This window comes from Mirounga leonina, unplaced genomic scaffold, assembly GCF_011800145.1.
Source record: "Mirounga leonina isolate KUSES-001 unplaced genomic scaffold, KU_Mleo_1.0 Mir_175, whole genome shotgun sequence".
Lineage (NCBI taxonomy): Eukaryota > Metazoa > Chordata > Mammalia > Carnivora > Phocidae > Mirounga > Mirounga leonina.
Genome location: NW_023270453.1, coordinates 21,763,768 through 21,827,305, shown reverse-complemented (window position 1 = coordinate 21,827,305; position 63,538 = coordinate 21,763,768). Strand labels below are relative to the sequence as shown.

Here is a 63,538-nt window from a genome sequence, read left to right as displayed (position 1 = left end):
TCTCTGAGTGGCTTCCCGACACGTGGCAGCCTCAACACCTACCATGCGCACAGCTGGAGGGTCTCGCAGGAATACAAGGACAGCCCTTCCTGCCCCCAGACTCTTCTCCAGCTTGGACAGTCTGTGTAGGGTGCCTCTCCCCTCTGCACACAGTCTCACTCACTCTGCCCCCCCTTCCTCTTCACGGACACCATCTGTCTGCCGGCTGGGCCTTGAGGCCTGCCTCCTCCTCTGCATCCAGGCTGCTGTCCACATGCTGCCCTGGCTATTAGACATCGTCCTGGCCTTTGGGGGAAGACTCAGAATGATGTCCCCTGTATCTCCTCTGTTTCCTCTGGTAGGGAGAAATTGTGGGCCCCAAAGCTGTTTCTAAAAGGCCTCTGGCATAAAACTGCCTTCAGCAGTGGGCATGATCTGGGGTACCAGAGTCTCTCCCTGCTGACTTGGCCATCAGACCACTGTCACCGTGTGGGGCCACTCCCAGGCCCAGCTCCTGATGCAGGGGCAGTGGTCCTGCACCTGCTTCCTCCGGTGAAGCAGCAGAGGATGATCAGCTCCCAGAACCTGCGAACAAACAGCTGACCATGCTCTCACACTGGGCCTGCCTTGCTCCACCTGGTCAGGGGCCTTGGGGGGGGGGGGGGGCAGCACTGAGCTGTCTCTTCTTCATTCCACAGGTAACGAGGCAAAGTAAGCATCCGCCCGAGAGGAGGCAGCCAGGGGCCTGCTGGGGCTGGTAGAAAAGGGGGACGGTGAGCCTGCAGACAGGAGTCTCAGTGAGCCAGTGGCACAGCTGGCCTCATCTGCACCCTGCTGTCTCTTAGAGCCACCCCACCCCCCCCGCCCAGACCTTCACAAGACAGGGACCGCCTGTACCTTTGCAGATTCGTCTGTTTTAGAAACCACAAGTCCCTTTGGTTGAGTGTTAGGAGCTGCTTGAGGGGTCTCTTGCCTTCCCTGAGACCTCGAGCCCCCGGGCCAGCTGCCGAGGGGGGCCTGGTGTTGTTCACTGGCCACAGAGCTGCTGGAAAGAACCAAGTCAACCAAAGTGGCATCCCTGACACTGACTCACGAGGTCTCGCAGGCAGGAGCCGCCCTCCCGCCCGGGCCTCCCTGGAGTCGTGTCTTACATTTGTTGCACACGTCAGCCTAAGAGAGCTTTGGTTATTTTTGACAGCCGTTCTCAAGCTTTCAAGATTATGTAAAAACAGTCCCTTTTTTTTTTTATGAGCTGTTTAACAAGGTAAATAAAAGATTTCTTTGCTGGTTTTGCAGTCCTGGTATTTGCCTCTGCCAGTCATTGCAGGGGCAGAAACAAGTGGGCAGTTCGCGTGGGGCAGCTGGGGCCGTGGCCACCAGGTCTGTCGTAAGCCTAGGATTGCATGCTGACAGTCCAGCCCGGGCCCTGCAGCGCTGACCGCTTATCCCCAGGTTTCACCACCTCGGGATGAGTCTGTGGCCCTGGGAGGGTTGGGGGGGGTGCTGACACCCACCCCCCACCCCCAGCAGTCTGAAGCAGAGCTGCAGTCTCGCCTCGGGCCTCATTGTGCTTGTGCACAGGCTGGCCATCTGCCCCGGGCTATGTCTTGCCCTCTGAGGAGTCTGGTCTCAGGAGCAGCGGAGTGTGCCCATGTCCCCACCCGGAGCCGGGGCTAAAAGCGGCTGGGGGCAGCCCTGGGCCACCAGCGACACACCCCAGCCCCAGCTCTGGCCTCTGCCAGTGGGGAGGACCCACAGTTCAGAGTGGTGTCAGGGACAACACTAGACTGCAGGTCCCTGTCTAGTGGGGGCCTTTCCTCCCCCCTCCTCCCTGAGCCCTCTTCGGGGCCCCACCCAGAAGGGATAAGGGTACCCCACACACACACCATTTCTTTATTCTTCCAGAGCACTAAAATCAGCACTGCTGGGGGAGGTCCTGCCACAGAGACTCACAGTGCCCACCACATCCCCAGCAGCCCGGCCCCCAGTGCCCATCCACCTGTGTGTCAGGAGCCCGGCAGTGGGGCCCGGAGCGGCTGTTTCTAGGCCACGATGAGCACGTTGGGTCTCACCAGCAGCCCAGTTACTGGAGCTAATTTCAGCATGCTGTCTGGTCCTTCTGGACCCGCTCTGGGTGTCTGCAAGGTGGCAGTCAGCTGGAGGACAAGCTGTCACTGCCTCCCCACCCCACCCTCGTCCAGCATCCCAGCATCCCAGGAAGGTGAGAATCGTGGGTCCTCCTTCGAGAGCAGGCGTGCACCAGGAGGCCCACCACACAGAGTTGTGGCCTCCATTATTTGGGGCTGTGGTCAGCATGAGGACCAAGTCTGAGCCTGGAGAGTCCCCAAAGCAGCAAATGTGGCCGGCGTCCAGAGACTGGAAAGAGCACAGCAGTGAGAGATGTGCGGGACCCCGTGCCCCCACACAGCTCCCACCTGCGGGCCTGACTCCCACCGTCCTGCCACGCGCACTGCCACCCAGCTGGGCTCAGGTGCCCCTGCCGTGTTCTGCATGGGCGTCAGCTGCAACCACAGCGGAGTGTTCAAACAGCACCCACGAAGCAGGGCCCGGAAGCAGACCCTTGTCACACCGGACTCAGGCCACACCAGGCCCTCTCCCAGGGGACTCTCCAGTTGCTGTCAGGCCAAAGCTTGGCCCTGGGTGCCCAGTTCTGCCTGTGCAGTCTGAAGAGAAGGCATGACTGGGTGGCAGGGTCGGGCCAGCCCAGGTCTCAGCCCAAACCTTGAGCCAGGCCTGAGGGCCAACTTGGGGCCCTGCCCTGGGCTGCCCACCCGGTGTGAGCAGCACCCCGGTCCCACGAGTGTTCAGGGCTGCCGGCCATCTGCCCTGAGGAGGATGGCAGGGCCCTGGGCTCTAAGCTCCCCCACCCCCCATAAATCCATAATAAAAATAATCCCTCATTTTCCTGATGTGCCCCAATTCCAGAAGTGCTTCCAGATGCATCATCATGTTGATGCATGAGAGGGGCCAGGGACGCACAGCTGACCCCATTTCACAGAATCGCATCAGGGAGGGCTCGGGAGCCCAAAGGGGCAGGAGGCACCCCATTCTCCCTCCCAGGTGAGGACACCAGGACCATTCACAGGCCCCCAGCCCAGAGGAGGCTGCCAGAGCTCCTGCCAAAGGCCTAGAGCAGGCCTCTGTGAGGGTGGACGTTGAGAAGCTGAGCCCTGCTACCTTCCGCGGCTGCTGTTGCTGCCTGGGGGCCCCCTGCCCAGGATGCAGCCTGGTACCTGCATCACCCAAAGGCCCCAAGGGCACAGCTCCCCCAAGAGCTGGGCAGCGGGGCCTGCCAGACACAGCCAGGGCATCAGGTCTGAGGAGAACGGGATGTGGTCTCGTCCCTGAGGGATGGAGGGCAGAGTGAGCGTCTGCTTGGGTCCCATGAGGGGCCAGCTGAGGAGCAGGCAGAGAGGAGAGGGGACGGGCCTGCAGTGAGGGAGGAACGCCCCCTCCCTCCCCAGAGCCCCCAAAGCTGCTCAGCCTGGGCTTGGGCACCCCTGAGCCAGACACAGCCTCGCATCCCCTGGGCCTACACAGAACAAGTCTGGGTATTCCCAGCCCAGGGCCAACTGAAGAGTGGACGGACCCCCAGCCCTCAGGGCAGCTACCCAGTCAGCCTGCCGCCGGCCTAGAAATGGGGGACACAGGCTCACACCTGTGGATGGCTCAGCTCCAGGGCACTGCTGAGGCCCCAGGGGCGTGCAGTGTCCTGGCCTCATCCCTGTTACTCCCGCCTGGCCTACGGCTAGAGCCTGGCAGCGCATGGACGGCTAGGGTACAGTCTAAGGGATGAAAGTCTTCGGTGCCAGCCCCACTGTAGGAGACCACTGTCCACGGCCAGAGCTGACTCCACACTGCCATCCCTGCATCCCCCATCCGCAGGGACTGACGGGGCGTGCAGAGTGAGGCCAAGTCCCTGGGGTAGGCCCAGCACCGAGGAGGAGGGCAGGGGGGAGGGGGCGGTGCCAGGGCCTGGCCCCAGGTGGCAGGAGTGGGCGGGGCACCTGCCTGGGCTCTGCCGGCCTGTGTGCCCGCTCACTCATTCACTTGGCCCTCGCTGTCACTCACCATCACTTGGTCCTTGTCACTTGGCCCTTGCCGGCACCGTCCAAGGTAGGTCCAATGAACTGGCCCCCCGTGCAGAGCAGGAAACCGAGGCGGCGGGTCCCGCTGGGCTGACCTGGACCATCCTAACCCCCAGATGCCCCTGCCTGTTGGTCTTGTGACCGAGGCGGCTGCCCTGCGCCTCCCAACAGGCCCGACCCCACCGGCGGGGAGGACCCCCTCGGTCTTCGGGCGGGCGGGGCGGGGGCGGGGGCGGGGCGGCCGAGGGGGAGGGAAGCCGCGTCCTGCGCCGTGCGCGCCGCCCGCAGTGCCCGCCGAGCGCCGTGGCCGGGGGCGTCGCGGGGCGCGCGGGACGGGCGGCCGGTTCCGGCGGCGCTGCGCGCAGGTAGGGCAGACAGGGCAGGCGGTGGGCGCTGCGGGCAGACCGCCGCCCCCGCCCCCGCCGCGGAGAGCCCCCCACCACGTGGCTGTCCGACCAGGGGTGGGGATGCTGAACTTGGGGTCTCTGGGAGGGGAGTAACTGCATGCCCCCTATTGGCTGTCCCCCCCCATAAAGGCAGGCTCTGCTCCCCTACGGCTCTTACCCCTGGCTCCTAGTGTGGATGCTCTGTCCCCAACCGACCAGGGCCGACCCCCACCCCCCTCAAGATGGAGATCTTCCAGCCTGGAGTCCCCTCCACAGGCTAGTGCAGACAGGGTCACACTCCTGTCAACCCCTGCCTACCCTCCCAAGGTCCAGAAAGCCAACCCCCTGGCTCTCAGCCTCCCGTGATGGGAGCAGGGCCTGGGGGCCAGTAAGAGACTCCCTGGGCCCCTGGAGTGGGCTTTAGTCAGGGAGGCAGGAAGCAACCCGCTTTGCCAGGCTGGTACACAAACAGAAACTGGGCCAGGCGGTTTGTGAACAGTGTGGGGGCAACACGGGGCAGCAGAAGGCTGTAGCCACTCCCAAGTCCCAGACCAGCTGTGCAGCCTGTGACCCCAAGACCCTCAGCACCTACCCCCCCCAACCCCTTGGCTAGAGATGCAAATTGCAACCAAATCCTCCAAGCCCCAAGATTAATTTCCCTTGGGTAGGCTTCCCCATGCAAAGCAGAGGGAAGGCACAGGAAGGAGGCCAGGCACAGCCCCACCCCTCACGTTAGGGTCTGGATTGCCCCCTCTGCAACCAGGAATGGGAAGTGGGCCTCGCAGTTGGAGGGTGGGCTTCTGGGAACCCATCTGTGCTGTGTGCCTGGTCCTGCTATGGCTGAAACACTGCCCCTTCTCTCTCCCAAGAGACCAGGCCATGGTAAGGCTCTGATGGGGGTGGGAGGTAAGGATGCAGAGCTCAGAGTAAAAACTTTTCTCTGCAGTTAATTAGCCCCATGGGGGGAGGGGCAGACACACGGGACCTCATTAGTGGGGCCTCAGCTCCAGGCCCTGCACCATGTGGACTACGTGGGTGCCTCTGTGGACCCCCGGGAAAGGGGTGGTACAGCCCCTGGGGACCTCCCAAGCAGCGGACCGGCTATCAATCTGGTGGGGAGGGAGCATCTGGGGGTTGACTGCAGGCTGGCAGCCCTCTGGCTGTTGCTTCCTCCTGTGTTCTCCAGCCCCAGGCTGGCCACTTCCGAAGCTCCCGACGCCATGGAGGAGTGGGATGTGCCCCAGATGAAAAAAGAGGTGGAGAGCCTCAAGTACCAGCTGGCCTTCAAGAGGGAGATGTCGTCCAAGACCATCCCTGAGTAAGTCCCCAGGACCCCACCCCACCCAGGGTTGGCTCCAATCTGCATTTCATTTCCCTGCCCTGTGTTCGTTTGCATGAGCCAGAGCCATGGCCCTGCACCTTGCCATTGGGCAGCACTTCTAAGAAGCCAGGCACCCACCTGCTCAACCTCACCCTCCCCACCCTACCCAACCACAGGCTCCTCAAATGGATCGAGGATGGGATCCCCAAGGACCCGTTCCTGAATCCCGACCTGATGAAGAACAACCCATGGGTGGAGAAGGGCAAGTGTGCCATCCTGTGAGGCCCCCCGCCCCACCCCCGGGCTCTTGCTTCTGTAGGGAGGACAACTCCATAAAGGTGTGACTTTTATAAAGACTCTTTGAAAGCGTCCGTGCTTTTGTACATTTTCTGACGGAGAACTCGCAACATGACAGCATCAAGCGTGGGGGCCTGGGGCGTCTCGTGTGGACCCGGGGCATCCAGCACGGGCTCACGGTGTCAGGTGCACCCCGGCTACAGCAGGTCCCTGATGTAGACACTGCGCCGCACAGCATTGGAGACGCCCTCCTTGAAGCGAAACCAGACGTCACTCCTGCCCACCGCCGTGCCTATGTGCCGCTCAGCCGCGTCGGTCTCCGGGGCCACATCTCCTGTGGAGGCCACATGGTTGTTCCTCTGCCTTGCCCCGGCCCCTGCCACCCCTCCCGTGCCTCCCGCGCCCACACACCTGCACTCAGGGCTGCCGCTCTCTTGAGGACCACACGACCAAAGAAGTCCCTCTCAGGCTGAAGGGGGCAGGCTGGTCAGGCTCTCAGCCTAGACGGGTGGCGGGCACTCCCTGCCCTGGCGGGAGGGCCAGAGGCCCCCTCCCAGGGAGCAGCCAATGGCCCCAGGCTGTGGGAGCAGATGCCCACCTCCCCTTCCCAGACCCGCTTCACGCTGGAGCAGACCCACTCGGCACATGTCCCTTTGGTCCCTCATCACCCACATGGCAGCTTCCTCCTGCCACAACCAGCAGAGCCCCCTCTCGCCCAGATGGAAAGCTGGGGCCACAGGAAACCCCCCGAGGCTGAGTAGCAGGCAAGTGACAGCCCCCCAGGGCTGAGAACCAGCCACATCCCTCACACCTTTTCCTCCAGGGCCGCTCTCTTCAGGATGTGCTCCAGCCGCTGCTCTAGCCGCTGCCCCTCATGGCTGTGTGAGGTGGGCGGCTGTGCCCCTCTGTCCCCGGCACCCCCCAGTGGAGCCTCGACCCCTGGGGGAACCCCGCCCACCTGCAAACAGAAGGTGTGGTGAGGGCTGACTGGGCAGGGCCAGTCCAGGGACAAGGTCCCTTCCGACGGCCCTGCCCTCCCTGGCCTGGCTCTGGCCCCCAGGGTGGGCTTACCTGGGGGCTGTCCCCAACCCGGGCCAAGGCCTCCGCCCGCCGCATCTTCTCCATTTCGATCTCGCGGGCAATGAGCTGCTTGGCCTGGTAGGTGAGGGGTTTGCGGGCGGGCAGCTCAGGAAAGCGGCAGACCTCCTCCACGTTCCTGCTCTCAGGGCAGGTCAAGAAGTACGCCATCAGCAGCACAGGCAGGTGCTACCTGCCCACCCGTCCCAAACGCCAAGAAGCAGGGGCTGCAGTGTGCAGCTCAGTCCTGCCAATACAATGCCTGGGCCCATAGCAGCAGGGGATGACCCACCCCAAGCCTCAGTTTCCCCAACTGCTTGTGGGCATGAGAAGGGAACCATCCCGAGGCTGCAGGATGAAAAAATGAGACAACAGGGCAGGGCCTAGGCTCAAGGCTGGAGCTGAGCACTGGGAACTGTCACCATTACCGCCTCCTTGCAAATGGCACAGAAAGCGATGGGCACTGGTCCCCTTGTTGGGCAGTGGGGCCCCGGGGAACATCTCAGGATGGGGCCGCAGCGCCCTGGGGGAGCTCGAGGACCCTCTGGGAGCAGTGCCTGGGGGACACTGAGGCAGGCAGAGCCTCTGAAATAATGCCCCGTAAGGGGAACCCCCCACCTCACAATCACATCTGCGCAAGTGCTGAGCTGGAACTGACCCCTTATCGCTGCCCCACAGGCAGGAAAAGGGAGACTACACCTCGCCAAGATTCCTGGCCTCACTGCCGTAGCACCCGGAGCCCAGCCTCCTGTCCCTGGCACCCCACTGCAGACTCACGGCTCTAGCCTGTAGACATACTGCCCGTCGGGCATGCGCTCTTGGCGGTAGGTGAGGCTGTAGGCAAGCATGGTGCCCACGAGGCTGGCCAGCTGCTGCTTCTCACGAGTGCTGTACAGCTGCGTGCTCACCTGTGGGCAGGGACGCTGAGCATGGCTGGGCCCGCCCCCACAGCGGCGACACCCCCACTCCGGACGAGGCACTCACAGGGCGCAGCTTGGGCGCAAGGATGTCCAGAATCAGACAGAGGGCATCCAGGACGAGAGCCTGAGGTGCAGCTCGGCTGCGGGTGGCAGGTGCGATGCCCGCCACCAGCGTCTGGATGAGGTTCTGTGTCCGGCTGGTCCGGTTCTGGGCCTGGGGTGGAGGATGAAGCAGGCCTAGGAAACCCAGGCTCCCTGGGCCAGACCCCAGGCCCAGGCAGGGTTTAGGAGACACACCTCCTGCTGGCTGCTGGGGAAAGCAATCCTCGGCACGTGGCTGGACGCAAAGAGCAGGTGGAAGGCTGCCGGCAGGAAGGGCAGGTAGCGCAGCAACTGGAAAGTCTGGCTGTGATGGGCGGCGCGGCTCAGCAGGTCATCGAAGGCCAGCCAGTCAAGGGCCGCGCACACGGTCCCCAGGCTGGAATCCCGTAGCCGCAAGCGCAGGAAGTTGTCAAACAGGCCCTGGGGGTGAGCAGGTGGGTGGGCTGCTGAACCCCCCCCAGGCTCAGCCCCCAGCCCACATACAAGCACCTCCCACCTGCCCTGCCAAGCCCAGGGTCTCTGGGAGAGCTGCTAGCACCAGCACGTGGCCCTGAGGCCCCGAAGGAGGAGCCAGGAAGGCCCAGCCTGCCGCCCCACTGTTTTGAGAGATGCAGGACAGAAACCCCTACCCACGACTGCCTCAAGGAGCCCACAGGCTCCAGTACCCACCCCCTCCCCAAAGGAAGCTCTGCAGCCAGAACAGAGGGCACAGAGCCCCTGCTCTTGTTCCACGTGAGACTCTCATTCCCTCGGGGCGCACACAACCCCTCCCTGTGGAGAGTTCCGGATTTATCAGATCCACAGCCACTAATCCAAAGCTGCTTAGTCAGGGAGACAGCTTAGGCCAGGCTTCCCTGGGGTGGGGGGCATCTCTGCCACCTGCTCAAGCCAAAACTTTACCCTGCCTGCTCTACCGCACATCCCCGTGCCCACAGTTCATGTCCAGAACGGGGACCCTCCCAGGCACTGACTCAGGCTGTCTAGCCCCTCCCGCCCCAATCACCTGCGTCCCGACCAGCAACTGGACTGACCCCGTGAGTCAGATGACACCACGCACCCAGCCCACCTCCCCTCCCTGCCAGCCCACGCCGGCCCCCACCCCACCCACGGCACCAGCTAGTCCCTCCTCCCAGGCCTCTGTCCCTGCTCCCCATCACCTTTGAGAGAGCTCCCTGAGGCACCGTGTCCACCACCCCTTGCTCCCATCCCATTGCTCCTTGAGCTTGACACCGTGTGAAGCGTCTCCGGTTCTCTGGGGACAGAGACACAGACAGATGCTAGCATACCAGCACCCCCAAAAACACTCAAGGCGGAGCAAGATTACCTGGACCACCTTCTCGTGCTCCCCTGCGGAGGCAGCCACGTGCAGGATGTGGTAGAACCGCTGGGAAGCCGTGGTCAAAGGCGCCTCGGCAGCACGGGGCCCCAGACCCAGGTGCCCATCATGGAGCGAGAGCATGTGCAGGGGCAGGGCCGGGTCCTGGCCCCAGCGTTGCCTGCAGAGGGGTGCCAAGGCTGGAATGGGGCCCCACCTCTTCATCCCCCTCCAGGATGCCTTGCTCCCCAAAGCGGCCCAGGCATCTGTACACAGACCATGCTCCCCCAGGGCCCATGCGGCGCTCAGTCTGCCACAGGAGACGGGGCTGGCCTGCCCACTTACCTCTGGGCCCGGGGCAGCTGGAACACCTCCTGCCACACAGAGAAGAGCCCCTTGCGCTGGTCCTTGAGGCCAACTCGTGTGGCCTGCACAGCCTGCACACTCAGCTCCCGCCGGCCCCGCCCATGAAGGAACTGGACACAGACGGGCGGGGGCTGGTTAGCGGCGGCTGAGCCCTGCTGCACCCCAGCCACAGCCCCGCGCACCTGCCCACCTGCAGGGTGTTGATGCAGGCACGGATATCGTTGTCTGTCTTCTCACACAGAGCTGCCAGTGCGCCCGGGTCAGCCTGCATGCCCTGCCGCAGGGAGATCTGCAGGGAGGCAGGAGGGTGGGTGGCCACTCCCCCAGAAACCCACCCTGGGGCCCTCTCTTCCCTAGAACACAGCTGTAGATCCCCGTGGATCAGCCTTGGTCCCTGCTTCGAACCATTTACTGCCAAACAGCAAACCGGTCCAGTCACCCCCACATCCTGGGGCCAGCTGGGGGATGGGGCCCTGGATGGGAGAGGGGATGGCAAAGGAGAGGGACACGGGGCCAGGACAGGGGACACATCCCCACACCCCGCAGTCAGCCACGCAGCCCCCTAGTCATGTGTCCCCCGCTCCAGCCCTCACCGACCTCCTGTAGCCGCTGCGTGAGCCTCGAGGACAGTATGGGTGGGAAGTAGAGCAGGAAGGCCTGCTGTCTCAACTGCCTCAGGGAGGGTACAAACCTGCAGGGGGACAGGCACGTGCACACCACACCGCCCAGCCAGGGACATCAGGGCATGTGCCACAGCCCAGTGGGCAGAAGCAGCCAGGTAGGGTTGGGGGTACACCCTCCCAGAAGCCCTCTGCCCTCCCATGGAGCCCCCCACCACACCCCTCCCTGTGCAAAGCCCTGCTCCGGCCCACTCACTGGTCATTGCAGATGCAGATGATGGGCCTCATCAGGAGCCCCCCCTCAGCCCGGCGCCGCCGTCCCCCACTTGTGGGAACCTGATCCCCTGACTCTGCATCCTGTGGGCCCTTGCGGTCCAGGATGTTCAGAAGAACACTGATGGCAGCCTAGGGAATGCAAAAAAGACACAGTGAGCCCTAGCCCATTGCCCACCCACCTGCCCACCCACTAGGGCACCCAGGAGGCCCACCACGGGGGCCCCGTCAATCTCATCGATGACCAGGCAGTTGGGCTTCCCGCCAGCACCCAGCACCGACTCCATCTGCGTGGCCGCCTCAATGCACGTGCGGAAGGCCTCAGGGCTGCGGTCATCACTGGAACCATGAAGCCAAGGGCATTGCCGTCAGGGCAGCGTGGCCTCGGCCAAGACAGCAACCAAGGTCCCTGATCAGACAGTCTCCAGGGCTGAGCCACCACACCTACACCTCAAGGCTACCACCCCAGAAAGCCCTGAGAAAGTAAGAACCCCACTCCACTGTCGCCACCGCCAACCCACTGGGGTCTCAGGGCTAAGTCAGGATGGAGGTTGGCCTCCCTGCCACTTACCTTGCGTTCATCTCCACCACGCAGTACCCAGCATGCCGTGCAATCACATGAGCCAGGGTGGTCTTGCCAAGCCCCGGGGGCCCACACAGCAGTGCCACCTGCAGCCAAGACAACACAGATGCACACGTGCTATAGCCTATTACCACCCCGGCACGCTAAATGCGCCTCAGGGCCCCGAGAGGCTGCAAAGGCGCCGGCTGCCCAGAGAGCATAGCCCCCGGGCTCAGACGTGTGTGGCACAGCCAGGTGGGGCTTACCTTCTGCCGGGGCCGCCGGCTTGGGTCCAACTCAGCCTCTAGCATGTCCTCCAGCACCTGCTCATGGCTTTTCCATTTGCTGGAGCTTGGGGCCTCCTTGCCACCCCGGGCCAGCTCCACACTGGGCCTTGGCTTCCTAGCAGGCCTCTCTCGGCCAAACACCACCAGGTCCCACAGCTTTAGCCACTTGAGGAGGCAGCGGTTAGTGAACTGTAAGAAAGAAAGAATGGCCTGGAGGAACAGCCAGCACCGAGGACCCCTGTGCCCACCCTTCATGTCAGCCTGCTGTCGTTAAGCCCCAGAAAACACACAAGGAGGCTGAAGCTAAGTGGCAAGTGACCAGTGTCTGGTCACCCTGCCAGTGAGTGACAGAGTGAGGCTCATTTCAGAGCCTCCATTCCTATAACCCTGAGCCCTTCAGGAGCCCCCACCATCCCGAGGGGCATCCCAGCATCAGCTTCTATGAGTAAGAAAGGAAACAGAAGCTCCGAGGAGGTGGGGGGGTTGGATCCCCAGCCCAGGTCACAGGTGACCTAGAGCTTGCCAGCCCCATGCTGGCCTCAGTGTCCCCAACTACAATTCAAATGTGTAAATCAAAACCATCTTTTCTGGGCGCCTGGGTGGCTCAGTTGGTTAAGTGACTGCCTTCGGCTCAGGTCATGATCCTGGAGTCCCTGGATCGAGTCCCGCATTGGGCTCCCTGCTCGGCAGGGAGTCTGCTTCTCCCTCCGACCCTTCCCCCTCTCATGTGCTCTCTCTCATTCTCTCTCAAATAAATAAATAAAATCTTTAAAAAAAAAAAAAAAAAAAAAACATTTCTTCTGGGGCTCCTAAGTGGCTCAGGTGGTTCAGCGGCTGCCTTTGGCTCAGGTCATGATCCAAGGGTCCTGGGATCGGGCTTCATCCTGGCTGCCTGCTCAGTGGGGAGTCTGCTTCTCCCTTTCTCACTCTCAAAAAAGTAAATAAAATCTTAAAAACACCAAAAAACCATCTCTTCCATTCCAATGCCCTGTAAGCTGACAACATAAGAATTAGCTAAATCCTACAGCTTTCGTTTTTGGCAACAAAAGAGCAAGTCACGCTTGAACAATAATAAGGTCTCACGTCGTCACTGAGCAGCTCCGTGTAGGACCGAGGTGCGAACTCGTCCACCCAGAGGCAGTGCTGGGAGTCACCTTGGTTGCTGGCCATCTCTTCCTCAGGAGCTGCCAAAGGCTGGACCTCCTCCGACCTGAGGCTGAAGAACATTGTGCCTTTGGAAGGACTGCACACCCCCCAACTACAGGCTGGAGATCAGGGGTGGGAGGACCCACTGTGTCACCTGCGAAGTGTGTCTGAGAGCCGATGGGCCTCCTCGAGCAGCTGCTGCCTCCGCTGTGCAAACACCAGAGGTTGGGATCTGGATGGCTCCAACGTGCAGTCCCCCCACAGACCCACCCTTCTCTTCCCAGCAAGCCCCACCTCACTGTCGACCTGCTCCTTCAGGGACGCGAAGGACACACCCAACAGATCCAGCTGGCCGTGGCCTCGCCGCCAGATATCAACGAAAGGAGTCTGTAGGAAAGTGAGGGCAGCATTCATCCCGTTGCAGGACATAACTACTCACGGATCCCCTCCCAAAAGTGCTCAGGGACCCAGGTGGCATTATTTCAGCACGAACATACCAACAACAGGACAAGCTTACTCTCTAAACAATAATTCCAAGAAAAAAAAAAGTGGGATGAAAACAACCCTAAGGAAGAAAAAAAAAAAGAAAAAAAGAAGATATGAAAAGGAGGGCGCCTGGGTGGCTCAGTCATTAAGCATCTGCCTTCAACTCAGGTCATGATCCCAGGGTCCTGGGATCGAGCCCCACATCGGGCTCCCTGCTCCGCGGGAAGTCTGCTTCTCCCTCTCTCACTCCCCCTGCTTGTGTTCCCTCTCTCACTGTGTCTCTCTCTTTCAAGTAAATAAATAAAATGTTTAAAAAAAGAAAAAGAAGATACGAAAGGGAAAGGGAGGCAAGCCAGGTGAACTTCCTGAGGGGTGCCCAGGGTCCCAGTGGGGACATGAGGTCTAGGACTCTCCTGGGCAACACTGAGCCCCCCACCCCCTTGTGGCCACACAGCACCCACCTGCACCCCTGTGCCCACTGGGTCAGCCCGCAGGACCAGAAAAGCCCGGCAGCCACCCATGGAGGTCACACTGACATAGTCCTCCAGGACAGGGGGCCGCCTCAGGACGGGATTTCGGGCTGCTGGCGAGGCCTGCAGGAGACCCACATCAGCACCAGCATCCAAGAGCCTGGGAAGGGACAGGGACTGTCTTAGGGACTCACCCCTCCTGCTACCATCGGAGGAACCCAGATCCACTCAACTATACATCCCTCCCACCCACCCCCAGCCCCAGGCCTCCGGAAACCCAGGATCCTTCCACAATCCCTGGGACACCTGTGCCCCCAGCCACACACCCCTTGCCCCACGGCTCAGTGGGGACCTCGGGACTCGGTGGGGGGGTGATGCCCCTGGCAGGGGAGTCAGGAAGGGGCGGCTCTTCCATCTCCTCGGGCCTGAAGTTCAGCTTCTTGACGACTTCCAGCCTAAGCCGTTTGACCCTGGGGGCTGGGGAGGGAGACGGAAGGAACAGAGGCTCTTCCCCAGCCTCACACCCCAGCCCTGGGCCCTGGGCCCCTGCGGACATACTGGGGGGCAAAGCCGTGTCCCTCGGGATGTGGTCGGCCAGATGCCTCTTCGTCGCACTGCCATTGTGGTTCCCTGGACGTCCACCTGGAGAGCAAGGAGTGGCAGCGTCGCCTCCAGCAACGGCCTCCTCGGACGTCAGCCGGGACCGGCCCACCGTGGGCCAGGGGTCCCTGGGGGATGACAGGGCCGCCGTTCCTGCCAGGAGGGAAAGATGACAGCAGCTGCGCTAGATCGGCGCGTCCCCACATACAGGCAAGAGCTCCCGCGGCCGGCGGCGCCGGAGGACCCTTCTCGCTCCAGCCTCGCGGCCCCCGCTCGCCTCCCCTCCTCCAGGCAGCCCTCCCGGACTACGGGGGACGAGGCTGCGGCGGGGCCCGCGCCCACCTTCCAGCTCCGCCAGCACCTCCAGCTCGTCCGCGAACTGGCTGTGGAAGTCGTCCTGGGCACCGCCCAGCTCGAGCTCGAGGTCTCCCATGGCTCCCGCTCCCACCGGACCAGCCGTCCGCTCCGAACCTCCCGCGCGGCCGCCGCGCGCCGCACCCGCCCCCAGCGTCCCGGCGCCGCCAATCCCTGCCGGCGTGCCCGGCGGCTCTCTCCATTGGCCAACGGGAAGAGCGCGGCGGGGGCGGGGCTGCGCGCGCAGGCGAGGCGGGGCAGAGCCAGTGCGGCATCCCAGGATTCTCATCATTGGCCCGCACGGCCGCCCGTCCATGGCGTGGGCGGGGCGTGGGGCGGGGCTGCGCGCTCCCGTAGGGCCCTCTGAGGCGCGGCTCCGGGGTCGCTGGGTCGCCAGGCGCGGGGACGGGGTGCTGGAGCCAGGGCACGGCAGCGGCCTCGCGGAACCCGGGCGGCGCGGCCGGGCTGCAGGTCGGTCCCGGAGTGGGCGGAGCCGCGGGAGGCGCTGGTAGGCGGCCTGTGCCCATCAGACGCGGGGGGCGGGGGCTGCCGGGGAGGGGGTGTCTGCGCGGAGGGAGAGGGGGGCGTAGGGGTCTCCCTCACTCTGCTGACCTGGCCCGCCCGGGCCGTGGGGGGGCGCGGCAGCCCCTCTCCTGGCCCTTCCCCGCTCAGGAAGAGACTCCCGTGGCATGTTGGTGCACTGTCCCGGGAGGGTCCGCGGGGGTGGGCCGGGGCGCAGGACTGCTTCCCCCGGGATCTGCGTCTGGGCTGGGCAGCCCCACAGTCGGAGCTCAGAGGTAGGCGTGGAAAGGGACCTAGCGGGTGCATACACACTGGGACCGTGTGCTCGGCTGACACCGCATCAGCGGCTTCCCACCCGCGACCCTGGGGACCCCGGGGACCCTAATGAGTCCACTGTGGACTCCCCGTGAGCCCCCACTTGCAGACCTCTACCATGGAACCAGGCCGAATAGAGAACCTGTCCGTGGTGTACCAGAGCCAGGACTTCCTTGTGGTGAACAAGCACTGGGACCTGCGGATCGACAGTAGGATGTGGCGGGAGACTCCGACCCTCCAGAAGCAGCTGCGCCACCACTTCCCGGAGTTAGCAGATCCTGACACCTACTATGGGTTCAGGTAGGCGGAGGCCGGCCAGTGGCCCCCAGCAGCTTCTGTGGGAGGAAGTAGCCACTCCCCAGTCTGGCCAGCCCTGATCCCCGGCCTTGTGTCAGGTTCTGCCACCAGTTGGACTTCTCCACCAGCGGGGCACTCTGCGTGGCCTTGAACAAGGCGGCAGCGGGCAGCGCTTATAAGTGCTTCAAGGAGCGGCGCGTCACCAAGGCCTATCTGGCTCTGGTAAGGCCTGACCACCCCCCTGGGCAGGGGATTCCAATCCTCAGCCGCTTCGGCAGGCTGTCAGTGCCAGGTGGGCTCCCCAGAAGGGGTGGGTGGTCCTGAGAGCAGCTTGTGAGTCTGTGCCCAGCAGGTGCGGGGACACGTGCAGGAGAGCCGGATGACCATCAACTACGCCATCGGCAGGAACAGCACCGAGGGTCGGGCTCACACCATGTGCATCGAGGGCACTCAGGGTACGGAGGGAAGGACTCGTCACCCAGTGGGGGCCCTGAATGAGCCGGGCTGGCGTGGGTTGGGCTCTCCACAGGTCCAGCCAACCCTCGCACCTCGTCTTGCTCTCCACAGGCTGTGAGAACCCCAAACCAAGCCTTACAGAGCTGGTGGTCCTGGAGTATGGGCTCTATGCCGGCGATCCTGTCTCCAAAGTGTTGCTACAGCCCCTCACAGGTGCGTCCAGCGGCGAGGCAGGAAACTTTCCAGGCCCGCTTGCTGTCTGCTAATGGTGCTTCTCAGCCATGTGTACGGAGGTGTGTCTGTCCCACAGCATAATATGTGGTGGCACGGGGCAGAATGGCCTGCCTGGGGCCACTTTGCTATCCCCCCACCCACCCACCCCAGGCCTTGCTATCCTGGAAGGCCAACGGGGGTGGTCTAGCGCACCTGGCCCTGCCCCTACTGGCAGTGATCTCGAGGTCGATCCCTCTTCTAAGCTCTGACGTTCTTGTCTGTAATGGGTAACGGGTCTGCCTTGTCTCGGGGTTTTGGGGGCTTGAAGAGGGCAATAGGGGCTAGGGCTAGGGGTGATGTGAGTGGGTGAGGGGTGGGCATGGAATGGCACCCCCACCCTACCAGTCCTCTTGCCCCACCCCACCCCCACAGGCCGGACGCACCAGCTGCGTGTGCATTGCAGTGCTCTCAGCCATCCTGTCGTGGGCGACCTGACCTACGGGCAGGCATTGGACCAAGAAGACCAGCCCTTCCGCATGATGCTGCACGCCTTTTATCTGCGTATCCCCACTCACACTGAACGTGTGGAGGCCTGCACACCAGATCCCTTCGTGCCGGCGCTTGATGCCTGCTGGAGCCCCCATACTCTGGTGCAGTCACTGGACCAGCTTGTCCAGGTCCTGAGGGCTGCTCCCGACCCTGATCCCACAGAAGGGAGTCCTGGGCCTTGCAGCACTTCCATGCCCCCCAACAAGCCCCCTGAGACAGAGGCACAGCGGGCCTCATGCTTGCAGTGGCTGTCAGAGTGGACCTTAGAGCCTGACAACTGAGGGCAGCAGGCTGGGTGGGAGTGGCAGGCTGGGCCCACTAGGGGGATGGAGGCTGCAGGGGACAGCCCTGGGCCCATCCTGAGTCAGGGTGTTCTGTGCTCGGCCCCACTGTGGATGGGGCCTGAGGCCCTGGCTCCAGCAGCCAGGCCTGGAGAGGGGCGGGCAGGGCCAGCAGGGGGAGCCAGGCTGCCGGGGAGTTTGGAGGATGGGACCTCCCTCTGAGCACCCAGTTCCCTTGAGAGGGGAAACCAAGGCCTGCCTTCCTGGCTCCAAAGCTTCACTCCTAGGGGCTTGTTTTATGGATTTGCCCAGGGTCACTCTCTAAGGGACAGAGCCCACAGCGGGCCAGCCTCGAGTTAGGCTCTTGCAGGGCCCCCAGGCCTCAGAGCGCCCTGCTCCTCGTTGCTCTTCTTGGACCTTCTGTGTTGGTCAGCCTATCCTGGCTGGGTCTTCTCCGCCTGCGGACCCTGACCCATCCCGCCCACCCAGTGCTGCCTCGTGCCTTTGCTTTTACCAGATTCTGCTCGTGGGCCTCCTCCTCCCCACCCACACGGCACATGGGGGAGGGTCCGAGCCACGTCCCTCGGTCTTCTCACAGTGCCTAGGCCAGCACAGGTCCTCACACTTCAGCTGGGGAGCAAGAGTGGCCAGCCCCCATCTCTTCCATCCCAATGACATGCCCACGTCGGCCTAGTTGTAGCTGAACTCCGGGGCCTCAGAATAAATACTCAGTGACTGATCTCATGAGTGACTATGAATCCATCCGATGGGGAGGTTTGAGGCCCCAGACCCCTGCCCTTTTTCCTACACTGGGCAGATCTCTGCCCTAGGCCCCCCAGCAGGAGCCAGGATGGACCCTCCCCCTGCCATGCAGTGAGCACCCTGCAGCCTAGTGTGGATGGAGGCTGGACTCTGGGTGGAGGACTGAAATTGGGTCAGCTCCGTTCCTAGACATCCCCCGTTGACCTAGCCAAAAGCATTGGAGCGCCCATCTGTTCTCACCAGGGTCCCTTCCTAGAGTCATTGTCCCCACATTCTCCTTAGGGTTCTCCGCCATTGGAACGCCAGCTACCTTGCAGGGTAGGCACTCCTGGCTGGGATGGGCCCTGGGGGGACAGCAGAGGGCAGGTGTGGCCAGCTGGAGGACACTGTTGTAGACTCTGGCCTGGTGGGGCCCATGGGCTGGGCCTACAAAGCAAACGGCAGAGAAGGTGGAGGGCTAGACAGACTGGTAGCCCCCAAGGTAGGGAAGCAGGACGGGAAGGCGCACAGGGGTAGGCCCCACCCTGGGGAATGTATGTTGCCCCTCTCACAGCCCTGCTGCTCCCCCGAAAGGTCTCCTTGGCCCCTTGAGTCCCCCACGACCCAGAGAGCCACCCGCAGGCCAGATCCAGACCTTGCTTCCTGCAGATTGGCCGTCTCCCACTGCCCTGGGGGGCCTCAAAGCTGAGGCTGTGGAGCCCAGACACTGGGGCGCACACCCTAGCTGTGGTGGGCAAGGTTTGGAAGGCATGGGAGTTGAGCAGGGTCTCCTGGGCACAGATGGCAGGGAGAGTTTCTTCAGGCAGGAGTGGCCAGACAGATGCTGCAGGGGGGGTGAAGCGTGGGGCAGGTCTGTGGCAGGCAAGCTCCTGGGGGTCTGTGTGCTGGTGGGGCAGCACCCCCAGTGGTACTGGGAGGCCAGGAGCGCATCCAGCTCTATATGGTGCGGCTGAACTTCCATGCAGGGCTGGGCGGCAGTCCCCAGCTGGCCCCTCCAGCTGTTGGCCCTCTAGGGTCAGTGTGTCCTCTTGGCCGTGCGGCAGGCCCTTTGGGCATGTGCAGCCCTACTTGTGGTGCTAGTGGGTCCAGGGGTTCAAGGCCCGGTGCCCTCCTGGCCCTGCCAGGTGGGAGTTGCGCCCCTCCCAGGGGATGAGGAGAGCCAGGACTCAGTTCTGGACACCTGGCCCCACCCACCCTCGCTGGGGCACCTCCCACTCAGCCCCAGAGGCCCAGGCTTATGGAGCTGCCCGGTCCTGGGCCCGCAGGGCATGTGTGGCACAGCTCTTTGCCATTGGGGTCACCTACCTGGTGCCTGCACCCCCCCCTTAACCCCCAGCACATACGTGTATGGACGCACGTGCTCACAGGGCAGAAACCGCCACCATGTTGGATCTGCATGTGCCTGGCGTCCCTGCAGGGAATACATGCATCACATAGTTGTGGATGCTCCCAGACACACACGCGTGTGCACAAAAACACCAGCACGCGTGACAAACGCAGACGCACACGTATGAAGGCACATCCGATCCTCGGGGCACAGACACGTCCCCCAGGGGGAAGGGATGTGTGCTGGGTGGCCGCCAACCGTGAGCTCAGCCTCCCGCTCCCCCAGGGCTGGAGAGCAGGTGTCTGCTCTGCTTGAGGCCCCCAGGGGTGGGCACGGCAGCCTCACCTGACACAGCCCCCGCCCCTCCCCTCCACATCGGCCTGGCCGGCATCACTGCAGGAGTGGGCGGGCAGGCAGGCGGATGCTGGTGAGGCATGCAGGTGAGCAGGAACCCAGGTGTCCCCACCCTGCACCACCGTGGAGCCCCAGTGCTCAGCTGCAGGGGCTGACACACTCAGTGGACTGGGGTCACTGCAGGGGACTGCAGCTCCTGGCACCGGCCTGCACCCCCACACACACATCGGACGGCCACCGCGGAGTGCAGGAGCAACCTCCCTCTACAGCAGATGGTCTCCATGCTCAGGTGAGAAGTGGGGGCTGGGGCAGGGCCACTTGGCACCTGCACCCACCGGGCCCGGCTAGGAGGCAGTCTCGGTGTGGCCCTGGGTGGATAGCTGGGCTCGTCTGGCTTCCACTCTGTCGCCCGCATGGGACAGTAACACCCTGGGCCGTGCAGGGTCTAGAGCCCACGGGCACCCTGACATCTTCATCTCACAGTTAAGGCCTCCATCTGGAGACTGGGCAGGGCAACCTGTGGGGCTGTGGTGTGGGCTGTGGCCAGAGGCCAGGTCTGGCTGGGCGTCTGAGGCCCTGCGAGGGAGGAGGGCTTTCTAGGCCGCCCAGGAATGGGGGGCAGGTTGGAGAGCCCCCAGGCCTCTACCCACAGCTGCCTGCAGGGACTTCCTGGGACCACCGCCCCTCCCCTGTAGCTGTTGAGAGATCTGTTTATTGGAGACACTGAAGCCTCCAGGTCTCAGGAGCCCCAACCTGTGATAAGAAAGGCCCGGGGCTTTGGCCCGGCCCCTCCTCTTGCCACTCCCTTAGTTCCCAAGAGGCACTTTGTGGTGTTTGTGTCCTCCCCAAAGACACAGAGATGCAGTTGCAGGGAGCCCAACCTACATGACCCTGGATGGCACCTCCCTCTCTGTGCCCCGTGCCAAAGAGGGCAGGGAAGGTGATGGGGTGGGCCTTACCACCTCCTGTCTCCTCTCCAGCTAGTCCTGCACCCACCGCCCATGACCCCACACCTTTCTGCCAGGACAGCCTTGGGCCCCAGAGCAGGTGAGACAGCCCTCACAAAGGGGCACATTGGGCCCTCCAGTGGTGGTTCCCACAGCCAGGCTCCCCTGAGGTGGTAGGACCATCTGTGGTCCTAGGCCTACCCTAGGACACAGGGAGCCCCAGGCAGACCCTGAGGGATGCCCCCAGCAGGCAGTGCCCCAGTGTGCTGGGGGCCCGCAGCAGCTCAAGGCCTGTTCTGTTCCAGGTGCCCAGATGAGCCCAGGCCTCGCCCTCCTCATGTGGCTCACTGCCCACTGCTCTTGTCCCCGGGCCCAGGGTTTCTCCCAGGGAGGGCTGGATGACAGCAGGGCTGACCTGTGGGCCAGGTGAGTGCCAGGTCACGTTTCTGCAGCTGATCCTCTGGCAGGCCGGGGGGAGGGGGGGCGTGCATCCCCAGGTTCTGCACCCGATGGCCCAGGAAAGCTGAGGCAGGGCTCCCATCACTCACCGACTTTGCCCCTAGATGGCCCAGAGCATCCAGTGTCCTGCATCAGACTCACAGCCACGTGGTCAGGACTGGGTCCCCCAGGCCGTCGCAGCTGCCTGGGACCCTGAACCCCTCACAGCTTGCACTGCTCTCCTGGCCTGCCGGGCAATTACTTCTTGTCCTGAGTCCTCTTGGATTTCTTCCTCTGCCCCAAGACTGGGCTGCTCTCCCAGGTCCCAGAGACTCAGTCATTCCCAAGCACTGTCCCGAGGTCTCGTATGTGGGCTCAGCCACCCTTCCCTTCCCTGGAGGATTAGAGATCACTGATGAGCCATCAGTCAATTCATTGGAGGACTGATTAGGCAGGGTTAGAGGCCTGGGGTGAAGTCCCACAAGATATCCTCCTCACACACAGATTTTATTAGATAGATGCACACCGTGAGGAGCACTCAGCCAGAAGCCAGGCCTGCTGCGGTGACCCGGCTGGCGCTCAGGCCACATCTCCTCCACACCCTCAGCCATCGCTGGGACAGTGGAGCCTGCCTGAGCCCAGAGCCCGCTGGGACGAGGCCTCCGGAGGAGGCATAGACCCAGAGTCCAGGCCAGGGCCACTTCCAAGCCCTGCTCACAGCTTGGAGCCTGGCGCCCACTGTGTGCCAACAGGAGTGAGTGAGTGCTGAGTGAAGCCGCGGTCTCGTGTGTGTCTCGCTCCCTCAGTGTTGGGGGCGCTGGCCTCGATGCCACTCCTCACCGCCTGTCCCCTGTCTGCCCAGTGCCGACACCTCCCTCCTGCACGACTTCTGGTGCCAGCCGGCGAGCCAGCTGCCCCGGGACCAGCTTTCCGCTCTCATCCGGGGGATGGCCACCCAGCAGGTCCCCCTCAGAGCCTGGCAGGTAAAGAGCTGTGGCTGGCGGGAGCAGGCCAGGGTGCTGAGGGCAGGGGGTGGACTTCCCGGAGACAGGCGGGGAAGAAGGGCATCCCCAGCAAAGGGCTCAGGTCATCAGGGGGCCCACGGGGCTGGGATGGGAAGCGAGACCCGGCCAGCCTCGCAAACACCTGAGACGCAGCTGTTGGGTAGACCCCAACGTGGCAGGAGGTCCGGCTGTCTGACGTTGAGGTTTCCCTTCCTTGGGTGACTCTCTGGTGCTGCCCATTTGGGACCATTTCCAGGACTTCTCAGTCAATTCCCTGCAGACCCCCTGACTTCTGTTCTTGGCTCGGGTGAGGGATTGTCCAGCAGGCCTACCCTAGACGCTTCCTGCCTCCATTGGCACATGGTGCCCACACTGGGGACAGGTCCTCTGGGCCCCGTGTGGATCTTCCAGCCTGCCGGCCTCTCCCCTGTCATCTGAGTCCACCTCGACCCACAGCTGACCCAAGCATTACCTGCCCCTGAGTTTAAAGAAACAAGAAACAGAAGGAAGAAAAGCTACTATTCTGTCTCATTATAAAATTAGTATGAAATTAGCAATAAATCCGAAAACCCCGAAGTAAGTCAAGCGAGACAAAACGTCTAGGCAGGAGATGACGTTGGGATGAACGACTGAGCCGCTGTAGTGCTGTGGGGGTCGGGGGTGGGGGGCTTTCAGGGTGGCCCCGACACCTCCTGAGACGGGGAGCCGGCAGGGCATCCAGGTGACAGAGCCCAGGCCACGCTGAGGGCGAGGGTAAGGTGGCAGCAGGAGGGGGGTTGGGAGCCCCAGGCTGGGCAAGCCCGCGACACGCCCCTGCCCTGCCCAGCTCAGCTGCCTGGCCAACCTGGCCGCTCGGCATGGCCTCCAGGACGACTTTGAGCTGCACCCTCCCAACCTGTTGCTGTTCTACAAGTGAGTGCCCCCCCCTCCCCGTGCGGGGACAGCTGAGCATGCCTCCTTCGGAGTCCCAGGGACCCCAGCTCCCCAGGGACATCTGGGCCACCCCAGAGGAGGACCCTCGGGTGGCCCCCACCCTCCCAACAGCCCCCCAACCTGCCCGCAGCCTGACGCAGGTAAGGGAAGCCGATTGCTGGGCCTTCACCCGCCGCGCCGCTCAGGGGGACATGGAGCTGCTCGCCAACCTGCCAGACCAGAGGGTCGCCCTGCGGCACGCAGCCTTGGCCTGCCTGGTAGGCACAATGGGTGGGCTGGGGCAGGGTGGGTGGGCAGGCAGCAGGGCCGGGCTCATGCTGACCCGCTGTGTGGCAGGGAGCGCCCCACCCGTGGCTCAGCGCCTCTGACCTGCTGCTCCTTGGGGTCCTGCTGTGCGACATGGATGCGTCCCGCATCGAGGCCGCAGACCCGCGTGTGTTGGAGAACCTGCAGCGCTGCCGCCGGCTGACGGCCACCCAGCAAGCCGCCCTCAACACGCTGCTGGCCGGCGGCAAGACCGTGCTGGGGTAGGCAGGGCCCGGTGCCCTCTGCCCAGGCCTCTCCTCCTTGAGAGGACCTGGACTTTGGGCCCAGGAGACCCCTAATGTCTACCGATCTGCTGACCTGTGACCTGTCCCCCCAGCTCACAGCCCCACCGACCCTGCAGCCTACGGTGCACAGGCTCGGGGTACTACTGCCACCCTCCAGACCCCCAGTTCCCCTGCCCCCACACCTGGGGTGGAACGGTCTCTGCTGAGCAGGCCCTGGAAACTGGGTGCTCAGGGAGGGGCAGGCAGCCTCCGGGGGCTGGGGCTCTGCTCCTGACCCTAACACGGTGCTCCCTTACCCCACACCAGGCCTCCTGGTTCCTGGAACCTAGAGGGGCTGCAGACTCTGGGATCCCTGGCCACCTACATCAGCTCCAGCCTGTGGATGCAGGTGCAGGAGGTAGGACACTCTACGGGGTGGGGGGGGGTGGTGTTCACAAGCTGGCTGTGGACAACGACAGGGGCATCCAGCCGACCTTCCACCAGCCTGTCCAGGCCTGGGGGTAGGGCTCCAATGCCTGACGAGCGTCCCCAGTCACTCCCTGCCCCAGGGTTTCCATCTGCGGGACGGGAGGAGGAACCAGGTGGCCCCGGGCAGCCCTTCCCCGGGTACAGTCTCTACGCCTGCCTGGCCAGGCTGTGGGCCTGGCCTTCTTCAGCAGCACAGTGGCCACGTACCAAGCTGGGCGGCTCAGCCAGCGTGATGCCAGGCGCTTCGTCACTGGCTTTCTCGAAGCCAAGGCCGCGTCAGTGTCCTCTCGGCCCAAGCGGGGCACAGGTCAGTGTGGCCACCATGGCCTGGGAATGCTGTCCCTCCCGTCCTCTGGGCTCCTAACCCTGGGGGGGGGAGCACCCAAAACATAGTCCCACCTGCTGCTGGACCTCCTGGGTACCACCCAGGGGTCTGCATCCAGCCTGGGGTGGGGCTGGGGGGTCAGAGTCCAGTGGAGCTGAACTGCAGGTCAAGGTCAGGGTTGACTCTACCTGGTCTGGGCGAGGTTCTCGGCTAGAGGTCAAGCTTGGGAGGGATTCAAGGGTGGGTCGAGGTTAGGAGTGAATCAGCAAAATTCAGCTCAAAACCCCCAACCCCCCCCCAAACACAGGGAGACCCTGCATCCACGGGGACATCACAGCGGCCACGCTCCATGACCACCTCTTCCTAGTGCGCTATGACTGTGTGCAGCTCGAGTCCTGCCTGGGCAGCCGCGTGCTCAAAGCCAACCTGGACCCTCTTCTGCAGCACCCACTGCCAGTCGAGTGCCAGCGTGTCGTCAAGGCCAAGCTGGCTCAGGTGCGTCGCAGACCAGCTGCGGGGGGTGGTGGGCAGGCACCCAGCCGCGGGCCTGACCCTCCCACCCACCCAGGTCTACCCACATGGCGTCCCCGAGGACCAGCTGCGGCTCATCACCTCTCTGGTCTACCTCTACTCCCGCTCGGAGATCGGCCAGTGGAACATCACGTCCAGGGACACGGTCGTGGCCCTGTTGGCCTCGGACGGGGCCCTGGAGAACCAGACCGAGGTGAGGGCAGCATGGTTGGGGGGGCGGGCGGTGCGCCGCCCCTGGGCCCGCTGACCTGGGCCCTGCTGACCCAGGCCCTGCCTCCAGGCTGTCCTACAGAAGTACCTGGACCACAACGGCACCATCACCAGCACCCTGCTCATGGCCATCGGGGGCTCCCGCCTCTGCTGGATGAGTGCCAGGCAGGTCCAGGCCATCAGGCCCACAGAGTTCCGGTGAGCCAGCCCAGGGACGCGCCCAGCCAGGGAGGGAGGGGCTCAGCCTGAGGCCTGCTAGGTTCCCGTGGCTGCACAACCAGGTACCACAAACCTGCTAGGTTCCCATGGCTGCACAACCAGGTACCACAAACCAAGTGGTAAAACTTCTCCCACGCAATCTGAAATCGATGTCCTAGGGCCAGCTCCCTCTGAAGCCTGCAGGGGTGGCTGCAACCTGCTTGGGGTGGTGCTGCCGGAACCCCTTGGCCTTCCCAGGGCCGGTGGACGCATCCCCACCTCCGCCCCCGCGGCTGCAGGGCCTTGCACTCCGCGCCTGTGCACACAGTCCCTTCTCTTCACCTGTTGTTAGACTCGGGGCTGCGCTAATTCCCTGAGATGTCATCGTCATCACATCTACAAATAGGAAAGGCTCTATTTCCAAACAAGGTCGCGTTCTGAGGTTTTGGGCAGGCGTGAGTTTGGGGGGGACACTATTCAGCGCTGTACAGAGAGCAAGAGGAAAGCTGTGGCAGGGAGAGGCCGGGAGCACGAGGGGCTCCCAGCGCGCCCACCAGCTTCACGCTCCCCCAGGCAGGCCGGGGCCCTGGATATCTCCTCCTGCCCCCAGAGCCGGAAGGACGCACTCTACACCAAGGCCCGCGAGGCCTTTGGCAGCACCAGGAACACAGCTAACTACTACCGCCTTATGCGTCCTTACCTCGGTGAGCCCCTGCCCTGTGTGCGGGCCCCCTGGCCCCAGAGGCCCCCGCCCCTGCCCTCTCACCACTGCCTGCCCCCAGGAGGTGCCCCCGTGGAGGAGCTGCGGTACCTGGTCCAGGCTAACGTCTCCATGGATATCGACACCTTCACCAACCTGAACCCCCGAGTGCTGCAGGTGGGCCCCCGGGGCGGCCTGTCTGGGGTGGGGGATGGGGCTGCCAAATCGGGGGAGGCCTCTGTCACAGCCTGCAGGCCCCACGCATCCCAAAGTCAGAGGTACACAGACAGCATGAACCCCAGGTCGCTTCTGCCGGGCCTCACCCCTGTGCTCGCTCCTCAGTTAAGTACTGCCCTGCTGGGTCTGCCTTTGGCCCCAAAGCAGGCCACTGCGGGACCCTCCAGACCTGCGCCCATAGCCCTCTCCCTCCCCTTGCAGAGCCTGAGTGTCGGCAATGTGACCACACTGCTGGGCCAGAACGTGGGGGACCTGCAGAAGGCACGCAGCCACCCGACCATCAGCTCCTGGCTCCGCAGCCTGAATACGTCGGTCCTAGGAGAGCTGGGCCTGGACAGGGACACTGCCGGCCCCACCAGCCTGGCCCGCTCCACCACTGGGGCCCCCAACACGACACCTTGGGTGCCCCATCTGGCCCCCACCTCGGGCCAGCCGGGGAACAAGGCCCCCACCTCTGGTATGCCCCAGACCCATCCTCCCCTCTAGTGTGCCTTCCCTGTCTGCGCAGGGCCTCTGTGGACCCGACTGCCCCTGGCTCCTCACCTTGCGCCCAACCTCATGCTCTGTTGGCTCTTTCCTTCACCTGCTTGGGTGACATGTGGTGACACTGGCTGTTCAGTTACTAAAGGACAAAATCACCTCCTCCAGCACCTGCCGAGCACCAGAAAGTGGGGGTGGGAGAAGCTTTGAGAGCCCTGTCGAGGCCCAGAGGAACAGCCTCCGTGGCAGTCCCCCCTGGCCTTCCCAGCCCAGGGGCGCAGAGTGAGGGCCTGCCCAGGCCCAGGAGGCTCCCAGCCGGGCCTGATAGGTGCTCCATCCACGTTCCTCCTACAGGCAGTCCACCGGCCCACCTGAGGTACCTGCCACTCGCTGTGGCCCTGCCCTCCGGCCTCCTGGGGCTGCTGTATTGGGGTACCCCAGGGCCCAGCCAGGACTGCTTCTGGGGCGCCTGCACCAAGGCCTCCAAAGGCGGCACCAGCCCCGCCCCACATGCAGGGAAACTGGGGCTGGAAGGTGGAGCCAGACACCTGCCCAGGCCCAGGGGCAGGCTCCAGGCCCAGAGGACCTGGCCATGTCCCACATCCTAGGGGCCTGTGGGGCTGGTCCCTTCACATCCAGCTCCCAGGACATGGAGCTGGAATGAGGACCTGGGCCCACCCCGCGGCCAGCCAGGAACAGTTGACCGAGTTGCTGCCCCAATCCTCTGGCCTCCCTCAGGATGAAGAACTGGTACGGGGGAGGGGGCCTTGCTGATGGATTTGAATAAAAGACAAGGTGATCCTCCTGCCTGCGTCCTTTTGCTCTGAGCCCAAGGAGGGACAGAGACCCTCTTAGTGGGGAATAGGACTTCTGTCTGCATCTCCTGGGCCCTGTCCCCAGAAGCCACCCTGAGTGTTGGCCTGGCCTCAGAGGGAAGGCCCTGGGAATGGAAACAGTGGTAGGGGGGCCTTAAGAGCCACCCCCTTTCCCCCCTCCCCGTCTCCAAGTGCAAACAGGAGGGACTCCAACTCAAGAAACACATCTACCACCTCATGGGGTTGTGCCTCCCCACCCGGTCCTCAGAACACCACAGGGCATCTCTGCAGGGAAGGACAGGGGCCTTTTATTGAAGTCCAGTCCCCTTGGGGTGGGCCAGGCAGGGCTTCAGGGCAGGGGAGGTCCCGCATCCAGAGCAGTGGGCTCACTTGGGGATCAAAGCCAGGAGCAGAGTGGGGATCGCAATGAGCACTGGTCCGGGTCCGAGGAGGCGGGCGCCCCCTGAGAGGGCCTCTGCAGAGAGAGTGACTCAGGCGCCGGGCGTGGCTCTGCCCCCACCCCACCCAGCTGGCCACCCTGGCCCACCTCGGAAGCTGAGGTCCATGACCAGGTAGCCATTGGGGATGCCACCGTGGAGCCCCAGGCCCAGACCGTCCAGGTCATCCTGCCACTGCCGTAAGATCCAGTCCCACACGGGACTGCTCTCCTGCTCTGCCTTCAGGCCCACCAGGTTTGGACCCAGAAGGTTTTGTACCTCGGCAATGGTCAGCGGCTGCCAGAGCCCCCAGGGGGCTGTCAGGGTCACCCTGCCTCTCCCCCAGAAGGCTGTCCAGACCTCCCCATGCTTCCCGGGCCCAAACACCCTGCCTCAGCCCCTCAGGACTTCGGAGCGGACCCCGGCGCTCTGACAGCCCCCGCGCGGCCCCGCCCCCAGCCGTACCAGCACAGCCTCCGTCTGTAGCGTCTTGAATTGTGGCCATGTCCATGTTCACCTTCTGACGACTGAGAGCCCGCAGGTCCTCCGTGGGGGCCCCAGCTGCTCGCGGGGAGAGGAGCCCCAAGCATGAGACCTCACAACAGCCCCCAGTCTTACCCCCTGACCCTAAGGACTTCCTGGGCCCCAGGTTCCCCTGGGTGGGTGAAGAAGCTGGCGGGGGCTCAGACTCACAGGATCTCAACCTACACACACGTGTAAGGGCAGGGGGCGCGTTGAGCACCGACCACACCAACAGTAGCTGCCTCGTGAGGCAAGAACCTGGCAGCACCCGCGTGGGGAGCCTGGGCCGTCACGCCCCCCAGGGCTTCTCCCTGGCTCACCCAGGTAGGGCTTGATCTTCACGAAGTATTCAGACCCACTGATGTTCTGGAAGGCCGCGCGGGCCCGGGGATAGAGGATGTCCATCTGCGGTGGGCGGCATGCCTCCAGGTCCTGGGGCCTGGTTGCCCTAAAGAGGCAGCACGGGGCCGGGCAGGGGGCCGGGCAGTGAGCTTGGAGTACGGCATGCCCACCACACCCGGCAGGCCCCTGGGACTCACCAAAGGACGCTGGGTTGCACAGAGCCCAGCTGCTCAGGACTGAGAAAACACAGGTACGTGGGGCTGAAGGTGGCCAGTGTGTCCAGGGAGGCCTTGTCCAGCTGGCCCCCTCCTGCCACGTAGCGGGCAATCAGGGCAGCCACCTGTGGAAGGAAGCCACTGAGGCGTCTTGGGGCTGGGAGAAAGGCATCCCCTGGGGCCTGCACAGCCTCACCCCATCTGCTCCCTCGGGGGAGGTTGTCACCTGAGCATCCATTGTCTGCCCTTTGCTGACTTGAGAAGAGATTTCACAGTTTCCAGGGATGTCACGTTCCACTTGTGGATGTCCGCGGGGGTGAGCTCGAGGAAGAAGTACCTCAGGTGCTGGATCAGGGACTCAGGGTACCCCTGTGGATAGAACTGCCCAGGGAGGTGACCGGGAGGGCCACGGCCACGCTCTGGGTGCCCACAGAAACTGTGGCACAGCGGGCAGGCCTGAGCCCATGACCAACTACCTCATCCAGTTTGCGCTTGAATACATCCAGCTGCTGGTAGGTGAAGGGCACCATGTTCACGCGGTCCATCTGAGCCGCCAGCAGGGCCCCGTCCACACAGGCCTCCAGTTCCCACTCCTCGTAGAAGACAAGGTTTTCATCTATCACGTGGGCCTTCCACTCAGGTAGGCAGACATTCTCCGCGGGAGCAGGCGGGGGTTGGGGGCTGGACTTGTCGTGTCAACCTCCTCCTCCCTAACCTTGCTGAGACCCTGGGGACTGCATGACCCCCTCCAGGCCTCAGTTTATACATCAGCAAACTGGGGTGATTCTGTCCACTCTCCGAGGTTGTCACAGCTGAGCAAGCCATGCAGCCAGGAAGGGCCACACATGTGTGGGCAGGTGCAACCCACAACACTATCCCCATCTCCATGTCTCCCGACAGCCAATGGGGCAGGGTGTCCTGCTTACTCTCCGTGTCCCGCCGGTCCCTCAAGAGGACAACAGTCAGCTCAGGTTGCTGCCAGGACAGGTCCCGGGAGGTGCCTTGCAGCCATGGGGTCATGACACCTTTAGGATAGAACATAGCTGTGGCTGAGCCAAGTGTAGCCCAGTGTCTGAGGACCCCCACCCGGACCAGACACCTTCCTCTCTTTCCCCAGAGGGACCTTACCAGTCTCGAATCTGCAGCTTGGGCCCTGGAAGGAAACACCCACCCTGCAAGGGAAGGGGCACAAGGTTTGAGGGGATGGCCGGGGACTCCTGGGTGTGCTTGCCACAGGCCCCCACCCTGGGTAGGAAGGAGGCAAAGCTGGCCCCCCCAGTCTCAGCACCCCATGATGTCACAGCCTACCCCACCCCAGGGAGCCCAGGTCCCCCACATCCTCCTCCTAAGACCTCACTGCTCAGGGCAATCTGATACCCATTCCATGGACACTGTCCCTTTGGCCTGAGCCCCCATCACTGCCCTGGCCCAGCTTCCAATGTTGCAAGGTATAGAGGGACAGAGGCACCTCTGGGAGCAGAGACATGGCCGAAAGCCTACCTGGGACTCAGGGCACCTGTTCAGGATTCAGGACACGTGCCCAGATTTGGGACACATGCCCGGACTCGGGCCACCTGCCCAGAACTTGGAACAACTGCCTGACCTCAGGGCACCTGCCAGGGAGGGGGGGCACTGCCCGCCACCAGGAAGGAGGCATGGGGCAGGTAGAGCCTTTCTTAAGAATGCTCAGCTGTCCTCTGATGCTCTTTGCACCCTAACAATCTACGGTAGCCGGCCCCTATTACTCACCAAGGCTGAGAAGCAGGAGCAGAAGGTTGCCGTGGGCAGAGGTCCCACAGGACCCCAGCAGAGGCTGAGCAGTCTGCAAGGCTTCTTCTGTAAAGAAGAACCACTTGGATATCCTCACTGCTTGGGCAGGACCCCACCCTGCCCCCCGCACCCCTTTGCCCTGGGCTGTGCAAGGCCTTATGGGTCTGGAAGGGTTCAGAGCCCCCACTGGAACCTTCTCAGGCCCCTGCGGGTGGCGTCCATGCGGCCTCTGGCCCTGCTCTCAGGACCAACCGGTCTACCGGGCCCGCCCTGCCCCCTTGGGGAAGCTGGCCCCTCCTGCCGGGGTGTTGAGTCTGAGTCAGCCTGGCCCCCAGCTGTCAGAGCCCAGGAGGGCAGCTGGTGGCTGGTGGCTGTCCCCTCTGCCCACAGGGCAGGGCAAGGTGAGGCCAGAGAGTTTAGTGCAAGAAGGCAGGGCCACCTCTGGCTCAGGCTGACCTCCGTTTCCCCATTCACACCAGGGCTGGGGAGAAGGCTGAGTGACCCCTCCACACACTGCCTGGGGCACAGTCATTCTCTCCTCCCCATCCTGCCCCACCCAAGGCCCAGGTAGACAAGGCCGGTGGGGCCCACCTGCACCCATGGTTTCCCTCCTGACGTCCCTCCCTAAACAGAGGCCTCGGGAGGAACAACACCCCTTCCTACCTGCCAGTCCCATGAGTGGGGCAGTGGGTGGAAAAGCATTCCGGGAAGATGCCCCCACCGTGCATTTCTGGAGTGGCGTTTAGGAGGCCTTGCCGGCCAGTGTGGGGATGGGGAGTGGGTGGGGAGCCTCTCTCCAGGGAGTATTGTCCCGGGGGAGGGTAGGGGGGGTGCTGCAGGAGACCTAACCACCTCTACACTCACCCCTCCCACTGAGGCCCAGAGAGGGAGGCTGCCCTGAGCTGGGTGAGCGGAGACATCCCCTCCCTGCAACACTCCGCCCAAGCCAGTGTCAGCCCCACCCAGGCTCAGAAATAGGGAGAGATGCATTCATGCCTCAGCAGCCCCTTTCAGCTGGGTAAAGAGCCTAGCCCTCAGGGAGTGTCCTGGGGAGTGGCCCCAGGGGAGCCCTCTCCCCTCCCCCGCCAGGCTCCAGAGGAGGTGGGAGGAAACCAGACCTCCAGACCAGAGAAGGGGCAGTGGAGTGAGGCCCCAGCCCTTGGATGGAGGAGGCCAGGCAAGAGCTGTGCCTCCTCCTGGGGTCCCCCTCAGCCCCCTCCCCAGCCCCATGTCACCAGGGAACCCCCAGCACCGCAGGTGGGGGCGTCCTGGGAGCCTCCGCAGGCCACCGTGGGCCTTGCAATCTGCATCCCCACCCCCAGGAAGGCCAGTTGGTGCCACAGAGGCAGGTCAGCTTCCAAAGTGGCCTGAACTTGACCTGCAGTTTCAAGTCTGTTTCCACCAGTCTGGGGCGCCCATGTTCGCGTGTGACATGGAAACAGTCCACAAACAGCGTTGTGTCTCCCTGGCCACGGCTGCCGTGATACGTCCTCCTCAGTCCTGCATCCATCCTTCGAAGGCCGGCTCAGAGGCACTTGGCTGGCTGGGTCGGTGAAGCGTCTGCCTTTGGCTCGGGTCATGATCTGGGGGGTCCTGGGATCAAGCCCCACATCAGGGCTTCTCCCTCTCCCTCTGTTGCTCCCCCTGCTTGTGCTCTCTCCGTCAAATAAATGAATAATCTAAAAAAAAAAAAAAATGCCAGTTTAGTGGGTCCCAGCAGGGGCAGTATAGGGAAGGTCCCTATACTGGGATGGTCCCATCTGTAGGCCCGAGTCCTGCGTGACCGGCACGCCCCTGGTCACCTGCTAGTCCTTGACCACCGGCACACCGGCTGAGTGCCTGTTGCATGCTGGGCGCTGCTCAGACCCTGGCATACGCTGGAGCGGGAAAGGCTCAGGCCCTGCCCAGGAGAGGCCGGCCCTGCTTCCTGGCGGTGTCTGCAGTCTGCGTGCAGCATGCGGTAGGGGTGGTTGTGTCAGGGACAGATGAATGACCAGCTCCTTCCCGCAACCAGGAGTCATGAGCCCATAAGGCCTGGCGGGCCTGCCACCTGCAGAATCTCCCAGCCCAGCCCAACCGCCCGAGGTCTGGCCCTCAAGTGATGGAAGTCAGACCACATTCCCAAGCTTGGGCCCCTCGGGTGAGAGTGGGCAGGGGAGCAGATGACAGGCTTAGGGTCTTGGCTGTGTCATTTAGTCAGCACCAAGCACAGACAAGCTCTGCGGCCGGCCCAGGGTGACACAGCAGGCAGGTGCTTCCGGAGCTGGGGCAGAGCTGACCCTGAGGGCGCCGCGTCTGAGCAGAGCTGGGGTGGCAGGGGGGCTGTCTTCAGCACTCCCCAAGGGCAATGAGGAGCTAGGGAAGGGACATCTAAGGTGGCAGGGGGCAGGGCTGCCCCCCAGCCTGCTCCTTTGGGGGTGGCCAGGGTCCCTCCGGTAGGTCCCAGGACCAGCCTTGGCTAATCCCTGCTCCCACTCAGACCTTCTTAGCTAGAGGTGCCAGGAGTGCTGATGGACATGACCCTACCCCCACCTCCCCAGGCATGCCCATGCAGGTGACCCAGACCCTGACTGGGCCGCTGTCCCCACCCCACACAGAGGAGGCCGTGGTCAGCCCCTCATGATGCTGGACCCTGGGCTGGGTCTCAGGAGACCTCTGGGACAATCCCCTGGTGTCCCCAGGCCAGTGAGTGTTTCAGGGTGATCAACCAACCCCGAGCCTCCTCTGCGTTGGCTTCCTCAACTTGGAAGTGAGGTGGTCAAGAGGCCCCCTCGGGTGTCAAGGGAGACAAATGAGGCCTTGCCAGGCAGCTGAGAGCGGGCGCTGCTCTGGCCACAGGAATGTGCAGGTGGAGGCCCTGCGAAGGAGCCACCCAGGGGGAGGGGCACCCAGGGCGGAGAGCAGCCCCAGCCAGGCCTTTCCCCAGTGGGTGTGAGTGGCAGCTCCCACCGGGCCTGGACTGGGCATGCGCCACGAGCTGAGGCCTTGCTTCACAGGATCTCACTCCCCCATATCTCATGCTGAGATTCGAGGCTCAGTGAAGCAGAGTGGCTGGGATCACACAGCAGAGCAAGGGTGTGGTGTCCCAGCTGGGGCCATGGCAGGATCTCTATAGGCCACCCCACCAGTCCCAAGGTCAGCAGATTCTGGGTGGTGGCCACCCAGTCAGGCCGTGACTCCCAGGGGCATCGGCCATAGTGTGACTTCCTGGAGCGAGTTCCAGGCTCACAGCAATGGGGCACGGACATCGCTGGTGTGGGGAAGGGGTTGGGTGCAAGCCTAGGGTTCACAGAAGGCAAATCCAAACCAGAGCCAGCCCCAGCAAGCACACAGCACTGCCCTCCATGATGGCGGGGCCAATGGGACCCTGCCTGTCCCTGGCACTGGCTGGCTGTTGACAGGAGGTAGAAGTCACCTTCCTGCTGCCGTGGCCACTGGCCAGTGAGGACAGACAATGTGTGCCTCTGATCTGCCAGATGCCGAGTGCCAACTGTGAACCCCGGCCTTCGTGGTACAGCCTTGAAGCCAACGTCTCCAGTGGCTCCTCACTTTCCCTCCAGCCCCTCCAGTGATTTTGTGAACAGGAATTCCCCGTGTAGAATCTGTCTCTCAGTTACATACCTACCTGCAAAGCCCTCTGTTTGCTAAGTCATGCGGATACAGCTGCCTGTGTCTGATCTTTTTCTGTGGGCTGGGCTTCCTGGTATATGCAGTCAGACCAAATGCCAATTAAAACAGAATTCAGCAAGGCTGCCTGGTACAAGAAATCAATTTACAGAAGTCAGTAGGGGAGTAGATTCCTTAAAAATAAATCCCACCCACAGATAACAACTGAAACATTCTGGACAAAAGGTAAAAAAAAAAACCCAAACAAAACGAATTCCCTGCAGGTTTGGGGAAATGAACAAAAGTGGGCAGATTTTGATGAGGAATCGGCACTTGAGGGAGAAGATTTCCCTCTGTGTGTGTAGCTTTGCCCTGAAGACAGCCAGAGGCGAGGCTGCAGTGTGCCAGGGCTCAGGCTCCAGCAGAGATTCCCACCGTCTTTCTGGCCGAAGGAGGAAGGAGTCCATGATAAGCAGACACCAGAGAATGAGTGGAGAACTCTGGAAAGGAGAGAGCCAGAAGAGAGGACCCCAAATTCTGTGTTTGAAGGCTACCCAAGACTCTTGCTGACCCGAGTCATGCATGTGCAGGGCATACTGAAACAGCTCAGCCAAAGATGAAATATGGACGGAGATGGACCTCTGCCCACCTCAGGGTTTGCAGTCACAGCTCAAGCCCAAACACATTCAATGCCACCAAAACCAAAAGCAGCCACAGTCTTCATAGGAATATAACAGAACGCAGTGTCTCTACAACCTGATGGTCACAGCGTTCATGATAAAATCCAAGACTGTGTCAACTATACTTCGCTACTTGTCAGAGGAAGAGCCAGGAAACGGTGACTCATCCTCAGAGGAAAGGAATCCACTGAGGCCAATGCCAAGATGAGTCAGTTATTAGAATTATCACACAAGGTTTTTTCTTAAGATTTTAAGTACTGTCCGCACCCAACGTGGGGCTCGAACTCACAACCCCGAGATCAAGAGTCACACACAGCCTACCACCACCGACCAGGCAGTCAGGCACCCCATGAGACAAGGATTTTAAAGCAGCTACTACAACTGTACTCAACTGGGTAATGGAAAGTAGGCTTTCATGAATGGAGTTGTAGGAAATACACACACGTGCGTATAACCAAATAGGAAGTTTTAGAACAACCTGGAATTTTAAAATCCACAGATGGACTTAATAACAAGATTAATCACTTCCAATTGAGTTAAATAGATTTTGAGGTATGGAAATTTCCTTTGCGAGTCCACTGAAGGGCTGTGGTTTGAGCTCACAACATTCAACTGCTGCAGATGTGTATGGGCGCGGGGAGCCCACTTCTTGCTCCAGTTCTGACAGTATGGGAAGGACATAAACCACGTCCCTTGCGGCTCACATAACATTAGTTGTTGAAATGATGGTAACGCGTTATAGGTTTTGCATACAAGTGCTTCTTTCCCTTGTAAACTTAGGTTGAATTCATTAAGAGGCATCATCAAGTATGAAGGAAAAGTTAAATTCCAAAGCAATTTGGTGTGTGATCATTTAGGTGAAAGGAGGTTCTGCACAGTGAATACACTAGCAGATATTGGATTGTACACTTCAGAGGGGTAAGCTGTGTGCTGTGGGAATTATAGCTCAGGAAAGCTGTTTTTAAAACATAGGCCAAAGGCAAGAATACACAAAGGGAAGAGGACAGTCTCTTCAACAAATGGTGTTGGGAAATCGGACAGCCACATGCAGAAGAATGAAACTGGACCATTTTTTTACACCATACACAAAAATAAACTCAAAATGGATGAAATACCTAAATGTGAGAACTGAAACCATAAAAATCCTAGAAGAGCACACAGGCAATAATTTAGCTGACATCGGCTGTAGCAACTTCTTTCTAGATATGTCTCCCGAGGGAAAGGAAATAAAAGCACAACTAAACTGTTGGGACTACACCAAAATAAAAAGGTCCTGCCCAGTGGAGGAAACAATCAACAAAACTAAAATGCAGCCTATGGAATGGGAGAAGATATTTGCAAACAACATATCTGATAGAGGGTTAGTATCCTAAATATATAAAGAACTTAGCAAACTCAACACCCAAAAAGAATAATCTATTTAAAAAGTGGCCAGAAGGCATGAACAGACATTTTTCCAAAGAAGACACAGAGATGGCCAACAGACACACGAAAAGATGCTCATCATCACTTGTCATCAGGAAAATACAAATCAAAACTACAATAAGATACCACCTCACACCTGTCAAAATGGCTAAAATCAACAACAGGTGTTGGGGAGGATGCGGAGAAAGGGGAACCCTCCTACACTGTTGGTGGGAACACAAACTGGTGCAGCCACTCTGGAAAACAGTATGGAGGTTCCTCAAAAAAGTCAAAAATAGAACTACTCTACGATCCAACAATTGCACTATTGTTTACCCAAAGAATATAAGAACACTAATTCAAAGGGATATACGTACCCTGATGTTTATTGCAGCATAATTTACAACAGCGAAATTAGGGAAGAAACCCGAGTGTCCATCGATAAATGAATGGATAAAGTACAGCTGGCATATATACAAGGGAATATTACTCAGCCATAAAAAAGAATGAGATCTTGCCATTTCCAACAAATGGATGGAGCTAGAGAGTATTATGCCAAGTGAAATAAGTCAGTAAGAGAAAGACAAATATCATATGATCTCACTCATATGTGGAATTTAAGAAACAAACAAACAAAGGGAAAAGAAGAGAGACAAGCCAAGAAATAGACTCTTGAGAAGAAACATATGGTTACCAGAGGAGAGGCGGGTGGGGAGAAAGGTTAAGTAAGTAATGGGGATTAAGGAGTGCACCTGTCATGAGCACGGAGTAATGGATAGAATTGTTGAATCACTGTATCGTACACCTGAAATTATTATAACACTGTATGTTAACTACACTGGAATTAAAATATAAATAAATAAGCAAACAAATCAATAAATAAGGCCAAGGGTTTGAAGAGACACTTCACAAAAGAAGATGTGTGAATAACCAATCAACACATGGAAAGATGCCCAACATCGCCACTCAGGGAAGGCAAATCAAATCCACAAGACACGCACCCACCTCAGTGAGTAAATTTATTTTTTTTTAAGATTTTATTTATTTATTTGACAGAGAGAGCGAGAGAGCACAAGCAGGGAGAACCGTAGAGGGAGAAGGAGAAGCAGGCTCCCCACCAAGCGGGGAGCCCGATGTGGGGCTCAATCCCAGGACCCTGAGATCATGACCTGAGCCGAAGGCAGACGCTTAACCATCTGAGCCACCCAGGCGCCCCACAGTGAATAAATTTAAAGTGCAGAGTCTGCTTGTCCTTCTCCCTCTGCCCTTCTCCCTGCTCATGCTCTCACTCGCTTGCTCGTTCTCTCTCAAATAAAAAAATAAAATCTTTAAGAAAAAAATAAGGGGGCTGACAACGCCAAGTGTTGGCCGAGATATGGAGCAACCCGAACTCTCATACAATGCTGGCAGATGTACGTGTTAATACAGTCACTTTTGTTTTGCATTTACTTTTTTTTTTTTTTAAGATTTTATTTATGAGGCGACTGGGTGGCTCAGTTGGTTAAGCGACTGCCTTCTGCTCAGGTCATAATCCCAGAGTCCTGGGATCGAGTCTCACATTGGGCTCCCAGCTCGGCGGGGAGCCTGCTTCTCCCTCTGACCCTCTCCCTTCTCATACTGTTTCTCTCTCTCTCTCTCTCAAATAAAATCTTAAAAAAAATTTTATTTATTTATTCATGAGAAACAGAGAGAGAGAGGGAGGGAGAGAGGCAGAGGGTCTTGCTGGTGCTGCTGGTTGGTCAGCCCTGGACTCCTGGAGATGATCAGATTACACTGAGGTACGTCCACACCAGCAGTCAGACCAGGAGTGACTATTTGTCCAACTCCGGAGGCTGATTATCAGTAACTGTGACTTCATCAGAATTCAGGATTCCTGTTCAACAGACACTTGGCAGCTGACAGGCAGACGTGAACCAGGTGCAGGACGTCCAATGCCTCAAAGCGCCTGAGGCTCAGTGAGCACCTGGAACACAGGGAAAACAGGAGCCCGGGCAACCACAGACATTCCAGTTCAAACAGGGAGATTCACAAAATTAGAAGGGTGGGTGGTAACAGGTTCTGGTGACCCTCGGAGGGACAGACCGACAGCAGACGTGCGGAGCGGAGCCCTCGCCTGGCTCCCACCACCCTCCCCGGCAACGTCACAACTCGGAGGCTCGGTCCCTCCCAGGGTCTGTCCTCGGCGGCCTCGGCCTTTCTCCGGTTGCACTCAGGCGCGCCGCTGGCTTCGCCTTCCTCGTGCACGACTTGTTTGTCCTTGCTCTCCGTCAGGTGTGGGCTGTATTTGCCCCCAGGCTGTTACTGGTCCTGTCGCTCTTTGGGTCAACAAATTTGGGACTTTATTCTGCACAAGAAGAAAAGGCCTCTTTTTCTTTTACGTTCACATGACTAAATCCTGGTCACTCCTGGTTTGACTGCTGGTGTGGAAGTACTTCAGTGTAATCTGATCATCCCCATGAGTCCAGGGGTGACCAGCCAGCAGCCCCAGCAGGACCCACGTTTCTCGGGGGGCAACGTCTGTTGCCCCGAGTTCCGTAGGCGGTCTCCTGTCTGATTTCTCGGAACATCTGTCCCCTGATGTGGGCAAAATAGAAAAAGGGACCAGAGTCTGCTGGCCTGGAGCCTGGAGCAGACCTGTCATGAGTCTCTGCACCAGGCTGCCTCTTCCTGGAAGCCTTCCTTGGCTGGCCCAGCCTTCTTGACTCTGGGAGGTCAGCCCCTCTCCTCTGAGCCACGGTTTCCTCCATGATGCCAGTCCAGAGCACGACATTCATTCCGTCAATGAAGAACCACTGGAGATGGCTTTTTAATCCCCGTTTTACAGAGAAGAAAACTGAGGCCCAGAGACCTCTGACTGGCCAGAGCACACCTAAAAACCAGGTCTCCTGGCTTTGGTGGAGGAGCATGGGGACAGTTCTGGTGTCAGGCACCCTTGGGGCCAAGTTCTTGCTCAGCTGCGGCCCTCCATTTCCAGCTCTGCAGAATGGGCATCAGCGTGCAGGGTGGCCGCACGCCTGGCACAGGGTGGGGTGTCTGCCATCAGCGGGCTCTGGATGCTGGACAGCTTTGCTTCTTCAGAGCTTTGCCGACTTCAGCAAATGCCTGCAACTGAGCCCCAGCTTCAAGGGCGTGTGGGGGCCCCTTCCTGCCCCCCAGAACTGGCCAGGTCTGGTTGGTGGGCAGGAGAGCTTCCCTTCCCAGGCTGCGGGGACTGCAGCCATCAGTGAGACAGTCAGACTGGCCTGACGCTGACTGTGGGCAGAGCCCGTGCGAGGGCTGGGTGGCTGCAGCTCGTCTCCAGGCCCAGCAGACGTCCCCTGCCCTGCTGAGCCTGACCTTTGCTCACAATGACAGACCCACTCGTCTTCTTGGACATTCTGGGAGTGTCTGCAGAGGCCACGGCTGAGGCTGCCAGCCCTGTGGGCTTCTGTATGCCGTGGATCCCCAGGGCTGCAGGGGCTGGAGCGGCCTCACTGGAGGAAATGCTCCAGTCCCGGAGGCTGCACTCCATTGCCTGGGGCCAGAGCTCCCACCATGGCCATCACTGACCTCAAGGGCTGGTTCTGAGGGCCACTGACCCTCTTCCCGGCCTCTGCAACTCCTGTCCCAGCTCAGTGCCTGCTCCCAGCTGGGGCCCCTGTGCAGCACCCCCCCCACACACACACACACAAAACAGGGGCAGGACTGTTGGCAGGTCTGGACTGCTTCATCCAGGGGTAAGGAATACAGGCTGGGGCCCGGGGGGTGGGGCACATGGGCCAGGACTCAGGATGGGGGGTGTGTGGGGGCCGGGGCCTGGGGTGGGGGGTGGGCCAGGATCAGGTTTGACCTGGGTGCCCACCTGTCTGTTGGGGCTGCCGTCCCAAGCCCTGGGCTATGAGGCCCAGTGGAGCCTGTGTCCCCCACTGGCCCCCTGGTGCTGGGTCTCCAGGCCCTCTCCCTGACCATCACCCCCCTCAGCATGAATAATCTGGCCACCTTCATGCCTTCTGAAAGGAGCAGAGGATGCTCATGAGCAGCTAGATGGGGGGAGCAGCACGCCCCCAGCACAGCACAGCAGTATGGGGGGGAGGGGGCCATCCTGGGGCTGACTCCGGATCTCTCCTTGGGCACTGCTGACCCTGCCCCAGCTGGCTGCACTGGCCAAGATGAGGGCTGGCCCCACGCACACACTCCCTGGCTGGCTTCCGGGACGCATTGGCGTCTGTGTGTAGCTGACCCCTGTTCCTCAGGCCTGGTGGGGTGAACCTAGCCGTGGGGTCTTCTGCTCTGCAGAGTGGCTCCCTACCCCCGTCTACACCGAGGCAGCTGGCTCCTTCGTCCCAGTGCCCCCAGCATAAGGAAGACCTCATCTTCTATAGAGTGTGGGGGACACCCCCAGCCCACCTACTCCCAGCTGCTACAGCCCGAGCTAGCTGAGCTGGAGGGTGTCCTCAAAGGAGACGTTCAGGGCAGGAGGGAAGGGAGCCTAGCTGGGGGTCTTCTGAGGAGGGCCCATGACCTCATGAGCTGGGATCTCTCCAGGCTCAGCTCTGGGGCCCAGTGCTCAGGGTGACCCTCCCACAGGGAACAGGCCAGGCCTGACCTTCACAAACCAACAAAAACACCATGCAGAGAAAACCAAGTGGGCTGCTGATGGCCCTCCAGTCACTGTGCTGGGCAGGCTCCCTGAGCTATCCCGGGGTGCTTATGAGCCAGCCCCACCCCGAACTCCATGGAGCACCTTCCAGGGTCCTTGCAAAGCCGGAGGCCTGGGGGGCAGGTGGCAGGCAAGACAGCATCAGAGGGGCCACGCCCAGGGCCGGGGAGAGGAGTCCACAGAGGTGGGGAGTCAGGAGGGGGCTCAGACATATCCGCAGGGCAGGGATAATGCCCATGTCCCCAAAAAGAAGGTGTCCCAGAGGACCACCTGGTGCTGCTGGCTGCCAAGGGGTGAGACGTGAACGTCTCATGTGTGTGACCCTCAGCCCCAGGAAGGTCTGGATGGTCGGCCCTTCCCGTCTCTGAGCCTGTCGTCTTCCCAGGCCAGCCCAGGGGGGGCAGCACTGGGGCCCCTACACCCCCACCAGGGGTTCCTGGACTGACAGGCCCGCCGTGAGCCCGGATGGGGCCAGTGATGGCGGAGGGGGTTGCTCCTCCAAAAGCCAAGCTCCCAGAGCCGCTGGGTGAGCCCGCAGAGCTGAAGCTCGTGAACACCAGGCGTCTGTGGGCCCCGAGGTCTGGGGTCTCCCGACAGGACCCCGCCCCACCCAGCAGCCCCACAGTTCTGCCACCAGGCATGCGCTGCCCAGACCCCCTAGATGGCTCACTTGATGACTTGGGGCCTGAATACAGACTGTGGGGGCAGCAGGGCTGCCGGCCTGGCCTTGACACGCTCTCATGGTGGGCGGAGTGAAGTGCCACAGAGCAGCTGCCGACCTGCCCCCACACAGCCTGGGCACAGCTGGCTCACGCAGGCCTGCGGTGCCCCACGCCGTGTGCCACGGGGCCTAACCAGCCTCCGGCCCAACCTCCCATGAGCACACTGTGTGCTCGCCATGCTTCCCGGGCCACGGCCCCGCATGCCCCGAGACACAGACTGGCCGTCCTGGCTCTCTCCTTCCAGCACCTGGCTGGGCAAACCCTTGGGGGGCTTCTCCCTTCCTCTCAGCCTACCTGCTGGCGTGGCACCCCCCAGAGACGCAGCCTCTGTGCCCTGTGCTCGGCTTCCGTGCCTGTGGATGTGTGTGCAGCGGTGAGGCCCTCTTGGCAACCAGCGCCTTCCTCTGCTTCTTGCACCAGTGGGTGCAGAGGGAGGCCCCCAGAAGCGCCTGCACCCTCTCTCTGACCTCCTGCCCTCCCCCGGCCCCGTGCCCACAACATTCTCTCCCTTGGAAGAGCAGGTCACGGCAGGCCTTCTCATTAGCTGCTAATTGCAGCATGCGCTGGGACTCCCGGGGCTCACCTGTTGACAAGATGTGGCGGCCCCAGCGGGAAGGCGCCGTGTGCTGATTATTCCGCTAATGATGTGCTCATTGCCCACGGTAATTTCCTTCAACAAATAAACGCTGTGTCTGTTCAGCCCCGGGACAATTCTGGCTTCACAAGGAGCCCAGGGAGCGCCTGGGGTTTGGGAGGCCTGGTGGGCGCAGATGGGGACACCTCAGGCCACGACGAACCCACACCAGTGCCTGCATGTTCTCCTAAGAGAGGCATGTTCTCCTAAGAGAGGCACTGGGACCACCCTGACGCAGACCCACCCCTGTGGGCCCTTCCTCACCCTCTGTCCCCCTGCCCCAGCCCAGGGCCTGCAGAGCCTCACGGGCGCGTGGAATGGTCTGCAAAGAGTGGCCCAGAAGGCTGTGCCCCCACAGGAAAGGAGATCCATGACCCACAGGGACCTAGGCTGATTCCCCCAGAAACTCCTGAGCATGGAGACCCTCATGAGTAATGAGACCCCTAATTGGCCACACAGACCAACAAAATAGTCCCCAGTTGACAAAAAGCCTGGGGGCAGACGTAGAAGGCTAGAACTCCTTGTTTGGGTGTGAGGCTGGCCTTGTTCTACATGACTGACATGCAGCGGGAAGCCCCTCCCTTGTGGGCCCTGGTTGTCCCCCCTGACCCCTGTGTCTGGCGTGGGGGGCGGGGGCCTCCATGCAGGCCACAACTGTCTGGGTGGGTCCACTGGGCAGGCAGACACCCCACCCCAGTGGGCCACTCCTAAGCACACGTCCCTCCCCCTACACCCATGAAGAGCAGGGGAAGCAAACCCCACTTCTACTTCGCAGCATCTCAGGGGGCCTTGAGACACCATACAGTAGCACTGGAGAATGTAGTAAATGTTTTGAAATCACATATTTGAGAAAATTTTTTTATTAATTTTAAGTTTTTTATTTATTTAAGCAATTTCCACACCAACATGGGGCTTGAGCTCATGACCCCAAGATCAAGAGTTGCACGCTCTTCTGACTGACCCAGACAGGAGCCCCTATACATTTTTTGGTTAAGACAAAACACCTTTTGGGGCGCCTGGGTGGCTCAGTCGTTAAGCGTCTGCCTTCGGCTCAGGTCATGATCCCGGGGTCCCGGGATCGAGTCCCACATCGGGCTCCCTGCTCGGCAGGAAGCCTGCTTCTCCCTCTCCCACTCCCCCTGCTTGTGTTCCTGCTCTCGCTCTCTGTCAAATAAATAAAAAAATCTAAAAAAAAAAAAGACAAAACACCTTTTACTCTTCCTGACCCTGGATTGTTGTATTCCTACTGCACATGGGCTGCCTGCCCCCCCAAAGACACCTGCGGGCCCAAGCCTGGCTTTGCAGACAGCCTAGCAGGTGTGGTCCATCCCAGCCCCGCCCCTCAGGGCCAGCGCAGTCTGTGTGGGAGGTGGGCTATGACCTGGGGAGACACATCCCATTATGCAGCTGTCCTCTGACCTCTGAGGGTGCCACAAAAACTTGGACATGAGGGCTGTGGTGGGTTGAACAGTGCCCCCCAAATAACATGTCCCCCAAACCTGTAAATGGGACCTCACTTGGAAATAGGGTCTTTGCAGATGTAATTAAGTTGAGGGTTTTGAGATGAGATCCTGCTGGGTAGTAGGCTGGGCCCTGAATCCAATGACAGGTGTCCTTAGAAGGAGGAGACACACAGGAGCCCTGGGACGGAGCCACGGAGGCTGGAGGGACGGAGCCATGTGCCCAGGGCTGCCCGGGGCCACCAGGAGCTGGACCAGGCAGGAGGGATCCTTTGGAAGGACCTGGCAACACCTTGGCCTCAGACCTGTGGCCTCAAGAACTGAGAGGATAAACTTCTGTTGTTGTAAACCCCCCGTTGTGACCCCCTGTTGCAGCAGCGCTGGACCCTAACACAGGGCCAGTCCCTCCGACGGTGAGACTGTGATGTCCACCTGCCGGAGGGGACGGCAGCTCCATGCACCTCGGTGGAAACCGTGCCTGTTCCCACCCAAAGATCTGCTGGCCAGCTTTGGGCAAAGGGGGTCCTGTGGGCACACCTAGAGCAGAGGCCAAGCAGAGGCCAAGCTCTGCATCTGTCCCAGCTCAGGGAGAGGGGTGCCCACACCCAGTCCCAGCATCCTGGCAGCTGCCCAGGCTGGCTGCAGGGCCCTCAGTTTCCCCCACGTGTTGAAACCCTGGCATTGCACATGGGAAGTGTATGGCAAATACTCACTAATGACGATGATGAAACAATCTGCAGGTGTGAGAGCAGGTGCACAGAGGAGGCAGGCATGGTGTTGGCTCAAGAGCCTCAGGGTCTCCAGGGGCCCTCATCGTGTGTGTGTGCACACATCAGAGACCCCCAGTCAGATTTTCTGAACCAGATGCTGTTTCGGTCACCCAGGCACTCCCCAGGGACAGTGGGACTGAGGGTTCAAAACCAGGTGGACCCAGGTGCACTCACTGTCCGGATCTCTTGGAGACACCTTGGGGCAGCCAATCTTGAGATATAGGCTCACATATCATACAATCCACCCACTTAAACTGTGCAATTCAATGGTTTTTGATACTTTCCATTATTTTTAAATTGTAGTAAAACGTATGCAACAGAATTTGCCACAGTGCCCCCACGTATGTGCACAAGTCCATGGTGTTAGTTGTGTTCACGGTGTGGTGCAACCATACCTCTCTCTCCAACTCTTTTCATCACCGCACACCGAAACCTCCTCCCTAGCCCCTGGCAACCTCCAAGCTACTTACTGTCTCTACGGAGTTGACTATTCTGCACATGTCCTGGAAATGGAATCCTGCAATATGGGGCTTTCTGGGTGGCTCCCCTCACCGAGCATCATATCCTTGGGGGTCATCCACATGGCAGCAGGGGTCAGTGGCTCATCCTGTTTTATGGTTGAGTACTAATCCATGGGCAGGGATGGACCACAATTCATTTCTCCACTCATCTGCTGATGGACAGTTGGGCTGTTCCCACCTTTTGTCCACCCCACCCTTTCCTCCACTTGGTTTGTACCTACAGACTTGGGTTCCAGGGGACAGAGAGATTGAAGCCTGCCCTGCATAGACGTGGGCTCTGACATCTACATGATGCACTCCCCCATTCCAGTGTTGGGAGAACGTTCCCTGCACTCCCAGCCTCAGCCAGAGCCCCTCCCGTGTAAATCCTCTCCATCACTCCCTAAGGTTATTCCGGGCTCGCCTACTTCGAAAAATCACTTGGGATTGTTCAGATTTCAGGCATCATATCTCCGACCTTGGTCAGGTGTTACCAGGACAGGGGATGGGTGGGGCCTGGAAGCCCACCTGGTATAGCTGCGGGGGAAAGCCACCCCTCCACAGCCCCAGCTGCTGAACAGGAAAGTCCAGTCCTGGCAGCCAAGAGAAGAAGCGCAGCCCCCCCACCCCCCAAAAGGCTGCCCCAGGAGCTGTGCCTTGGCTCTCCGGACCTCCAAGAAAACCCACAAGTAGGTGTGGGAGTCACCACACAAGCCCACACGGGGCAGGAACTCCAAGAAGAGTGGGAGCACCGGTCAGTCTGGGCCCTGCAACTCGACATTACGCCTGATGTTCTGGGGCTGAACCCAGTGGGGTTCGCAGGACATGCCAGACTCAGCTACTGGAGTTCTCCAGAAAGCCCCAATAAAAAGTGGTCATTAAATTTAAAACTGGACTTGACTCGGTTTGCAGTGGCTCAAGACCTGAGTCTGTTGCATACTAGAAAATCTTACAGGGAAATGGTTTTCTCGAGCTGGTCTCCAAAGTAACAGGAGAGGGCGTCGGAGGCCGGGACAGAAGCGCCTCCAGCGCCCTCTCGGAACCCCAAGGCTCCATGCCGAGCCTCTGCAGAGTAAGGAGCCGCTGCCTGTCCCTATCACTCTCATTGTCCTCACTCTGCAACACAGATTGGGTGCCCATGAGTGCCAGGCGCCCTTCTGGGGTCTTGAGCGCCTGTGGGACCAAGTAAAGGAAGGCTGCTGCCTCTGCTAGCTCCCAGGTCAAGGACTGCAGGGCCGCACACCTGGCGGGCAGGTGAGCCCTGGGGGAGCAAGACGTTACTCCGGTCTACTTGGCCCCTCCTCCCGATCCCAGGAGGCGGGGAAGGCCACAGGCTCTTCCGCGGGGCAGGGCGCGCCAGCAGGGGGCACGCGCCCCCCAGGTCCCGGGGGGCGAGGAGCAGATGCGCATGCGCTGCGCGGGGCACTTTCCGGCAGCGTGGCGGAAAGAGCCTGCCGTTTCGCGCCGTTTGGCGACTTCCGCGCCCCGAGCCCAGCGGCAGTATGGCAGCCATGGCGTCGCCCTTCAGCGGGGCGCTGCAGCTGACGGACCTGGATGACTTCATCGGGCCGTCTCAGGTGGGCCGGCCCGCCTGGACAGCGGCCGTGTCTGGGGCGGGGCCCCCCTGCCCCCTCAGTTTCTTCCCCTGAGAAACGGGATCGGAACCCAGGGACCCCCGCCCGCGCCCCCCGGGCCTCCGGCGTTCTGGCCAGCTTCCTGCCGATGGGAAACCGAGGCCAGGGATGGCGATGCCCCGAGCCGGGTTACTGCTCCGCAAGGCATCGAGGAGCGAAGCGAGGCCAAGTCCGCGGGTGTGGGGTCGGGGCGAGCGGGTGAGGGGCGTGCCGAGTGCCCTGTCACTGTGGGTCCCCGGAAGCCGGGGCAGGGCCGCCAGAGTCACCCCGCTGGGCAGCAGCGAGCTCGGGGCCAGGGGACGACCCTGTCCGCTTCCTCTGGTAGACAGCTGGGACCATCCCACCGGTCTGGAGGGCAGGGGAGTTGGTCCCCTGGAGTCACCTGCTTTGACTGCCCAGTACACGTCAGGGTGTGTGGTCATCGTTGACAGAGCTTGCCCCTAAGGGAGGCAGGACGGCCACACTTGAAAGTGGGTGTCGTCCTTATCTGGTGTACCTGCCTATCAAGCGCACCAGCTGCGCAGGACCAGGGCTGGGAGGGCCATAGCTGAGGAGTACTGGGAGGAGGGGAAGGGTGGGGCTGGTCACAGCACCGTGGACAGGGCTTTCTGGGCCGAATCATCCCTGGGAAGGCAACGGCCAAAGAGGTTCTTGTAGTGACAGTGAGACCGCAAGAACTCGGGGAGTTGGGAAGAAAAATGAACTTGCACTGGGCACTGGGCAGGGCGGTGACCTCCAAGCAAAGCGTTCCTGCAGAGGTGCAGAAATGGTGGTTCCTGGGTGTCCTTTTAGTGACCAGTCCATGTGCTGAGAACAAGAATAAAGGTCAGAGCCAGCAGGCGTGCAGGGGGTTAGCCTGCGGCCCCGTAACACCGGCCTTCATCTGACTATGAGCTGCAGAGTAACCGTTGGTGCCGGCGGGGTGTTAGAATGTGTGCCCAGTGTGCACGCAGGGTCAGCAGCCATCCTGCTGAGACTGCTTCTGTGGCCGGAGGAGAGGAGTTGGGCGTGGTGGCATGACCATCAGGTTGCCCCTCTTCTTGGGGAACCTCCGTGCACTCAGGCCACCATTTAGGGTCTCTTCCTGGTATAGGACTGCATCAAGCCCATGAAGGTGGATAAGAGGCCAGGAAGTGGCGTGGCCAAGATCCACATCGAAGATGATGGGAGTTACTTCCAGGTCAGTCAGGTAAGTTCCAACCCAGATGACCAAAAACATGTTTTTGCTGCTCTTTCCAGTCATGAGTACGGTGTTCGTGAGACCTTTCACAGTGGTCAGATTCACTGTCACCAAGGCCAGGAGGGCAAGGATGGGACTGGGGTAGGGGTGGAGGGGCACAGAGGCCCTCTCTCTCCGTGAGTTCTAATTGTGTGGGATTTTCCAGTTCAGACAGCTTGTTTTTGGTGAACATCTGCTTTTTGAATAATTATGCAATAACAAGATCCTAGTCTAAGGACTGTCTGCTATTTGGACCCTCAAGAACGTCTGTGCCATCCCATGACCACAGACATGGGCATACCTGGTCCAGGAACTCCTCCCAAGCAGGGGAGGAGCCTCAGGGTGGCACATGGTAGGGCTGGACCGGGGGTTCAAGCATTCCCAGGGAGAGAGCCAGCCGTTTGCTCAGGCCAGGAGCATGACCCCGCAGCACACCACAGCTCCTGCCCAAGCCCAGCACAGCACAGGGAAACGCCACCTCAGGGTTGGGGGGGCGTCCCACAAGGGAAGGTGAGGTGGGGGCACCAGTGGGCCCTGCCGTCCCAAGCAGCCATGGTTGATTTGGAGAGAAGTTGGGAAACTTATTGGTCTCTTGACACAAAACCAAAGCCTGGGCCTTTAGGCCCATCTAACTAAAAAAATATGCACTGAGCTCAAATTGTGGCTTTGGTGTGAAGCGCCACCCTGATGAGCTGGGCTGGAAGGGAGTCCCCATTTCCTCAGCCCTCTGGTCACATTCTGGGCTCTGCAGCTTGCCCTGGCTCGACCCTTCCTGAGTTTACAGAGGGAGTAAAGGGGCTCAGCTGGGATCGCTTGCATCTAGAGACAGTTGCAGAATATCAGCCTGGAGACCCACGTCCCAACACAAAGTTCTGCAACTGTTTGGCCCTCTGGCTTTTGCTGCCTGTGTGTCTGTCCCCGTCTGGGGCTGGTGCTCGCTGGGCAGAGTGCCACCACACTCTGCCCTCTGCCCCTTCAACTCAGCCTTGCCTTTCTCATCCTCCCGTTGGAGCCTGGCCTTTGACATTTTCCTATCTTCACAGCCCCACGAGTGCAGACTAGGAACCTCTGGCAAGTCACCTGCTCTTCTGCAGATTTCACGCCCACATTCCACCCCTGACAGGCTACAGGCCTCATTAATACAATTCTGATGTGCCAAGTGAGCTTGTGCCAAAGTTAGAATTTGATGGAGCTAGAATATGTATAGAATGTACGAATTTCTGTGACAAATATTTAATTTTTAGAAAGGCGGTGGCATTCAAAGCCAGCCAACTACCATGTTGCTTGTCGGTGTTGCAAGCCAGAGAATAAAAGTTTCTTGTAGGTTCCATTATCTCAAGAGCTCATGTCCTTGTGCAGAGGACCCTGTTGAATACTGAGTGCCTGTGCTTCCAGGATGGAGGGACTCAGAAGCTGGAGAAGGCCAAGATCTCGCTGGATGACTGCCTGGCATGCAGTGGCTGTGTCACCTCAGCGGAGACTGTGCTCATCACTCAGCAAAGCCACGAGGAGCTACGGAAAGTTCTAGATGCCAATAAGGTAAGTGGTGGGCGGTCTTGGAGACTTTTAACCTGACATCGGCCCCAGTATACTTTGCTCTTGCTGTCAAGGGCCGCTGATCTCCAGGTCACTCCCACATTTTTAAAGGGGCGTCAGTGGGATGTCAGTGAAGTACTTGTCATACTTGAACATTGAAGCGTTGGGCCCTACACGTACATAGAAACGACATGCCCTGGCGGTAGGGCATGCGCTCACCAGCACTGGACCACTGGGGATCAGTGTGAAACACTCCGAGTGAGCACATGTCCCTTGCCTTGCAGACGGCGGCCCCCGGTCAGCAGAGGCTGGTTGTGGTTTCTGTCTCACCCCAATCCAGAGCGTCACTGGCCGCAAGATTTCAGCTGACTCCTACAGACACTGCCAAAAAGCTGACTGCATTCTTTAAGAAACTCGGTAGGCACCAAACGTCGTGTGAGCACTGTAGCTCAGCATGTGGGGGGGGTCTCGCGAGGGGGCACCTCAGGCCTCTGAGTCACTGAACTCAAACACACCAGAACCCTCCGAGTTGACCTCAGCCCGAAGTTTTGGGTTGACACAGGAGAGCTGTGCCTTTTAAGAGAGAGCCTTCTGAATCCTCTGCTTTCCTGGTCTGGAACTCGCCTGCTCCTCGTGTCGTTTTTAAATGATCACCATCGAGGCCCATTTCCCAGGTTCCTGGCAGGTTCCTGCTCAGATCGACTTTGGTCGACCTCTGTGAGCCACGAGCTGGGCTGGGAGGTTGTGGGCTTCATGCTACCAGGGGCATGGCCTGGTCCTGGACAAGTCATGGTGGGATCAGCTCCCTGGGGCATGGTCAGCTGTGCCTCACCATTCAGCCACCCTTCATGTGGGTGAGGTGGGTGCTTGCTTTCCAGGGGTGCACTATGTGTTCGATACCGCCTTCTCGAGGAACTTCAGTCTCCTTGAGAACCAGCGAGAATTTGTGCAGCGGTTCCGAGGACAGGCCAACTCCACGCAGGCCTTGCCTATGTTCACGTCCGCCTGCCCAGGTGTGTCCACACTGCTGGATGCGGGGAACGGGAATGCTGGGGAGGGGGGCAGCGCAGGCTTCTGGCAGGATGGCCTCCTTGGCAGAAGGAGGCACCCTGAGAGTCACTTAGTTCCCTAAGACCGTGATCTCACAGATGCTGGCAGCACAAGACAGTGGCAGCAGGGCAGGGACGTTCTGTAACGGGACCGTAACTCCTTGTACGAGTCGGTCCGTCCTAGAACGTCCTGGCACTCACTGCCTAGCTGGTGAGATGCTCTGTTTGTTCCGTGTCGGCCTCAGGCTGGATTTGCTATGCTGAGAAGACGCACGGGAGCTTCCTCATCCCTTACCTCAGCACTGCCCGGTCCCCACAGCAGGTCATGGGCTCCCTGGTCAAGGACTTCTTCGCCCAGCAGCAGGTAACGGGAATGTTCCAGCTGTGAACAATTCACTGTCATTATCCTGAAAGATAAGCCAAGAGTTACAGTGTCCACAGACCCATACAAAGAATCTCGGTTACATCCTGGCCATTGGCCGCCTCTGCCACCCCCACCTTACCCAGTGGGCCCTTTTACTGTTGGGTCAGGTAGCGACTCCACATTTCCACATCTCTTGGCAGCATTTGACCCCCGACAGGATCTACCATGTGACAGTGATGCCCTGCTATGACAAAAAGCTGGAAGCTTCCAGACCAGACTTCTTCAGCCAGGAGCACCAGACTCGTGACGTGGATTGCGTTGTCACCACAGGTTGGGTCCCGCCGTCCTGAGCCTAGGGCATGAATGGCGTTGCCTGGGTCCTGCCCATCGGCTCTGGCTGGAGCTGCCATCCCCTGTGCATGAGGCACCCCCCGGCACTACCTGGGCGTTTGCTCTAAAACAGTCTGCATGGGGAGGTGGGTGGAGATTCTTGTCAGCCGCTCTCACATGGGTCACCCCCTTTCTGAGTTGAGCAGCCTCACAGTGTCTCCCAAGTGCTTAAAATCCAGAAAAGTAAACGCTCAGGACCCCAAACAATGGGGGGAAGGCCTCCCTGCGTGAACACGTGCCCCTGTCCACCTTGTGGGGAGCTGTGACCACCCCACTGCAGGCGCACCCTAGGGATGGGCGTGCCCACCCCCCGCCATGTTGCTCTGAGGGTGGGCTGCGGGTCTGGGGAGCAGGCTGGCTCTTCTGAGGGGCTTTAGAAGTGGGCCTTCCTTGCCTCTGTGCCTGGGTTCATCCTCCACCCACAAGCCAGGAGGTGGACGTTTAGGTGTCCATCTGCCAGGGACGCATATGATGTGGGTTTCCTCGATGTTGTTTTTATCGAGATCTCAACTGAAGAGCGTCTGTGCTGGGGTCTTCTTGTAGGGGAAGTCTTCAAGTTGCTCGAGGAAGAAGGGGTCTCCCTCTCACAACTGGAGCCAGCCCCCCTGGACAGTCTGTGAGTCACCTAGTATGGTGGAGCCTGGCGTCAGGGTCTCCTGCTGTGGGTTTGGGGGCTGCAGGTGTCTCAACAAGCAGAAGTGAGCACGTGGGAGTAGGCAGCGTTCCCTCCCTTTCTCTTCCCCACCATGGCTTCCTTCTAGTTGGTCCCATGTTTGCCCTGTGGTCTGTCTCGGTGTCCACAGAGGTGATCAAGTTCATGAGATGGCCAGTGGACAGCTAACTGATGGTCATCAGAGCTGACCCCAACTTGACACAGGTCTGCATTCCCCAAAACAGGTTACTCAACAGAGGGACAATCTTTCTCCCACCTGAGCTACCTCCTGACACACAGACAAAGCCCCCAGGTTTTGGGCTCCTTTTCCATTTAGAAAAGCAACTCCCTCAAACATGAGACAGAAGTTACCCAAAATCTCTGTGGACAGCAGCCCTGCTGCCCCCTGAGGCCGTGCTCTGCTCCCCAGGTGCAGCAGCGCGTCTGCCCAAGAGCCCACCAGCCATCGGGGCGGGGGTTCTGGGGGCTACCTGGAGCACGTGTTCCAGCATGCAGCCCGGGAGCTCTTTGGAATCCACGTGGATGAGGTCACCTATAGACCCCTGAGGTCAGTGAGAAGGGCTGGAGCTTGGGGACAGGGGACAGGGCAGCCCAGCTCGGGCAGTCTTGGCCCTGGGTCCCCTCGCTGAGGTGGGCTTGGAGGACAGCAGGCTGGGTTTGGCGAAGACGCAGGGCACCAGGTAGGAGCTGAGCCCTCGTCTCTGGCCGGAGCTCTCCAGGGCTCTGCCTCCCCATCATAGTGGTCGAGAGCCCCCAGAGGCCATGGTGGCAGGGTCCGTCCCCACATAATGCCCTCTTCCACAGACAGGGGGCCGGGGGCAGTCTGACGAGGCCATCCTTGGGAGGGAGGCAGTTCCCATTCTAAAGATCAGGACACTGAACGGAAGTGAGCTTTTTGCTCTCCCCTTCCATCACCATCCCCCCGTGGAGGAGCAGGTCAGGGTGGCCCATGTGCCTGCAGGGGTGGGAAGCAGGAGGGAGCCCAGCCTGTGCCCCCCTCAGGAACAAGGACTTCCAAGAGGTGACCCTGGAGAAGGAGGGCCGCGTCCTGCTGCGCTTTGCCGCAGCCTACGGTTTCCGCAACATCCAGAACCTGGTGCAGAAGCTCAAGCGAGGGCGCTGCCCGTACCATTACGTGGAGGTCATGGCCTGCCCCGCAGGTAGCTGTGGCACGGGGGCCCTTTCTAGCACCAGGGCTGTAGGCAGGGTCCCACCCGGGCAGGGGGGCTGGAAGTGGAGCCCTGTCCTCGCCTGACCTGGGTGGTCAGGAGGTCAGGAGAGCCAGTGTGGGGGGTCCTGTGTCATATCCCCTGCGCAGGCATCCCCGTCATGACCATGCTCTTGCCTGCCCTGCTCACAGGCTGTCTGAACGGCGGAGGCCAGCTCAAGGACCTCGGCACGCCCAGCAAGGCACTTCTCCAGCACGTGGAGATGCTGTATGGCATGGTCAGGACCGAGGCGCCGGAGGAGGTGCCTGGCGTCCAGGAACTATACAGGTGCTGGCTGCAGGGCGAGGGCTCAGAGCGGGCTGGCCACCTGCTGCACACGAGCTACCATGCGGTGGAGAAGGCCAGCTCCGGCCTCAGCATCAGGTGGTAGGAGGCCTCCTCGCAGGGCTGCTGGGCCCAGCACAGCCCATACTGGGACTCCCACGAAGCTCATGTCCTGAGACCCCAGGGATCGCCCCCAAACCACTGACTGCGCTAACCCACACAGAAACGGGACTCAGGACCCACAGTCAGGCAAGGTGACCTCCAGCCTGCCCTCACCCAGACTCCCGAGGGCAGGGGGCCGGAGGTCCCACAAGGTCCCAGAACCTCCCCATGGGCCCAGGTCTGCGAGCAGTGTCCTCGCTGCTCCTGCCTGGAGACCCAGGTGAGGCCCAGTCCCGTGGGCAGCTTAAGGCAGAGCGAAAGTGGGACTCCTCATCCCCATTCCTGGAGTCACCCCTGAAGCTGGGTCTGCCAGGCTGGGGGCAACCCACCTGCCCTGGACAGCAGAGAACGCTGGCCAGAGAGGGGCACCCAGGCCACTGAGCCCCATGCTGGGGATGGCGTACCTGCCCCACCTGGAACTGGGCGTTGAGGACGCTGTGGCCTTGGACCTGACAATGCGCATTTCTGGGCAGAGTTCCAGGCGAGAAGCAGGCTCTGTTAGAGAGACCCTGTGAGATGAGGCACTAAGTCCATCTCCACAGCTGGGTTACGGGGGTGGGGGAGAGGCAGATCGGGGTAAGCCTGCCAGGCCTGTTGTCACAGAGCTCCCAATCTAATAAAGGGATCTCTCTGAAAACGGCTCCGAGTCCAAGAGTATTGACCAGCGTCAAGAACCTTTCACAGCTTTATTCAAAGTTCGGAAGCCCTGTGCACTCCAGCACGCTGCTTCCGAAACGCCCAGGCCTTGGGGCTCACATGCACCCCAGAGAGGGGCCTCACATGTCCAGTGCCAGGGTGCCCCCCCTCCAAGGCTGGACAGCCAGCTGGGCAGGGCCATGGAAGGTTCCAGAGGCAATCCTATGGGCTCAGTCGGCCGAGGTTTGAAGGAGAGATGTGCTGCCTGCCCCCACAGCGGGTCTACTTGGGGCTCATTTCTGTCGAGGTGTGCCCAGGAGCCCCCACTGCAGTGCCAGGAGAGCCCGAGCCTGCGGCTGCACTGGCTCAGCCGCCCGCTGGAAGCTCGCCCGCTCCTTGCAGAGTGCCTCCAGGACCTCAGCTGGGGCTGCCTTCCCCGTGAACTTGCGCACAGGCTCTTCTCTGTGGGGAAAGGGGACGCCGTGGGGAGTCTGTTGGGGAACTGCCAGGGGGTGTTAGCAGAGGACCCTTAAAAAGCAGCCGCTCCCTGGTGCCAGTCAGCCCAATAACCAGTCCCCTGGCACCTCCTGCAGTGCCCAAATGACACCAAGGAGGACCAAAGGACAGCAGGCCAGCCGCGAGGCATCCTGCTCTGGGGCACAGCCCCTGGGGTGGGCACGGGGCCCCCATAAGGCCTGGGACGCCGACCAGTACTCACGCCACCCTTAGGAAGGGGTTGTAGAGGAGCTCCTCGCTCAGGGTGGATGGCACTGTGGGCATGTCATCCTCGTCCCTCTTCTGGAATGACCACAGGCCCTTGTCACAGCCTTGTCTTGAGAGCCCCAGGCAACTTGGCTTCGCTCCTTCTACTCACCCCTTCCTGGGGGCGGGAGCAGAAGAAGGGCTGCCTTGCCCCATCCGGCCCTTGAGGGCAGCCACCCCTGGGCCAGTCCTACCAGCTGCCCAGGCCCCTATCCAAAGCCAACCACTCCTCCCCTCCCCAGCAGGAGCCTCAGTCAGTGGTACAGTCCGGGCTAAGCCAGATCTGGTCAAGTCTGACTCCCCCTGCAGTGCCCCTCCTCTGCCCCAACCTTCATCCACCCTCCAAACCTCTAGGAGAGAGGGAGGGGTGGCCGCACCTTAGCCCATGACAGCTTGGCTCTCACGTGGTCATTGCCGGGCTCCACTTTCTGTGCAAACTCAAGGTTGCCCAGTGTGTGCTCATGGCCACAGAACACCTTCTGGAGAAAGGAGGCACTCAGGGGGTGCACAGTGCTGCCACAGGCAGAGATGGAGGAGGCGCTCACCCGGGCTGGCTTGACCCCTCCCTGGACCCCAGCACCCCGTGCCTGGTCTGCCTTGGCTCCTCGGCTGAGGAGTGTTCATTCTGCACCCCTGTGGCACAAGTCACGGACAGAGCCTGCAGGTTGTGCAGGGCGGCTGGGCCCTGCAGGAGGGGAAGGGATGGCCGCTCACCGTCTCCGGGGGCAGGCTGCCCAAGGTCTCCTTCAGGCTCTCATACATCTGCTGAGCTGTGCTCTCCAGGCGCAAGCCACAGCCAGCCACCGACAGCGCATCCCCTGGGGAGGACAGCAGGTCAGAGAAGGTGGGGCAGGGTCAGAGGGAGGCGGGGCTGGCGGGGCGGGGCAGCCAGTACCCGAGAACACCGCGGGCGGATCCGGACACTCCTCTTCCCACAGGAAGTAGCTCATGTGGCCGGAGGTGTGGCCCGGCGTCAGGAGACAGCGCACGTGGATGGCCCCAAACTGCGGCAGAGGGGCGGGCGGCTGGTGAGGCGGGAGGGCCCAAGGCGATTCCCCGCCCTCCCGGGCGCGCGCTCACCCGCAGCTCCTCGCCATGCACCAGCCTGCGGGTCAGCGCGCAGATGCGCTCGTCCGCGCCCAGCACCGCCAGCCCTGGCCGCAGCCGCGCCAGCTCCGCGTTTCCCCGCGCGTGGTCCCTGCGGATGGGCGGGAGCAGGATCACGCCGGGCTCGGGGAGGGGCAGGGGCGATGCCCTCGCGCCTCGGCCCGCCCCGACCGCGCTCACCAGTGGTGGTGGGTGGTCAGCACGGTGGTCAGTGATACCCCCTCCCGGCCCACGATCTCCAGCAGCTGAAAGGGACGGAGTTAGGGAGATTTGGTAGGGCCAGGTGGCCGCCCCACCCCCCGCCCCCGGCTAGGGCGCCAGGTGTGATGTACACAGAGTCCCAGGCGGGCCAGGGGGCGTAGGGGTAAGGGAGACCCCGCAGACAATAAGTGAGCTCCCAGGGCGTACGACAACAGGCACCAAGGAGGGGAAAACGGAGGTCAGAGGTGGTCCTAACTTCAGGGCAGACCCAAGATAATCGGGGAACCGTAATCGCCAAGTATCCAGAGATGAGAGAACAGGGGAAGGGCCTGCTCCAACCACGGTTGTCGGGGGACCCCAGCGGCGCTCCCCGCCGCCCACAGGTTGCCCTCACCCTCTTGGGCACGGCCACGTCCACGGCCACAGCCTCCCGCGTGCGCTCCTCGATGACCAGGTACATGTAGTTATCCTCGAGCACAGGGATGACCTTGACCTTCATGGTTGCAGAGCTCAGGCACCCCGCGTCTTCTCGAGAGGCCCCCAGGCTTTCGAACCCCTTCCTCAGGGCGGGGGCTTCCCTCTCCAGGCCAAGGCAGGGCTGTGCGAGGGAGGGGTCAGCTCCACACACACACTGAGGGCCAGAAAGGGACCCCGCTCGCTGCTCCACGGACGTCCCGGAGGAGCGGTGCGGAAGCCCACGCCCCAGGCTCAAGCCCGGACGGCCAGCGCGGACGCCAGTCCCCGGCGACAGCGACGCCGTCGCCGCCCGCCGCGCAGGCCCCGCCCCTCGCGACGACGCAACCGCCCGGGCCCCGCCCGTCCCGCGCCGCGGGCCCCGCCTTCCCCCTTGAACCACGCCCCCCTGTGCCACTCTGTGCCTCGCACCTAGGCCACGCCCCTCCCCAGGCCCGCCCCGCCCCCTAGGTCCCCCTGCCGCCACGGCGAGACACCGGCCCCGAACCGTTTCCTTACCCGCAGGGGCTACGCCAGCGCGGACCGTCCAAAAGACGGGCCTCAGACGCTGGCCACGGGGCCTGAACGGAGCTCGGCCCTCGGCCCGGCTGCCGCCAACGGCCCGTGCCCCGGCGCAGGGAGCAAGCGTGCGCGGGCTGGGGCGCGCGCGTTCCCGATGGGGGCCGCACGCACGTCCGGACCCGCAGCTCCCGGCCCTCCGGCGCCGCCTCCGCGAAGCCCTCCTGGCGCCGGGGCTGAGCCAGTCCTGAGTCCCCCAGCCCCTTGACTGGAACGTCTGCGCCCCCTTCCCTCGGCCTGGGGGCGGGGGAAACTTACAGTTCGTTCACCTGCCCATCCCAGCGCCCAACCAGAAACAGTAGGCACGCAGAAGGCGCCTACTCTGTGAACCCCCATGGCAGGGCAGGCACCCTGCGCGAGGACAGCAGTGACAGCCGCGGTCGCTCCATTCTGTGCTGGGCCTTCTCATGAACTCCTGGTTCCATCAGTGCCCAGGATAAATGCTGCGGCGCCGGAAACCAGAAAGGATGGGGAAGCCATATACGGAAAGAGCTGAGGGAGTCCCCCCTCCCCTCGAATGCCCTCGTGGGCGGGGCCCCCAGAGCTCCGGGGATCAGCAGGGGACCAACAGACGCCTTGGCAACACAAGCCACAGTGTTGCAGCAACAGGCCAGTAGGTAAGGCGGCACTGCACCCGGGGAGGCCAGAGTCCCTTCTGTCTATGGAGCATGCAGCAGCCACAGGCCCCAGGCCAGTGCCGCGACCTGGGGCCAGTGAGAACGTGAGTCCCTCCAGGACACTTCTTCTGCCATGGGGTCGGGGGTCCAGCCTATACCCTCAGAGGCCAGGAGAAACTGCCCTAGCTCAGGCAGTGTGTGTGTGGAGGGGGTATTGGGGAGGGGGGAGTGCATGGCTGGTGGCTCCTTGGGAGTGGAGTCCACTGCCCAAGCCTGAGACCCAACTGGGGGGGGGGTGATGCCTCTCCAGGTTCTGCCACAAGCAGAGGACTGGACAACCAGCCTCAAGACAGAGCTTCCCTCAGATCTAGAGCTGAGTGAGGAGCACCAACTGCAGGTGGGTGTGGGGGCCCTGGAGTGCTAGCTAGCAAGAAGGAGGGTCCCACAGGCACCACCTCTTACTCTGGCCACCCACAGATCTCCAAGGAGTTGGTCGACCTGCAGATCACAACGCATCACCTGCGGGAGCAGCATGAGGCTGAACTCTTCGAGCTGAAGAGTGAGGTGGGTGCTGGTATGTGCCCACATGTGCCAGCCCGAGCACATGGGGGGAGGGTGCATACCTAGGACCAGTGCTGTGAGGGGTCCAGGTACACCCATGTGATTGTACACACTCATGCAGTGTCTGTGAGTCCCCACGTCTCCTGTGTGTGCTGTGTGTCCCTGTATGTACCCAGATGATGTTGACCTACCCTGGGTGGCCTGGCAGGCAGGTGCACCTGCTCACCCTGGTCACCCTGCAGGTCCTACGGCTGGAGAGCCGGGTGCTGGAGCTGGAACTGCATGGTGATTGTGCAGCCCCCCCAGAGGCTGGCCTGGGGCACCACCAGGAGCTGGCCCAGGGGCTCCAGCACAAGGCCTGGGAGCAGGGACACTCCGTCCACCACAGACCTCAGGTCACCATGAGTGCATGGAGGGCCTGGCTGGGTGGGAGCCCAACAGGGGTGCAGCAGAGGCACAGTGAGGTTGGGACCGACTCTCTTATACAGGCACAGCCTGAGGACTTCCTGGTCCCTAGGGATGAACAGCAGAAGCTGGGGAACAGCGTGAGTGTGCAGCCACCTAGCCTGGGGATCTGTCCAGATTTCTCCCAGCCCAGGGTGGTGTTGGGCAGTGCCAGGAACCCAGAGCTTGTCTATCCCGCAGCTGCAGGGAGAATGGAAGCGGGTGCTGGAGCAGCATAAGGCCCAGAAGCAGGCACTGGAGACACATGTGTGAGTGGCTGCCTCACTTGGGATGGAGGGGATCCAGACTGCACCAGGCTCAGAGTGGCTTTTCCCAAGAGCAGAGGGAGTCCCCACCCTGGGCCCAGCGGAGCTTCACATGCTTGTCCGCAGGGCAGACCTGGGCCGGCGACTGCAGGGAGCCCAACAGGAGGCCAGGACAGCTGGGCAGCGACTAGCTGCACAAGCCATGGTGAGGCCCAGCCTTACCCACTTTGAGATCTAGTAGGTGGTGTCCTACAGTCTGCAAAGGTCCACCCTGTGGTGTGTCGGTTCAAGGCTGCCTCCACCCCCAGGTGTTGTCTGCCTGCCAAGGCCAGTTGCGCCAGTCTGAGGCAGAGAACGCCCAGCTGCAGTTGCAGCTCAAGAAACTGAACGAAGAGTATGCCGTCCAGCTGCAGCGCTGTGCCCGAGCCGTGGCCGTGAGCACCGGGTGGGGTGGCCCTGTGGTGAGAGGGAGGCCTCGCGTCCTGGGGAGTCCAAGCCCAGCCTGGGTGGGCCCGCCTGCAGCTCGGCCCCCTCCGCTCCGCAGAGGGGATTGTGGGAAGCAGTGTGCGCCCGGCAAGCCCCGCCCCCTCGGCCCTGGCCCCAGCCCCGCCCCACCCCCTCCAGGAGTATGCAAACGGCGCGGGCCGGGAGCCGGCCGCGGCAGCCCTCCGCACATTCCTAGAGACCACTCTGGAGGACGTGCGGGCAGCGCACCGCCGCCGTGAGCAGCAGTTGGCCCGGGCTGCTCGTGCCTACCGCAAACGCCTGGCAGATATGAGCCGTAGACACGAGGAGCTGCTGGCCGCCTGCAGGTGGGCCCCTCCCTGAGACGGGCACCTGGGGTGGGGTGGCCCTATGTGACTTGGCACGTGGCTTAGTGTGCGGCAGGTGCTGGCCGACTCCACTGGGGCAGCCGGGACCCCCAAAGCTACTTTTGATGCAGCCACCTCACACCTGGAGCCACTGTCTCTGCACCTGGTCTCCGAACTTGGCCACCCGGGAGCAGCCCAGGCCAGGCTGGAGACAAAGCTCCGGAAGCTCCAGGCCCAGGTGAGCTCTCCCTGCTGCCCTACACGGGCCTTGGAGCACAGCACCCCAGAACACACCCCAGGCCCATCCCAGGCTCAGCAAAGACGCCATCCCTGAGGAGCCTGCCTCATTCAGCCAACAAAGAATCCCTCCCACAGCCCACCAGGCTCATGCTGCTGCTCTTGTTCCTACAGAAGGGGCCCAATGAAGCCTCCCAGGGGGGCACGTCAGAGCCACAGTGAGTACCCTGGGGTGGGTGGTGGGGGACCTGCAGGGAGATCATTCATTTATTCCCCCAACTCTAAGCCCTGGGTGGGGCTTTGGTTGCGGTGGTGAACAAGGTGGCCCATCTGTGCCCTTGGGTTTCGGTCTGTATGAGAGACATCAATAATCACAGAAAGCCAAGTACCTGGGTTAAGTGGGGCCCTGACAGGAGAGGGGCTAACCTTGAATGGGAGGGTCAGGGAGATCCCCTGAGAAAGGCACATTTCAGTGAGACCCAGGGGACCTAAGGATGAAGAGGTGTGGTGGATGGCCAGCAGAGGCCCTGGCCCCGGGACAGGACAGAAGCAGGCTGCCTGGTGGCTTTCGCAGCCCTTGCCTCTGGACCTCCATGTTCCAAACTGTGCAATGGGCAGGGGCTGGTATCAGCTCAACTCCCAGAGTTTTGAGAAATAAACTCCTAGAATGGGGGGAGGCCCCCCATCAACATTTGTACAGCACCGGGGTCACTGTCTGGCCTCGTGGCTTAGCCCTCCGTGAGCGGCCAGTAGGCCCTCTGGACCTGGGCTGCCCTGCCCCCATGTACCTACTGATGGCTCAAAGGCCCAAGCAGGGCCCAGAGTGGCCAGGTGGGCCCATGCTGTCCTGACCTTGCTCCCAGCAGGCAAGTCAGGCATCTAAGTGCCCCAGCTTGAGCAAGGTGATTGACCAACACCTGGCGTAATGCTGGCCCTCATACCTGCCCCTCCCTCTCTCCTCACAGGGGCCAGGAAGCTGCATCCTGGGCCCAGATCCACCAGAAGCTCCAAGACTTCTCCCGCGGCACCCAGGTAATAGGCAAGGCCTGGCTGGGGGCCCTTTCTCACACTTTGTCCAGCCTCATAGCTTATGCCCTCCCCATGGCAGGCGGAGCTGGAACGCGAGCGGGCGCAGCTGCTAGTACGGGCCACGATGGCTGAGGAGCAACTTTCTGAGCTACAGGAGTATGTGAGCCAGCACCTCGGCAGGTGGGCCTCAGTCCCAGGTAACAGAGCCGGGCTTGTGCACAGCCAGGCAGGTGACTAATCCTGACCCCTCCAAGCAGGTACAGACAGGAGATCCTGAGGCTGAGGAAGCTCATGGGTACAGAGAACGCGTGGAAAGTAGGGGCCACAGCTCCCATCAAGCCCCAGCACCCAAAGACCCGAAGCCGCTAGCCAGCTGTCACACTCAGAGCAGAACTCTTCACAGCCAGCATGGAGCCCTCCTCACAGCATCCTCTTGGGGGGGGGCGGGGGTCATTCCACCCAGCCCTCCACCCAACAAGAGTCAGGACAGAGTCCACCGAGTCTTTATTGTGTCCAAATGGTCAGCCGCCCTGAGAATTGGGGGCCCCAGGCACTGATGCAGAACTGGGTCCTGGGGAGGCCTGACCAGCCAACCCACCACTACGGACATCATAGGCCCAGACGCGGTCCACACCCTCACCCATCACAGCCACAGGCTGCCACGTGGGGAGGGGGTAGCGCCCCGACACCACTCGGGCCCCTTGGGGCAGCTCTGCCTGCAGCTTGTCTTCCAGCAGTGGGAGCTGTGGGAGAGAGCAGAAGGGTAGAGTACGCACAATGGAACACGGCTGCCCTGCCCATCCTCCTCCAGGCCCAGCACACACACGGAGGATGGCCTGGACCTCCCCCGTAGCTAGCAGACCCCAGACCTACCACGCTAGGGGCCAGGAACACTGACAAGTTGTGGCAGTCCCTCAGGTTCACCTGCAAGAGGAGGGGAGTAGAGCCCCGGCCAAGGAGGTCTGGTGGGCATGTGGGCACTGTGGCTTCCAAGTCCTGGCCCCAGCCCACGCAGGTGGCAGGGGAAGCTGGGGTTGTCAGCACCGTGGCCAACCAGCACTGGAAGTGTGGAGGTCAGGTGCAGGGTCTGAGGGGCTCCCGGACTCCCTGGGTTACCTTCCAGAGGTCCTCACGGCGGTAGCAGACGCTGCCGGCACAGCCCGCCCTCCAGGCATGCAGCCGAGCCAGCCCCACTAGCCACGGGTTCAGCTCGTAGCCCACAGCTGGGCGGAGACCGCACCTGTGGGCGGCCAGCACCTGTGGGCACAGGAGGCTGTGGGGGACCAGAAGGAGGTGCGCTGGCGAGAACACCCCCCTCCCCCCCCCCGCCACACACACACACACACACTCCTTACGATCCTGCCATCGCCAGAGCCCAGGTCCACCATCTTTCCCGGCCGACCTCGCAGCAGCGACAACACGTGGTCCACCTGCCGCTCACTCGCACCGACATAGGGCACCTGGGCAAGGAGGCAGGCGAGGCTGGGTCCCCAAGCCTGAGTCACACGGCGGGGCGGGGAGGGAGGGCGCGGAGCCGGCCTCCGGAGCCTCCTGTCTGGGCGCAGGCGCCCTGCCCCACCTGCAGCCGGCCCCCACGCCCCGCTGGCCCCGAGGGGCAGCCCCGGGCCCCGCACCTGTAGCCGCAGCGGCACACGGCGGAAGCCGGGCTGCAGTAGCAGCGCCCACACGGCGTAGGCGGCCAGGCCTGAGCCCACCGCCGCCTGCAGCAGCTCCAGCGCGCCCAGCCGCCGCTCGCGCAGCTCCGTCAGCGCCTCGCCCGGTTCGTCCTGCTCCATGGCTGCGGGCCGCGCGGCTCAGGGTCGCCCCGCCCCAACGTCCCTCCCGGGCTCGGGTCCGAGACCCTCACGCGTCGGACGGGAGCTGGACGGCACCCTAGCCCCCCACCCCGTGCCCACCCGGCTCCTAACGGAGACGCCGGAAGTGGCGGGGCGGAGGCCTCGGCTGGGCGCCGGAAGCGGCCCTCCCCTGGCGTTCCACCCGGGTCCGGGGCCCTTCCCGCGCGTTCCGGG

General features: G+C 61.5%; 9 protein-coding genes and 1 long non-coding RNA gene across 20 annotated transcripts; 5 read left to right on the top strand and 5 right to left on the bottom strand.

The window, feature by feature from the left end:
* The first annotated feature begins 5,667 nt into the window (after positions 1-5,667).
* Positions 5,668-6,120, top strand: GNG13 (G protein subunit gamma 13). The gene is made up of 2 exons (XM_035021863.1): positions 5,668-5,792; positions 5,972-6,120. The coding sequence occupies exons 1-2, from the start codon at positions 5,695-5,697 to the stop codon at positions 6,075-6,077; spliced, it is 204 nt and encodes a 67-aa protein (XP_034877754.1). The 5' UTR covers positions 5,668-5,694; the 3' UTR covers positions 6,078-6,120.
* Positions 6,121-6,140: 20 nt separating this feature from the next.
* CHTF18 (chromosome transmission fidelity factor 18) lies at positions 6,141-14,802 on the bottom strand. 2 transcript variants are annotated; one of them, XM_035021862.1, is made up of 22 exons: positions 14,659-14,802; positions 14,275-14,469; positions 14,043-14,193; positions 13,708-13,876; positions 13,055-13,147; positions 12,915-12,967; positions 12,698-12,830; positions 11,594-11,803; positions 11,337-11,434; positions 10,981-11,104; positions 10,749-10,897; positions 10,470-10,563; positions 10,063-10,161; positions 9,852-9,982; positions 9,516-9,687; positions 8,387-8,611; positions 8,154-8,303; positions 7,947-8,077; positions 7,164-7,308; positions 6,904-7,050; positions 6,504-6,561; positions 6,141-6,426 (listed from the first exon to the last, which is right to left on the bottom strand). In XM_035021862.1, the coding sequence occupies exons 1-22, from the start codon at positions 14,747-14,749 to the stop codon at positions 6,290-6,292; spliced, it is 2,955 nt and encodes a 984-aa protein (XP_034877753.1). In that variant the 5' UTR covers positions 14,750-14,802; the 3' UTR covers positions 6,141-6,289. The 2 variants fall into 2 exon arrangements, with proteins under 2 accessions (XP_034877753.1, XP_034877752.1); XM_035021861.1 differs by having other exon boundaries at positions 14,043-14,469.
* Positions 14,803-14,978: 176 nt separating this feature from the next.
* RPUSD1 (RNA pseudouridine synthase domain containing 1) lies at positions 14,979-18,047 on the top strand. Of its 7 annotated transcripts, none has more exons than XM_035021854.1 (6): positions 14,979-15,141; positions 15,636-15,807; positions 15,903-16,026; positions 16,157-16,259; positions 16,372-16,473; positions 16,906-18,047. In XM_035021854.1, exons 1-6 carry the CDS (start codon positions 14,985-14,987, stop codon positions 17,301-17,303), a joined length of 1,056 nt encoding a protein of 351 aa, XP_034877745.1. In that variant the 5' UTR covers positions 14,979-14,984; the 3' UTR covers positions 17,304-18,047. The 7 variants fall into 7 exon arrangements, with proteins under 7 accessions (XP_034877745.1, XP_034877744.1, XP_034877746.1 ...); XM_035021853.1 differs by having other exon boundaries at positions 16,154-16,259; XM_035021855.1 differs by having other exon boundaries at positions 15,064-15,141; positions 15,617-15,807; positions 16,154-16,259.
* A 2,676-nt stretch (positions 18,048-20,723) lies between these two features.
* LOC118021915 (mesothelin-like protein) lies at positions 20,724-27,538 on the top strand. The gene is made up of 15 exons (XM_035022408.1): positions 20,724-20,793; positions 20,999-21,119; positions 21,994-22,114; positions 22,962-23,047; positions 23,199-23,325; positions 23,405-23,595; positions 23,926-24,016; positions 24,253-24,394; positions 24,720-24,907; positions 24,981-25,136; positions 25,224-25,351; positions 25,925-26,055; positions 26,134-26,228; positions 26,490-26,745; positions 27,123-27,538. Exons 1-15 carry the CDS (start codon positions 20,748-20,750, stop codon positions 27,374-27,376), a joined length of 2,133 nt encoding a protein of 710 aa, XP_034878299.1. The 5' UTR covers positions 20,724-20,747; the 3' UTR covers positions 27,377-27,538.
* Positions 27,539-27,869: 331 nt separating this feature from the next.
* Positions 27,870-30,140, bottom strand: MSLN (mesothelin). The gene is given in 9 exon segments (XM_035022459.1): positions 27,870-28,058; positions 28,131-28,317; positions 28,486-28,515; positions 28,517-28,581; positions 28,863-28,990; positions 29,082-29,240; positions 29,326-29,480; positions 29,576-29,754; positions 30,026-30,140. Coding segments are annotated over 9 exon segments (1,107 nt in total). The 3' UTR covers positions 27,870-27,969.
* Positions 30,141-46,755: 16,615 nt separating this feature from the next.
* CIAO3 (cytosolic iron-sulfur assembly component 3) lies at positions 46,756-54,444 on the top strand. Of its 2 annotated transcripts, none has more exons than XM_035021850.1 (11): positions 46,756-46,861; positions 48,012-48,098; positions 49,533-49,676; positions 49,958-50,090; positions 50,552-50,686; positions 50,968-51,086; positions 51,287-51,416; positions 52,020-52,092; positions 52,559-52,696; positions 53,152-53,309; positions 53,510-54,444. In XM_035021850.1, exons 1-11 carry the CDS (start codon positions 46,787-46,789, stop codon positions 53,746-53,748), a joined length of 1,431 nt encoding a protein of 476 aa, XP_034877741.1. In that variant the 5' UTR covers positions 46,756-46,786; the 3' UTR covers positions 53,749-54,444. The 2 variants fall into 2 exon arrangements, with proteins under 2 accessions (XP_034877741.1, XP_034877740.1); XM_035021849.1 differs by having other exon boundaries at positions 48,012-48,107.
* On the bottom strand, positions 50,085-51,803 carry LOC118021675. Its single transcript, XR_004682249.1, has 3 exons — positions 51,528-51,803; positions 51,226-51,438; positions 50,085-51,129 (listed from the first exon to the last, which is right to left on the bottom strand). It is a non-coding gene; the product is annotated as an uncharacterized LOC118021675 (long non-coding RNA).
* Positions 54,445-54,470: 26 nt separating the features above from the next.
* On the bottom strand, positions 54,471-57,276 carry HAGHL (hydroxyacylglutathione hydrolase like). 2 transcript variants are annotated; one of them, XM_035021852.1, is made up of 8 exons: positions 56,905-57,276; positions 56,490-56,554; positions 56,283-56,400; positions 56,098-56,206; positions 55,917-56,020; positions 55,580-55,678; positions 55,159-55,238; positions 54,471-54,902 (listed from the first exon to the last, which is right to left on the bottom strand). In XM_035021852.1, the coding sequence occupies exons 1-8, from the start codon at positions 57,007-57,009 to the stop codon at positions 54,734-54,736; spliced, it is 849 nt and encodes a 282-aa protein (XP_034877743.1). In that variant the 5' UTR covers positions 57,010-57,276; the 3' UTR covers positions 54,471-54,733. The 2 variants fall into 2 exon arrangements, with proteins under 2 accessions (XP_034877743.1, XP_034877742.1); XM_035021851.1 differs by having other exon boundaries at positions 55,580-55,681; positions 56,905-57,275.
* Positions 57,277-57,795: 519 nt separating this feature from the next.
* Positions 57,796-61,917, top strand: CCDC78 (coiled-coil domain containing 78). Its single transcript, XM_035021845.1, has 14 exons — positions 57,796-58,263; positions 58,470-58,556; positions 58,637-58,723; positions 58,963-59,115; positions 59,209-59,265; positions 59,366-59,433; positions 59,557-59,635; positions 59,739-59,864; positions 60,055-60,242; positions 60,309-60,480; positions 60,618-60,697; positions 61,445-61,511; positions 61,588-61,688; positions 61,766-61,917. The coding sequence occupies exons 1-14, from the start codon at positions 58,060-58,062 to the stop codon at positions 61,875-61,877; spliced, it is 1,581 nt and encodes a 526-aa protein (XP_034877736.1). The 5' UTR covers positions 57,796-58,059; the 3' UTR covers positions 61,878-61,917.
* Positions 61,918-61,995: 78 nt separating this feature from the next.
* ANTKMT (adenine nucleotide translocase lysine methyltransferase) lies at positions 61,996-63,465 on the bottom strand. 2 transcript variants are annotated; one of them, XM_035021847.1, is made up of 5 exons: positions 63,143-63,465; positions 62,864-62,968; positions 62,625-62,765; positions 62,382-62,432; positions 61,996-62,251 (listed from the first exon to the last, which is right to left on the bottom strand). In XM_035021847.1, the coding sequence occupies exons 1-5, from the start codon at positions 63,302-63,304 to the stop codon at positions 62,030-62,032; spliced, it is 681 nt and encodes a 226-aa protein (XP_034877738.1). In that variant the 5' UTR covers positions 63,305-63,465; the 3' UTR covers positions 61,996-62,029. The 2 variants fall into 2 exon arrangements, with proteins under 2 accessions (XP_034877738.1, XP_034877739.1); XM_035021848.1 differs by lacking the exon at positions 62,382-62,432.
* Positions 63,466-63,538: the final 73 nt, after the last annotated feature.

Excerpts from the sequence above, each read along its gene's own strand:
- CHTF18 (XM_035021861.1), bottom strand. The coding sequence starts at position 14,749 with ATGGGAGACCTCGAGCTCGAGCTGGGCGGTGCCCAGGACGACTTCCAC. Across the intron at positions 11,105-11,336 it reads GTGGTGGAGATGAACGCAAG|TGATGACCGCAGCCCTGAGG; the intron begins GTAAGTGGCAGG and ends TCATGGTTCCAG. Across the intron at positions 10,898-10,980 it reads AGATTGACGGGGCCCCCGTG|GCTGCCATCAGTGTTCTTCT; the intron begins GTGGGCCTCCTG and ends TGCATTCCCTAG.
- GNG13 (XM_035021863.1), top strand. The coding sequence starts at position 5,695 with ATGGAGGAGTGGGATGTGCCCCAGATGAAAAAAGAGGTGGAGAGCCTC. Across the intron at positions 5,793-5,971 it reads TCGTCCAAGACCATCCCTGA|GCTCCTCAAATGGATCGAGG; the intron begins GTAAGTCCCCAG and ends ACCCAACCACAG.
- CCDC78 (XM_035021845.1), top strand. The coding sequence starts at position 58,060 with ATGCCCTCGTGGGCGGGGCCCCCAGAGCTCCGGGGATCAGCAGGGGAC. Across the intron at positions 60,481-60,617 it reads TCCGGAAGCTCCAGGCCCAG|CCCACCAGGCTCATGCTGCT; the intron begins GTGAGCTCTCCC and ends TCCCTCCCACAG. Across the intron at positions 60,698-61,444 it reads GGGGGCACGTCAGAGCCACA|GGGCCAGGAAGCTGCATCCT; the intron begins GTGAGTACCCTG and ends CTCTCCTCACAG.
- LOC118021915 (XM_035022408.1), top strand. The coding sequence starts at position 20,748 with ATGACCCCACACCTTTCTGCCAGGACAGCCTTGGGCCCCAGAGCAG. Across the intron at positions 20,794-20,998 it reads AGCCTTGGGCCCCAGAGCAG|GTGCCCAGATGAGCCCAGGC; the intron begins GTGAGACAGCCC and ends GTTCTGTTCCAG. Across the intron at positions 25,137-25,223 it reads CCCTGGAGAACCAGACCGAG|GCTGTCCTACAGAAGTACCT; the intron begins GTGAGGGCAGCA and ends CCCTGCCTCCAG.
- CIAO3 (XM_035021849.1), top strand. The coding sequence starts at position 46,787 with ATGGCAGCCATGGCGTCGCCCTTCAGCGGGGCGCTGCAGCTGACGGAC. Across the intron at positions 50,091-50,551 it reads TGCATTCTTTAAGAAACTCG|GGGTGCACTATGTGTTCGAT; the intron begins GTAGGCACCAAA and ends CTTGCTTTCCAG. Across the intron at positions 53,310-53,509 it reads GGTCATGGCCTGCCCCGCAG|GCTGTCTGAACGGCGGAGGC; the intron begins GTAGCTGTGGCA and ends CCCTGCTCACAG.
- ANTKMT (XM_035021847.1), bottom strand. The coding sequence starts at position 63,304 with ATGGAGCAGGACGAACCGGGCGAGGCGCTGACGGAGCTGCGCGAGCGG. Across the intron at positions 62,433-62,624 it reads GCCGTGAGGACCTCTGGAAG|GTGAACCTGAGGGACTGCCA; the intron begins GTAACCCAGGGA and ends CTCCTCTTGCAG. Across the intron at positions 62,252-62,381 it reads TGTTCCTGGCCCCTAGCGTG|CTCCCACTGCTGGAAGACAA; the intron begins GTAGGTCTGGGG and ends TCTCTCCCACAG.
- RPUSD1 (XM_035021853.1), top strand. The coding sequence starts at position 14,985 with ATGGCGTGGGCGGGGCGTGGGGCGGGGCTGCGCGCTCCCGTAGGGCCC. Across the intron at positions 16,260-16,371 it reads GTGCATCGAGGGCACTCAGG|GCTGTGAGAACCCCAAACCA; the intron begins GTACGGAGGGAA and ends TGCTCTCCACAG. Across the intron at positions 16,474-16,905 it reads GTTGCTACAGCCCCTCACAG|GCCGGACGCACCAGCTGCGT; the intron begins GTGCGTCCAGCG and ends CCACCCCCACAG.
- HAGHL (XM_035021851.1), bottom strand. The coding sequence starts at position 57,009 with ATGAAGGTCAAGGTCATCCCTGTGCTCGAGGATAACTACATGTACCTG. Across the intron at positions 56,555-56,904 it reads ACGTGGCCGTGCCCAAGAGG|CTGCTGGAGATCGTGGGCCG; the intron begins GTGAGGGCAACC and ends CGTCCCTTTCAG. Across the intron at positions 56,021-56,097 it reads TCCGCCCGCGGTGTTCTCGG|GGGATGCGCTGTCGGTGGCT; the intron begins GTACTGGCTGCC and ends TGTCCTCCCCAG.